The 72,089-nt window shown below is 44.0% G+C and overlaps 3 protein-coding genes across 4 annotated transcripts in view; 1 reads left to right on the forward strand and 2 right to left on the reverse strand.

Moving 5' to 3' along the window:
- Positions 1–2,834: 2,834 nt before the first annotated feature.
- Positions 2,835–21,738, forward strand: prpsap2 (phosphoribosyl pyrophosphate synthetase-associated protein 2). 2 transcript variants are annotated; one of them, XM_079521671.1, is made up of 12 exons: positions 2,870–2,942; positions 5,399–5,457; positions 6,068–6,228; positions 6,990–7,042; positions 8,325–8,391; positions 9,143–9,315; positions 10,926–11,041; positions 11,251–11,306; positions 11,586–11,734; positions 13,742–13,812; positions 16,961–17,107; positions 18,129–21,738. In XM_079521671.1, exons 2-12 carry the CDS (start codon positions 5,455–5,457, stop codon positions 18,285–18,287), a joined length of 1,155 nt encoding a protein of 384 aa, XP_079377797.1. In that variant the 5' UTR covers positions 2,870–2,942; positions 5,399–5,454; the 3' UTR covers positions 18,288–21,738. The 2 variants fall into 2 exon arrangements, with proteins under 2 accessions (XP_079377798.1, XP_079377797.1); XM_079521672.1 differs by lacking the exon at positions 5,399–5,457 and having other exon boundaries at positions 2,835–2,942.
- Positions 21,739–37,269: 15,531 nt separating this feature from the next.
- On the reverse strand, positions 37,270–56,954 carry LOC306936303 (uncharacterized protein; the record flags this gene model as incomplete). The annotated part of the gene is made up of 5 exons (XM_079519792.1): positions 37,270–38,172; positions 39,989–43,589; positions 44,409–44,533; positions 50,150–50,317; positions 56,490–56,954. The coding sequence occupies 5 exons, from the start codon at positions 56,952–56,954 to the stop codon at positions 37,270–37,272; spliced, it is 5,262 nt and encodes a 1,753-aa protein (XP_079375918.1).
- Positions 56,955–62,544: 5,590 nt separating this feature from the next.
- The window catches only part of grapa (GRB2 related adaptor protein a), a 44,189-nt gene continuing 34,644 nt past the window's right edge, over positions 62,545–72,089 (reverse strand). Inside the window, exons 5-6 of the mRNA XM_079521673.1 lie at positions 63,015–64,204; positions 62,545–62,609 (exon numbers count right to left, since the gene is read on the reverse strand). Coding sequence (XP_079377799.1) covers positions 64,025–64,204 — 180 coding nt within the window. The 3' untranslated portion in view covers positions 62,545–62,609; positions 63,015–64,024. The remainder of the gene's footprint in view (positions 62,610–63,014; positions 64,205–72,089) is intronic.

Consider the following 72,089-nt stretch of genomic DNA (forward strand, 5'->3'; position numbering starts at 1 on the left):
GATTTCTTCAGTAATTTCATGATGAAGGGATGTTTGGGATTTTGTAGTTTGGGATCCCAGAGACAACACACAACTATGCCTAATTAGAAAGTTGAAAAAGTATTTAGTAGATCCCAGAGATTAAAAAAAAATAATAATAATAATCATGTCCGTGGCCAAATGCATTGCATATCAAAGTCAAACTGGGGGTACTTGACAATAAAATGTTGAGAATCAGTGCTTTTCTACAGTCTACAGTAGCCTGACCCTACACCAATGGTACTTTTCAGGTCACGATGCCCCAAAATAATCATATTTGAACGGGAGACCCCACAAAATAATCATATTTGAATTGAGGAATTTGAACTTCATGGGGACGCCCCACTCAGGGGACACCACAGACCACACCCTGACAAGCATATAGCATTGTAGGAGTTGATACATTGCTGATGACTTTTGATGCAGTAATGGTCTCTTTGCATACCTTTTTCCTTTTTACTATAGGTAGCATATTACACATTTCTTAGAATTCCTTACATTGTCACTTTACTGTCACCTGGGGACCGTCACCCCCCCCCCCCCCCCCCATTCATGTGGAAACCGACCCACATGTTGAGAAGCACGGCTCTTGCTCTGCAGTCCACACAGCGATGAAGCCCTCATCAGATAGCGTGTTTCAGTAAATGTAAGCCTACCCCTGACAACGTGCATCCTCCAACACGTGGCCTTGTGCACTCTCTTTTCTCATATCACCCTGTTTTTCATTTCCAATCGCTTCTCCTCTGTGTGTGTCACAGTGTGTGTGTGTGTGTGTGTGTGTGTGTGTGTGTGTGTGTGTGTGTGTGTGTGTGGGCGATGTATGATCCTGCTCTCTGCCTCCTCCACAAATCCTTACATAAGAACATACAAAGCTAGCCGATAACATTAACAATTCAATTGAAAGAGGTGCCCTTCGTTTTCTGTTTTTCTACATGCAAATGGTTGACTATTACTTCTTCAATTCAATAGTTTTACTGACCAAAAAATACCATTCTTGTATTGCTGAAGCATCCTCGTAAAACACAAGCACTCCATGCAGTACAACTAAACCAAAGCCTAGTTTATGTGCAATGGAGTATAAATTAAGCTTTAGACTAAACAAGTGCATGATTGTGGGTCCTAAATGCCCCTCTCTCTCTCTCTCTCTCTCTCTCTCTCTCTCTCTGTCTGTCTGTTTCTGTCTCACATTTTTGTGTCACCTATATCTCTCTCTAGTCTCTACCTCTGGTAGCGTTGTTTATCTAAGTGTGCTTTTGGAGACACAGGAAGGAAGGTTCACACAGGATTCAATCAACGGCCAGACAAGGAAACAGTTTGTCGAAAAAGCCACTTAGCACTGTCCATTAAACTAACAGAATGCCTGTGTGTGTGTGTGTGTGTGTGTGTGTGTGTGTGTGTGTGTGTGTGTGTGTGTGTGTGTGTGTGTGTGTGTGTGTGTGTGTGTGTGTGTGTGTGTGTGTGTGTGTGTGTGTGTGCACTATGTAGGGGGACTGCAGTGACATTCCCCACCAAATATACACTTGTGCCACTTGCTTCAGGTTAAGAGGTTGAGTCAGATGTTTGCACCATGAACAAACACACAGCAGCAGTAACTGTTGAGGCACACGCACGCACGCACGCACGCACGCGCACACACGCACACACACACACACACACACACACACACACTGAGGGCAGTTTAAGGCAAAACATGCAACAGAACAGGAGGCGGTATCAGAGGAGGGCAAACATTGGAAGGAGAGGAAGATGAAGAAGAGAGAGAACAAGAAGAGAAAGAAGATATATCATATTGGGCATATTTAGAAAATTCAATGATAGACCATTATAGATCTGTGTGTGGAAATTCAGCAGTTTTTAAGAGTGAAACACAGGAGAGATAGAGAGATCAGATTAAAAGATCAAATGAAAATAAAATTCATACTTATTTTGCCAGTGCCTTATACCTAAACTTTGCTGTTTTATGCTATTTTAAAAAACATTAAATACTTCAAATACCATAGCGTATATAGCCGATCTACATCGACACATTGTGAACTTGTAGATCGGCTTGTGATTTCAAAATAGCGAAAAGGCTAAGAAGTTTAGGGATAAGGGACAAGGGACAAGGCACCGGCGAAAATAGGGCCCTTGTCTCACACTGGACATCATCTGCATATAAATCTATGCAGTCATTCCTATTAATGCTATTCTTCTACCTTATAAGTAATTAAGTATATAAATGTAAATATCTTTATTATGGATTTCTGTGAATATTCAGCTTGAGAATGAGAACACAGTCGGTAGATTACTCTAGTCTAGGGTCACACACGCTGGTGCTCTTTGACACAACTATGGTAACACTGCCCCCTTGTGACTTGTTACAGGACATACACTTTTATATCATGCTGCTGCTGATGATGATATATTTTATTTAGTAATTTAGTCATTAATTAATAATTATCATTGGATATATGGAGGATACATATATCCACGTAGTCATGTACCAGGCTATATTTGAGGCCATTTTGAGGTAATTATAGTATACATGCACCTGACTTGTAACAGTGATTTATTTTTGTGTAACTCATTATAAGAGGTGCATAATGAGTAATGACACACACACAACACACACACACACACACACACACACACACACACACACACACACACACACACACACACACACACACACAGCTATGTAACATAAGACCCTCCTCTTTCTGTACAGTAGTACCACTACGTTGCTCATCCTCTGCTCTCTGATTGGCCGAGGTGAACGTCAGTCATAATGTTTACGCTAGCTGCAGAAGGCTCAGGCAGAGCAGAGTAGAGGGGATTCAGGGAACAGGTTGAGGTGGGCTTGCTGCTGGGAAAGCTACAATCATTATAAATTAATAATAACATCACCAGTTGCAGGTGGAAACCGGACGACCGAACTCAAACTGGTGAGTGAATTTATTTATATATATATAATGCCTCCTCCTTTCTATGATGCACTCCAATAAAAAAAAGAACATCCCTTCTCTAGAAATACTAGCCATCGTTCACATGACGCTCGTACTTCACGAGCGTGTGTCCATAATAATGTCCACACACGCAGCCGTTGGTTGTCGCTCGCAGAGAAAATAGCCAATCTACAATCTCGCAAGGCTTCGCCTCAGCGACGCATTTTGAGCTTGTAGATCAGCGATTCTCGGCGAGCTACAGCTACACACCGTCATAACGACGATCGAGGTTCAGAGGGGGGTTTATGTTATTCCTGTAAGCTAACGCTAGTCACTAGCATCCGTGGCAGTGTAGGGATAACATGGGGCCAATTTTTGTACGTTTAAAATGAAAATAAACGGTCGTAATATTTGCTCAGCTTCTGCATATACCTTCCACACACATGTTATCCTTGCATGAATTATACTAAAGGTCGAAACGGAATTATTACTATTCACATATTAGCCTATAGCAACAATTAGCAGCAGGCATTATAGTATAGTAACTGATCTCTTGATCTGTGGCAGTGTGGCTCTCATTATGATGAAAGTTGGGCTGTTGGAGATGAAGCACGATCAGCAACTGAAATGATGTCAGATTGAGAATATGTTCAATTTAAACTAACACACAATTCCTACTGATCCAATTGTGGGCATTAATTGGCTTCTGGATTACTTACACATTATATTGTGTTATATTGGGTTCAGCTGTCGTGCCCGGCTGTCTCTCTCTCTCACACATACCGGTAACCACAAACTGTCTGCCTCTCACGGACACACCCACAAAATGTCTCTGTCACACACACACACACACACACACACGCACACACAAATTGTCACTGACACGCCTACGCATCGTAGGTCATTAAAAACAAGTTGTCTCAGTCATAAATTCAGTCTTAGAAATCTTAATAAAAAATAAAACTAGTATAGGCTACCACCTACATCTTATTTTGTCGTCAAGGAAAAAAAGAAAAATCAATATAATCTATAAAATATTTTGTGAACGCACCAATAGTCTTATACGATTCTTAATAGATTCATTTTATTTTTCATTCAAGAGAACATAACTCCGGTAGTGATTTCAAGCAGGCTTGAAAAAGCCATTGCCATATAGCGCAGTGGTTCCCAAAGTGGGGTCCGGGGACCCCCAGGGGTACCTGAGGGAGTTCCAGCTAAATTATAGTTTGGACCCTTATGGTTCTGTAACTCTGAGAATGTACATTTATACACTCTCAGAGTTAAATTAACATAGATTTTACAATATAAATTGTGGTCCCAGAGATAGAAATGCCATTAAATGGGGGTCCGTAGCCTAAATTGAAATTAAACTGGTTGAAAATCACTGCTAGAGCCGTAAAAATCTTCTCTTATGGGGGTCCCTGGCATATCTTTTCTAATGGGGGTCCGCGGGGCTAATTAGTGTCAATTTGGGGGTCCTTGACATGAAAAAGTTTGGGAACCACTGATATAGCGTACCATGTTGCCATTCTACTACAGTGTCGCCTGTGGGAAAAATATCTATAGCTGCAGAGGTCGAGCATTGTTTTGTTTAATAAACATGTAAAAAATAACGGCAGTGGGTCGCACACACCAAGACTTCAGTTCAAATTGTTTATTTCATAATTTGAACAGGGACAAACGTTTCGGCCATCCAGCCTTCATCAGTGTGGAATTTGTTTAATAAACGAAATAAAAAAGATTGTGAGAATGTGGGAAATCTGCAGCAATACATCCTACAGTGAAAGCTTGCTACAGTGCATACAACTCATTCAAATGTGTTGTTTTGCATAGGCTGGAGTTAGTGGTGCTGGTGACCATTTCCTAGTACAGACTACTAGAGCATGGGTTCCCAAAGTGGGGTCCGGGGACTCCTGGGGGTACCTGAGGGAGCTCCAGGGGGTACCTATCTCAATTAGAGATAGTTAGGAACCAAATAGAGTAATAGACCCTTATGGGTCTGTAACTCTGAGAGTGTACAAATGGAACCAAATGGACGGGTCCATTTGGTTCCATTTGTACACTCTCAGAGTTAAATTAACAGTGGTTTTACAATATAAATTGGGGTACCAGAGATGGAAATGCCATTAAACCGGGGGTCCGTAGCATAATGCGTGTGAAACTGGGGGGGTCCATGAAATTAATGTTTCGTAATCACTGCTAGAGCCGTGAGAATCCTCCCCTTATCGGGGTCATTGGCATATGTTTTCAAATGGGGGGTCCGTGGCCTAATAAATGTTGATTTGGGCGTCCGTCCTTGACACGAAAAAGTTTTGGAACCACTGGACCAGAGAATGTCTAAACACGACACATTGGGGAAGTGTTATGTGTGAACCTGTCCTCCATTCTCACAATACAACGATAAGCTGATAATGTTGGTTATGTTGCCCTTTACGTTACTGTCACATGATGAACAGGTCAGTGAACCACAGTGTGACCTTCAGTCAGTGATCGTTAAGCAGCCCCACAGCCAATGGTCAGTAGTATTCAGCAAAGCATTATTAACGTATGTACTTACATCAGTGTTGTTTTTGGCAGCACATTTCTATTTTAGTTTTAGTCGTATAGTCTCTTGAGTAGTTTTCACTTAGTTTTAGTCACCTGGAATGTATTAGTGTTAGTCTAGTTTTAGTCGACTAAATGTCATGAGATTTTAGTCGACGAAATCTACAGGTGATTCAGTCGACTAAAATGTGTTTTGGCGGGCCTTGATGCCGTCGTAATGGCTGATTTTATACTTGCTGAAAATAGCCGATCTACAAGCTCACAATGCGTTGTGAGCTTAAAGATCTGCTATTTTCAGCATGCAACCAAGTATAAAATGACGTGTCTCTTACTTACATGGGTCTCTTGTCCACTAATCCCTTCCTAACATTTTAGTCTAGTTTTTGTCGACAAAATCGACACTATATTTAGTCATAGTTTTAGTCATCATGGCTTAGTTTTTATTTTGTTTTACTTTTTATGTATGTTTTTGTCAGTGGTTTTTAGTCGACGAACATTTTTAGTCATAGTTTTAGTCAACGAAAACAACACTTCTGCTTATACTTTGATGTTAATATTGATTGGTGCTTCCACCACCATAGGAAGGGCTCAGTGCAGCGTGGGTGCCCAGGGATCCACTGCCTGAGTGCGAGGAGAGCAGCAGCCGAGATCCCAAAGACATGAACCACACCAAGGGAGGCCTGGTCATCTTCACCGGGAACTCACACCCTGGCAGCCGCGAGATGGCCAAGAGGATCGCTGAGTGAGTAGGGCATTCACTTCTAGTGATTTTTTACTAGTTGCCTAGTTTACTAGTCAATAGTCGACTAGTTGCTCAAAGCCCTAGTAGGTAGCAGGGTAGTGGCTCGGGGACTGTTACAGTAGTTTATTTTACATTACAGAGAATGTAACGTAAAATAATACTGCCTTAGATAACCCAAGGTCACAGCGTATATGCTCCATGAAGAGGTTTGCACTGGAAGCAAGACAGTATTTGGCCTTGCTCTCAGGCAGGAAGTGATGCAGTGCATTTATGAAGGCTGCCTGTCAATGAATGAATTACTTACTTACTTAATTTATACATTTTTATTTTGGTGTCTTGTCTTAAGATCCATCTAAATCACAACAGGTTTTAGACACTCAAGACTTGAATTATTTATAACAAAAGAGCCCAAATAAATAAATTCTATCACATTATGTTTGCTTATCCCAAGCTATATCAGCAAATGCAAATACCTTTCCGCTTCACTTTTACCACGCCGAGTTTTGACACCTACTCAATACGGTATGTTTTGGCCGGTATGTTTAGGACAATAACACAAAAAAGTGGAACTCATTCTCCATTTCGTTGAATAGAGGAAGGAATCTCCATTTCCTTGATGTCACAATAATTACAAATCCATACGGACCTTTGTCTTTTGGATAACGTTGTGTGTTTATTTCAGAGACAACACTGCATTCTATCTCATGTGAATGTTTCCCCCCCCCCCCCCCTTTGTTGTTTTATCTCTGTTCCTCTCTCAGGCGGTTAGGGGTTGAGCTGGGAAAGGTACAGGTGTACCAGGAAGATAACAGAGGTAAGACCATCTTAGACTCCTCTGTATTTCAGTTTGATCAATGTTCTCCCCTTCTTTGGTGTTCACAAACTGGTAGAAATCAAGGAGGTTGAGCCAAAAACAAGAGATAAGAGCAGGGGTGTTCCGCAAGTGTGTTCAATGTCCAGCTGGGTGTAAACGGTAGACAGCCAGGTACCAGGGAGCTGGGACAGCATAAAGGGTGGGTGGACAGACCAGGGGTCTTCCATGATGGCGAAAACGGTTTATTACATGGCTTGGTTGAATGCTTGATTATGATTGGCCAGGGAGGGACCCCCTGATTGTTAATGACGATCAGCTCTATAACAGAGCGCTGTTCACACGCACGCACGCACGCACGCACACACACACAGAAATAGCTCCATTATGCCAGTCACACGCACAACACAAAATAGAAATAATTAAATGTATTGCGTACAGCATTAAGCTCAAACATGCTTTATAAACAATAAAACCATACAAATTGCCACCAAGTTAAAAACAATGGTATTTGTGTCCAATGATACTCATGATAGTCTGTTGGGTTGTGGCTGGGAAGCATTTAGCTTTCTAATCACTCTTTTATGCGAGAAGCACATTGTTGGAATATTTGCTTCTGCAGTGCGTGCGTGCGTGCGTGCGTGCGTGCGTGCGTGCGTGTGTGTGTGTGTGTGTGTGCTTGCACGTGAGGCATTAAAGGTTTAGATATCTCACTAAGGTTGAGCTAGGTTGCAAGTTGCATATAATGATGCAATGACAATACTACAATCCAGAGGGGGCAGTGCTAGTCACATGTGTGTCACTGCTGGAGTGAGGATCTCAAGCCCCTCAGTGAGCTGTTCACACTATACATCAAGTGCCTGTGTGTTCTGCCTGTGGGTTAAGTTATGTATTTCTATTTATTTTACTTTGTTTTAAATTATTGTATTGCTGCAGTGTTTCTTGTATGTTTGTTTACTCCTTGTATGTTTCGATGGACCCGAGTCCGCTAATAAAGTTTGATTGAAATTTAACTAACGAGGCAGACAGGCTTTGTGTGTGTGTGTGTGTGTGTGTGTGTGTGTGTGTGTGTGTGTGTGTGTGTGTGTGTGTGTGTGTGTGTGTGTGTGTGTGTGTGTGTGTGTGTGTGTGTGTGTGTGTGTGTGTGTGTGTGTGTGTGTGTGTGTGTGTGTGTGTGTGTGTGTGTGTGTGTGTGTGTGTGTGTGTGTGTGTGTGTGTGCATCCGTGTGAGAGGAATTGTGTGCTGCTCTGTGTTTCTCACATCACATCGTCTTTGTTGCCATAGAAACGCGGGTGCAGGTCCAGGAGTCGGTGCGAGGCAAAGATGTCTTTGTCATCCAGACCGTGTCCAAGTATGAAAGAACACACGCACGCACGCACACACACACACACACACACACACACACACACACACACACACACACACACACACACACACACACACACACACACACACACACACACACACACACACACACACACACACACACACACACACACACACAGATATTATAAAAAATAGATGCCTCACTGTGGCGTTGCAGTTCATTGGAGCAACGTGTATCCTAATGAAGGCGGAAGTGCAGTGCTGAAGGCTTCTTTTTTTTTTAACAAATCTTTATAACAGTCATGACAATATACATTACAATACAAAACAAACAAACACAAACAACAAAGTTATTAACAATACAACATCAGAGCCAGGGGGGATTAGATTACTAACAGAAAACATTAAAGAGTGAACACAAAGCAACAGTTCTCCGCAGCTTTCTTATTTAGAAGTGCTGAAGGCGTTTGCTGAAGGCGACTGCGTCGCTGCCCAAGTGACGTCACTCATGTGACTCCTCCATGTCTCTCGCTGTCACTCAAGTGACTACTAGCCAATCACAGCGCGTCTTTTCGGGACTTATGTTACGCACGCGGAAGCTTGACAAGCTTCCGCTAATGCTTTACAAGGAATGTCGGGAAAATTGTGCCTTCAATGGTGACACGCGCCTCAGAGCCGGACAGGGCGTCTACGTATATATGTCTATGCACACACACACACACACGGTTATGCTTACACAAACATAACTAAGTCCACATTTCTCTCCTCTCCACCAGGGATGTGAACACAACCATCATGGAGATGTTGATCCTGGTCTACGCGTGCAGGACATCATGTGCGCGGAGCATCACGGGGGTCCTCCCTTACTTCCCCTACAGCAAGCAGTGTAAGATGAGGAAGAGAGGCTCCATCGTGTCCAAGCTCATCGCCTCCATGATGTGCAAGGCTGGTGAGACTGTGTGTGTTGTGTGTGGGGAAGGGCAGGGGTTCTCAACCCGTGGGTCGCGACCCCTCGGGGGGTCGCCAAATTATTTTAGGGGGTCCCCAAAAATGTTTAAAAAAAAAAAAAAAAGTTTTTTTAATTTTTAATTTTCACGATTTTTCAAAAATAGCAGACCTACAAGCCCGTAGCGCGCCACTCGGTGGCGCGCTATGAGCTTGTAGATCTGCTATTTTTCAATAGCTAAATTATAACAATGCTTAAAACACCAAAAGGGGTTCCCGCCCAAAATGGGTTAAGGTTATTGTAGCAGTCAATTTATATTGGGGGTCGGGAGGGTGCGGGCGGGGGTCCCGAGACATTGCCAAAGCATTTCCAGGGGTCCCCGGCCAAAAACGTTGAGAACCCCTGGGGTAGTGTGTAGTGTCCCTTGTTGGCACAATTAATTCCTTGTCCACAAGGAATTGGTTTGGTCCAAATCAGTGGTTGCAGGTGTGTTTCCATAATATTTAAAGACCTGAACCCCATTTTGGTTAAATTCCAATACCCAAAATCTCGGGCCACTCGATCACTCCTGCATGGCGGTGTTATGGTGGAATTGGTGACCTGAAGAAATGTGTGACCATCTTGTGGACTTCACACAATTTACATGGGGGTCTTTAAATACGTGGCATGACTAACGCTAGGTTGAACTCTGCTAATAAACAACCTGCAACGATTTCCATTCGGACACTGACGTTATGTGATGTCTACACGATTGTCACATATTTCAGCAGGTCACCAATTTTACCGTAACACCATGCTGGAGTGACCGAGTGTGAGTGTGAGTGGCCGAGATTTTGGGGTATTGGAATTTTGCTTTTGGCTCCACCGCAGAGCTATGGTTGATTTGTTTATGGTTTTCTTGAATAAACTAAAGTTTGTAGTTAGTTGTTTCTGTTCATACACAAGCCAACAAGTGTGCACTCTTGATGAGCATGTACAGAACAAATCAGTTGATCACATGATAAAGTGTGGTCACATTGTCACCAATCTCATAATGAAATGAGATTAAAGTAATCAAGTAACAAGTAGTCAAGTAACAGGATTACAATTAATCCAGGTTTATTGTGAAAACTAAAACCAAGATTAAAAGGACGGTACCTGGCTGGTTATTTTTAGACTAGGTTTAATGTTTTATGCAACTGGATTAATTGATTAAAAATAATTTAAATCCAGGTTAAAGCTTAATCCTTGTTGGTAAAGCCCACTCTACATCTGGTCCTCAGCACTACTAGTGGACACTCACAGCAAAGTTTTATGAATGAAAAGCAAATCATCTATGACTTTAAATTAAATGTACAACTGCGTGCTTTGCCATCATTTGAATGAGGCAGGAGTGTGACAAAATACCTTTTGGTGGTACTGATTTAACAAAGACTAATGAGAAAAACTAGACTTGGGTTAAACTAGGCTAGACTGTTTACAACAGGGCTCAAAATCATTTCAAATAGGGTTTCGCAGCTAAATACAGTTTTCAGGACCTTGTTTGACAACCAACCAACAGTATGGCAGCTTCTTAATGAATTCTACGTAGAACGTAGAATGTAAACCTGTGTGTCATTGTGCGTGTGCTATAGGTCTGACTCATTTAATCACCATGGACCTCCATCAGAAGGAGATTCAGGGCTTCTTCAATATCCCCGTAGACAACCTGAGAGCCTCCCCCTTCCTACTGCAGTACATACAAGAGGAGGTACACACTCGCACGCACACACGCACGCACGCACGCACGCACGCACGCACGCACACACACACACACACACACACGCACAGATGATCCATTGATTAATTGATTGATGGATACCTCTGAACCGCCCCTAGTGTATTTTTTTCCTCTTCTTTCTGTTTCTTATTTATTTGTTTTACCCCTAACCAGTCTGCATGCCTGCTGTGACCCTACAGATTCCTGACTATAGGAATGCAGTGATCGTGGCCAAATCTCCAGCCTCAGCCAAAAGGTAGAGACCTCTTCTTCATAAAGCTGTTATAACTGTCACTTTTAACAGACTCTGTATTTCTACTCGCATCCTCTACTCACTAAAACTACAAACATGGTTCTCTCCCCTTCTCACAATCCTCTTTCATTTTATTTTTAATTTGTAAGAGAGAGTTTATGAATGGCTCCAAATTAACACTGATTTGCTTTTTACAGTACACAATTAATTTGTGTGTGTGTGTGTGTGTGTGTGTGTGTGTGCGTGTCCGTGTGCGTGTGTGTCTTCACGTGCATTTTGAAGAGCCCAGTCGTTTGCAGAGCGTCTGCGTCTGGGCATAGCAGTGATCCACGGAGAAGCACAGGACGCAGAGTCTGACATGGTGGACGGACGACACTCGCCTCCCACCGTTAAAACCACTGGAGCCATTCACCCCCTCATGGAGATACCATGTAATACACGCCAAGATACAGTCAATAAGCATTACGTCTCCTTATACTGTAGAAATATGTGCCATATACATACTTAAAAATGTACTAATATCGATACACAATTGATCAACCCACAAGCAGTCTTTTGCGTTTGTAGTGATGATGCTGCCACCTAGTGGTGGTGAAGTGATAGGGAAGGTCAACAGCTGAGTATTGTTGTGACACTCAGGTGCCTTTTCCAAGGGGGTTGAACCAGTTATTTTTTTCCCCGTTCAGAGCGATTCCGCTAAAAATGCACTGGTACAGAACAGGGCTGGACTGGGACAAAAATTCGGCCCGGTCATTTTCGCGTGAATTTGGCCCAGACCGGCCCACCACAACCAGCGCGCAGATAGCAGAAACTCTACCGCCCGCTCCGTCGAGGCACACACAAACAAACAAGCCCTAATACCACCACTTTTACAGAACAACATAAATGATACAAACCAACAGACAACTACACAACCCTTTGTAGAGGGTTTATTCGTCACTCACTGATACAGGTACAGTGAAATTATCATGATGGCACTGGCAGAATGGCAGCACGCCCGGACCTTTCCTGGTGGCCTGCCGCCTATTGGCCTGCCTGTCCAAAAATATCATGGCGGCCCCCTACGGCCGCGGCCGCGGCCCACCGGGAATATGCCCGGTACGTCCTGTGGCCAGTCCAGCCCTGGTACAGAACCCTAAAAGTTGGTTCGGAACTGGAATCACTGAACTGGAATGGCCACCGGTTCTGTGAAAAGCACCAACCAAGGTTTGCAGTTCTAGAACCAAGGTTATTTTGGTGGAAAGGGAGCCTCAATGTCACAGTACTGTCAGACAAGACATTCTCTCTGCTCTGCAGGGCAATACAAGGGCCGTGGAAACATGATAATCAAATGAATTCTCCACTGTTTTGTCTTTATCAGCAGGAGCACACGGTGCTAAGTACAGTGTGTCAACACTGTACCACAAAAACGGAAAAGCGAAAGCACCACAGGTTGCCAAGCGGACGTCAAAGATACAGCCAATCTCCCCTCAATCTCCCATCTCCCCTCTCCCAATAGGCACAATGACCTTGAGAAACGAGCCTTCCCAGTGAATTCTGGCTATTCTATGATCAAACGGCAAAGCAGCTGTTAAGAATGGGACAGAGAAAGTGTGTTTTCTCCGCCGGTATGGCCTATAATTCACACGTTCTGAATCAATCGACACTTTTAATGTCAGAAATGGACAAAGCATGAACATATTTGACATAGTAAGGGCATTTTATCAGGTATTTGACCAATCTGGGAACTAAATCCTTACCAAGAAATTTCTTCACCAATGTGTTTCTAAAGGTGTCTAATAACATATACTAAAAGTTTGAAATTCAACTCCCGTGGGAAATTGAGTTTTTAGCATAATATGTGACCATACCCATAACATCCTATATAAATTTCATCATTCTTTATTAAGTAGCATGTGACATATGAAACTAGGGGTTTTTCATGATTCTGAATCCATTCCAAGCATTAGTTTTGCACAAAAAACACTCCTTGGGCTAAATTAGGCCATATCCACTTGACCAAATGTGCTGACCTCATCACGTTTGTGAGGCCGTTTTCCCCCCAAGGAGTGTTTTTTGTGCAAAACTAATGCTTGGAATGGATTCAGAATCATGAAAACCCCCTAGTTTCATATGTCACATGCTACTTAAAAAATGATGAAACTTTTTTGCCTTTATATAGGATGTTATGGGTATGGTCACATATTATGCTAATAACTCAATTTCCCACGGGAGTTGAATTTCAAACTTTTAGTACATTATTAGACACCTTTAGAAACACATTGGTGAAGAAATTTCTTGGTAACGATTTAGTTCCCAGATTTTCATAGATTTCTCTTACTAACAGTGGAGTATTCAACTTACTGGCGTTCTATTGATCACATGGCGATAGGTCCGGTTCTAAAAGGCCACATTACATTTAAATCTCCAAACATGTTCTTTCTCTCCGTGTGGTCTAGTATTGATTCCTAAAGAGAAGCCACCCATAACTGTGGTGGGAGATGTGGGAGGACGCATCGCCATTATAGTGGTAAGATACAACACATGTACAACCTTTTTTAAGTAGCCAATCTAAAAGCTCGCGGGTGCATTGAGAGCTTGTAAGATGGGCTACTTTTGGCCATAATTTTAATATTAGAGCATTGGAAATGGTCAAACTATCAATATGTGCAGAAGCATCTTCCATAAAATCCTAATGGTCTGGTATATTTCATAAAAGCTACGGCTAAAGCCTCAATCTGTGATTTCCTTTCCCAAATCGCACATTAGGACACCATTTTTTTTTCAGTCGTGAGATTATATTTTGCTTTAATCCATGAGGCCTGCTATAGTGGGGATTTTAGACTTGTTTTACACATACTGCACATATTTCTGTTACACGAAGGTTAGCTGGAAGGAGAAGTACTCCCTGAATAGTGCTGCCTCCAGCCAGGATAGAAACTTGAGCTTTGTTTTGCTGTCACAGCACATGCATACTGCTGCGCACAGTGAGATTTTAACCCATGTTGGGCGGGAAGCCGGGAACCCCTTTTGGTGTTAGCATTATTATTATAAAGCGTTATGCTTTAGCTATTGAAAAATAGCAGATCTACAAGGTCATACGAGCTTGTAGGTCTGCTATTTTTTTTAAATCGAAGAACCACTGACATAGCTTTTTCAGAAAACTGTCAGGATGTAGAAGACATTTTTAGAATCTGATCTCGGGTCAAAATGGGTTAAAAGTAGACTTCCCCAAATCTTAAATTCCCCTTATGTCAGGTTATACCACTTCTAGTTATAGACTAACTGGCAACTGCTTGCCAAAAACATCTTCTTTTTCTTTTTATCAGCTGTCATTGCCCTAGTTTACCTTACTGACATTCCACAAGCAAGCCACCTTCTTATCAGCTGTTATTGGCCTGGTTTACCTTACTGACATTCCACAAGCAAGCCACCTTCTTATCAGCTGTTCTTGGCCTGGTTTACCTTAGTCATTCCATAAGCTCTGTACTGTATTGTAGTCTAATACAGGGGTTCTCAACCCGTGGGTCTCCAAATTATTTTCAAAAAAAGAAAAGAAAAAAAAAAACATTATTTTTTTGCAACTGAATGGCTGGAAAATGGCAATTGAGAGTTTACATAGTACACATAGTGAATGCATAAACTTTCCTTAATGATTATATCTGGTTTCAGTATTCATTTATGATATATTTTCTCTATTATTAAGGTTATTTCTGCAGTCAGTTTGTGTTGGGGGTGGGGAGGGGGTGGCGGGGCGGGGGTCGCGAGACATGGCCAAAGCATTTCCGGGGGTCCCCAGCCAAAAACGTTGAGAACCCCTGGTTCCCCTGGTTCTGCTGTAAGCAGTTCACTCTGTGGGAGCGAATGTGCGTCCATGTTATTCAATGTTTCAATGTCCACCGGCAGCATAAGCCATGCATTTCACGTCCACCTGACCGCACAGCATCTTTAGGCACTCTGCTATTTTTACACGCCTATTTTTGTTGGATTTACAGTGAGGATTGAGGACACTATTTTGACCGGCTCAGCTATGTTTATTGGCAGTAAAGCCTGTGGAGTGAACTGCCTATCAGGAATGTTCCTGAATGAATAGGCATTGTCCTGCAGGGTATAACTTCCCAATTATTTTGTAATTAACCGACCTCAAACACTAGAGATCAGATTGTCACGCAGGTTGTCGTTTGCTAGTAAAAACCTAATAATCAAGGTTAAAATGTGCTGTACACTGATGGGTCAGCAGAGCTAGTTGCTGGAACAAAATGTAGTTTCATGGGCAGTATGTGGAAGAAAAATGTGCCGGTACTTATCAGCAAACCTGTGTATGAATATACTGTATCATATTGCTGGTTGAGGTAGACTAAACTCCAGGATCCAGGAACTGGCACGAGGCTAGACAATGTGACTGCTTATGTAAATGCAAAGATCTGAAAGGAACAATCAATAAAATATTAAAAACCGACGTGGTCTCCTCCTCCACTGTAGAAGAAAACAAGGTACAGTAGCCATGCTGTATACCTGTTTGTTCCAGTAAGAGCTGCTGTAGGCCTTTAGAATGATAACAAAGGGGCGCAGTCGGTTGCGCTGTCGCCTCCCAGCTAGAAGGTCCCGGGTTCGATTCCCGCTGTGGGTGCTGGGGGCGGGTTCTCTACTCTGCGTCATCAGCGCCCATACGCTACATTCTGTGTGGAGTTTGCATGTTCTCCCCGTGTCCCCCTAGGGTAGGTACCCTCACATGTTCTCCCCGTGTCCCCCTAGGGTAGGTACCCTCACATGTTCTCCCTGTGTCCCCCTAGGGTAGGTACCCTCACATGTTCTCCCCGTGTCCCCCTAGGGTAGGTACCCTCGCATGTTCTCCCGTGTCCCCCTAGGGTAGGTACCCTCACATGTTCTCCCCGTGTCCCCCTGGGGTAGTTACCCTCACATGTTCTCCCTGTGTCCCCCTGGGGTAGGTACCCTCACATGTTCTCCCCGTGTCCCCCTGGGGTAGGTACCCTCACATGTTCTCCCCGTGTCCCCCTAGGGTAGGTACCCTCACATGTTCTCCCCGTGTCCCCCTGGGGTAGGTACCCACACATGTTCTCCCCGTGTCCCCCTATGGTAGGTACCCTCACATGTTCCCCCCGTGTGTCCCTAGGGTAGGTACCCTCACATGTTCTCCCCGTGTCCCCCTAGGGTAGGTACCCTCACAAAAAAACATGCAGTAATCCTGGTCTCTATACTGCCTCCCCCTGGCCAGCCAGGGTCGCCTGATGTTGGGGAAAGGAATTGGTTAGAATAACGTGTTCCTTCCACGGCACGCGCTACGTCCTACCGGGGAAACTTCCCCCCTGTCAGGTTATAAGAAGCGGCCTGCTGACTCCTCATGCATTGAAGGAAGCATGAGCTCAGTTCGGGGTTAAAGCCGGGTGAAAAAGGGGTTACAAAATTGTGGGTTTTATTAAAAAAAATCACACCCGTGTGAACTGAGTGGTGTAAGGTCTTATATAGACTGATCAACTGTGGTCTGACGTAATGTCTGACGTAATGAAATCACACCCGTGTGAACTGGGTGACCATAGCAACCATGCTCATTTTTTGGTACGAACAGACAGACAGACAAACTAACAAAGCCAGTTGTAGGAGTGGTTTATACCACTCAAAAAAGAATGATAACAAAGATTTTGTTTCCTCTCTGATAGGATGACATCATCGATGACGTCGACAGTTTCGTGGCAGCGGCAGAGACACTGAAGGAGAGGGGAGCGTATAAGATCTTCGTTATGGCGACGCACGGCATCCTCTCCTTAGATGCCCCCAAGTTCATAGAGGAGTCTGCCATCGATGAGGTAGGGAGGGTGTGTGTGTGTGTGTGTGTGTGTGTGTGTGTGTGTGTGTGTGTGTGTGTGTGTGTGTGTGTGTGTGTGTGTGTGTGTGTGTGTGTGTGTGTGTGTGTGTGTGTGTGTTTGTGCGTGTACGCTTTTCAACGTCCCACACATTGCCTTCTCCTTTCACCTCCCTCTCCCGTCGCTGATATGAAGCACAGCGTTAGTTTATACAGTCAGGAACATGTTAGTCTGCATGCCTAAGCTGTCAGTCAGCTGATTATATCAATCAGCCTTAGCTTCCTATTTCTCATTCACATCTCAGCTGATCATTACGTCACACATTCATACTCCAATCAGAATTCACGCTCAAACACAGCGGCCCCTTTAAATACGGCTTTGCATTCACTTCACCTCTGCTTGTCTTGCATCCGCTGATGCTTAGCTGCCTCCTCCACCCCAGCCTCCACCTTTTGATCAGAGCCTGGCATATAGGCTAAAACACTTATGATTTCTGCTGTTCAAAGGTCAATGTATGCTGATTCAAGCTAAATATCAATATCAATGTATTGCTTATGTATTCCTATTGTATCCCTATTAAACGCCAAGTTGTATTCCATTTGTTGCAATAAATGGTTAATCTACTTTCTGTATTCCATTTGTTGCAATAATATGGTTAATCTACTTTGACGTGAGTGTTTCCTGTCTAAACGTGGTTTATCTACACCTGTTCTACACCAGTGGTTATGTGGGTGGGTTTAGGGGGATTCCAGGGGGTTAATATATGTAGCAAAATCAGTTTAACCACTTTAACCCGATATTATACGGGGGTCCCTGGCGCAAAATATTTTCAGACCTGGGTCTGCGACCAAATACATTAATTTGTGGGTCCTTGACGTGAAAATGTTTGAAAACCACTGCTCTACACTTCATGCTGCATCTCCCTCTCCCTCTCTCCCTCTCTCTCTCTCTATCTCTCTCTCACTCTCTCTCTCTCTCTCTCTCTCTCTCTCTCTTTCACACTCTCTCTCTCTCTCTCTCTCAGGTCATTGTGACCAACACCATCCCACATGAGCTGCAGAAGCTTCAATGTCCAAAGATCAAGACGGTTGACATCAGTATGATCCTGTCTGAGGCCATCCGACGGATCCACAATGGAGAGTCCATGTCCTATCTGTTCCGCGACATAGCGATGGACGACTGAACGCACACTTGCGCGCGCACACACACACGGTGACTCATATTTGCCAGTATCAATGTATAATCTGTTCTGCCATGTAGAATACACACAGATACACAAGAATATCCTTGCCAACTACATATCCTCATACTAGTCATGTAAGACAGGGCTGGATGTCAGGCTGGAGGCGATATGGGCACAATGAATTAACTAATATCTTTGACCAAATAACTCACTATCGAGATTGTGACGATAGTGTACAGATGACTATTGGTGCTTTCCACAAAATACTGTATCTAGACAATGAGACTTTTATAAATCATCAGGAATGCCCGTATAACAACAACATAGGTATAACAACTAACTGATTAAAGATTGATTGTGGAACAGTTAGGTGTGTTCAGACAATTACATCACAATTGCAGCCTTTAAAACGAGAAAAACTGGAAAATTATTGCCATATTATTTACAACTTCAATTCAAAACCCCCAGCAGATAAACTATATAGTCTCAGATCAACGGTATTGAATATAACGTTGATATATGTTACCCTGCCCTAGTAATTGCATGACCGAAGCGATCCTCTCAAACATGCCAAATCTTGGCCTGGTTTATGACTGAATGAACATGCTCTTCATCTCATAGAGCACGACGATGACTGGGACCTCTGTAGCCTGCAAGCTTAAACACGCATGTCAACTGCCACCAACATCCTTGTAATTTGGTGTGGATGATGCAACAAACAAACACACACACACACAGGCACGCACGCCCCGCGCGCGCGCACACACACACATACACACACTGTAGTGGGACTCCCTGATTCATAATAATTTATATTCATAATATAGCTGTGCACGCTTTAGCCTGCCCAAAGCCCCCATAATGTGATTTCTGGTCTAGAGGAGCAGGTGCTCGGTCGAAAACAGGCGGTGGGTCCTATTAGTTCACCGATCTGAGTGCTGCCCCAAATCCCCCGCCCACCCCCCACCCTCCCCGGTAGAAACCAGCGGAGAACACTGACGTCACCAAATTTGGAGCGACGTGCAATGCAAGTTGGCTCCCACTTCCTATGCCAGAATTTCCAATGGGTTTCCCCAGGCTTTTCTGTTTGAGCCGAATGCGAACAAAACTAAAAGCCCTACCAAGGCTACACGCTTCTGAACAACAAGGCAGCTGCACTGCCACGGACGCTATCTGACTGATGAAAGATTTGCCATGCTGTGCAGTCATTTAGAAAAGTGTGATGCATTGCAATCATAGAGTATAAATAAGGATAGAGACCGAACTGGAGCGTTAGCCCCGCCCCCCCCGCTATTCATTTCAGTGGAAGTTGCTCAGTGGCGTTTTGAAGCACCCGGAAGACTTCCGGAAGTATAATTATAACTCAATGGCTCGAGCGAGCGGAAGTTTAGCCTAGCCTAGCCCCGGAACTCAATTTTGAGGTCCGGGCTTACGCACGTGACGTCATGAACGTCCGTCCACTTCCATTAAAGTGCTGCAATTCCACATTTCGCCAGTAGGTAGTGGCAGCTTCAACGTTGGATAGCTTTACTGGGGGCTTGATTGCAATGCATCGTAGAATCTAATCGTTACCTGGTGAATTGTGAAGGCAGTGCCAATGCACACCTCTAGTGTAAGGCACCGCCCCCATGTGAAGCAGGGAGTCCCATACATACTACAGGTACCAATTCTACCTACCTATGGTGTTAACTGTTGGAGCCACACCCTCCGGTCTAAACAGCCAATGACTGCCCTCTCTTCAAACACACTTGCCTCTTTTTATTTCTCAATTTCCTTTCAGCGTGTCTCCCTGGCGTACCTCTCCTCCCCTGTAATTATCTGGTTCTATAGTGGGGTCTTCCAATGTTACCTCACATCGTGTGCGCGTACATAGTATATACACTACAGTAGGTCCTTTGTGCTGGGCGTTGTGGTCGTTAGAATGTCTATTCCTTCCACAAGAGATGAGATTGTTCTAGAAACGAGCTCCTGTGCCTTCTGCAATAACACACACACACACACACACACACACACAATCATGAACACAGTTGACAAATTGGTTTTCTTTAAAAACGACTGTGTCTCAACTAACCAAACTAACTCATTGAGGTCATGGTAACTAATTCAATCTAAAATGTGTATGGTTTCCCTACTAGTGAAATTAATGTGTAGCTGGTTTGACAAGTTGAATGGTTGAGCACATTTATTAGTGTGCATATATGTTCAGGACTAACGCATCCCATCTCATATCACCTTTCTACCTTGTAGTTCGGTTCAGTTTCATTAGCGCTGTGTCTAGTATTTTGCTATTGATAGTTAAGCGATTCTGTTGTAATGCTATTCAGTTAATAGAGCTACTGTACCTAGCCATGTCTGTGTAGTTGCCATAGAGATGCCCTTACAGGCATTGATCTGATGTCAGCACTGCCCCCAATATTATATTATATTACGTTGGCCTGAAATTAAAAGCTGGCAAAAAAAGGTTTATGGTTTAAATCAGGCAAATTAAATTATTTTCATATTTAGGGTTTGTTTTCTGAACGTGCCACGTAAAAGTATAAATAGCTATTCCTTTGCCATATTCGCAATGTGTGGATTCGCAATTTGTCAGTGATAGAAAAACTTGAATTTATGAACACTGAAACGGTTTAATTGCAGACGTTTTTGCAATTAAACATTAAAGATATTGGGAAGTATTAATTTGGCTAAACAAACTAAGTGCTTGTTCGTTATAACCTCAGGGCCCATTGTGCAGTTGTTGTTGTTTTTTATCCCAGTGGTTCTCAGCCTGTTAAGGCTGTGAGTCGTGACCCCCCAAAATAATCATATTTGAACCCACCCTGAACAAGCTCATGGAATTGGAGGAATTGATGCATTACATTTTGTTCGACTCGGTTCCACAGATACATTTTGTGAAAGTGACACATCTACGAGCTTGTAGATGGGCTATTTTCATTTCTTTAATTTGGCCAATGTTGGACCAGTTTTTATAGTATTGTTTGTAGATTACTTTTGATGTAGTAATCGTCTTTATTCTTATTAAAATGTAAGTAAAGTATAATAAAGTATATAAATTGTCACTACACTGACATCTGGGGACCCACCAAAAAAACATGTGGGGACCCCCCCAGGTCTCGACCCACAGGTTGAGAACCACTGTTTTATCCCACCAAAAAAATTGAGAAGCACTGAAACTCCACCTTAATGTGCTCTAAACATGGATACAGGGTATGAAATTGACACTGCAGTCCTATTTAAAGTTTATTAGGTGAAACAGGTACGCTAGACTTAACTTATTTTACACGTCTAGTTGAAGAATTTTAAGAGCCACAGCTGAAGCTGTGACACTACAATTGAAATGGAATCCAGGTAACCAGTACTTGACTGAAGCAGGTCTTTGTTGTCACAGTGTTTCCCGGGAAATGTTTTGTATTTATTTTCAGCCCTGACTGAATAAATTAATGACCTATATTAGAAATTCATAACTGGTGTTTTTGTGTTTTCTTTGTGATTATACTTGTGTTTTTAATGTTTTTAATTTGTATCCAATGTAACTAAAGTGTATTATAAATAAGAGTCATCATGCATGCATGTATACAAAATAGAACATTTAAAACGCAGTTTAGTCTGTGTAGTGAACTGTGTTTCAAATGGACTTATATACATGACATAAAACAGGGGTTCTCAACGTTTTTGGCCGGGGACCCCCGGAAATGCTTTGGCAACGTCTCGGGACCCCCGCCCCGCCCCCTCCCGACCCCCAATATAAATTGACTGCTACAATAACCTCAAACCATTTTGGGCGGGAACCCCTTTTGGTGTTTTAAGCATTGTTATAATTTAGCTATTTTTGAAAAATCGTGAAAATAAAATTTTATCTTTTTTCTTTTTTTTTCTACGGGTTGAGAACCCCTGATATACATGACATAAAAGATGCAATATATTTTATATGCAACTGATTTTGTGTTCCCTCGAAAATCAAAGTTTGTCGTCATTGTCGAGCAACAGAGCTCTGATTACATCTTCTAAAAGCTACCATTTTATTGTTGCCATTGTGGTTTAATAGTAAATAACAACTGAGTGCCAGCAGGTGGCAATATAGTGCAAGTAGTGAGGATTGTGAATGTGTGCATATCATTTGTACCCAATGCAGCCACTAGGACCAGATGCTCTCATTGAGTGGGATATCATTATATATTTATAGCCTATAATATAAATACTATATGGCTTTTGTGTTTTTGGATGAGCAAGGGAGTCAAGGACAGTAGAACAGAAGGAAATTATAACCACATCCAAACCCAACAACCAGGAAAAGGTTAAAGGACAACTTTTGAAGAAAATGCACTCAATATGTTTTTAAGATCAACTGAACCTGAAAAATCCATGAAGTACTGCAGCTTTATTGTCACCGTACTATGGGGCTACGTACAGAAGTAAACACTATCCCCAAACCTTAGAGCCCAGATGCATTTCTAAACAAGAGGAAGATGCAATGGGGAAAGATCATTAAGAAAGAGGGAGTAATAAGCAATAGAGGGAGTTTGGAAGCAACTCACAGAACAGAGTCACGGCTCACGGGGGTCCGTCCATGGCCAAACTGGAGGTCCCTGAAACCAGTTTGAAAACCATTGTCAGTGTTTCCACACCTAAGCGCAAAACGGTCGACAGCCACGCACGTCTTAAGCTGTGCGCAGCTTATTTTCCGAGTTTTTAGACAGCTGGTGGATGGAAATTAAGCTCCACCTCCGCAGACGACTTGCGCGGAGGAGAGCGTTCCCGGGAATCTGGCCGTCGCGCAAGTCGTCCTTTTCCATCCACCAGCTGTCTAAAAACTCGGAAAATAAGCTGCACATTTTATAAGTCTGGCAGCACCTTGAATTGAACAGCATCACTAAGGGCGCGGGCACGTGTCAAGAGGCGGCAAGAAAGCACGTCTCTTTCTCTCAGGCGTCTCTTCCTGGTTTTTAGACAGCTGGGGTGGAAATGACGCTCGCGCTCGGCTTCAACTTACAGCATTTCCGTTTTTTTGCCAAAGCTACAAGTAAAAGCCATGCACGAGCGTCATTTCCATCCACCAGCTGTTTAGAAACCCGGAAGAGACGCCTGGTCTAGGCGTTTCTTGACGCTTAAGTGTGCTTACACCCTCTAACTCATGAAATGACTGAAGACCAAAGACAGACAACCAATGAATGCATACCTCTTCTCGACCAATGAGAACATTTTATTGGGCGGCCACAGGAGTTTCTCGTTATATATTAGTGAACAGGGGTTCCAGCCATTGGTCTTACAGTGGCACAAAACAGGTTTATTGGGCCGAACCGACACTTAGATTGAGCAGGTGAAACAAGAATTGTGGTTAAATTAATTTAATGTGGTTAAGCCGCAATCTAAAAGGCCAATACAGTTTAAAATTAGGCAAGGAAAGTCCCCCATCTTTGCGATGAGGCGGTTTGTTTTTCCACATACATTTAGTGACTACAGATTTGTTCCAACATGTGTTGCACTTGTCAGTACTATGTGTGGTTGCTCTCACTTCTTCGGAAGTGTATAGCCTAGTGTGTGAGAGTGCGTGTGTGTGTGTGTGTGTGTTTGTACGTGCATGCGTGCGTGCGTGTGTGCGTGCGCTGTGTCTTGGCTGAGAGGTTGTCAGAGTTGTATTGTTTCACAGGAAGTCACGGGTCATTGTTGTTGTGTCCTGTTTCCTTTGCCTCACTATGATCTCATAATGAATAACCTGTGTCTATAACTCTGTGTCTATGTAGTTTTTTTGTTTTATTTATTTGCACAATAAAAACGGCACAAAAAGGTAACACAAAATAAGTGCACGTGAGAAAAGGAACCCATAAAGGCTTATACATGGTTCTCACCTAAAATAATAAACACATAGTACGTTAGACAAAGTAATCATTACTAACATATGGTATGACAAACAACAAATACAACAACAAAAACACTTGTGTGCAGTTCAATGTGTGCCGGGTGCGTGAGTCTGTGCGTAAGTGTATGCGTATCTGTGAATGTGTATGCAGAATAAGGCTAGATTATTATGGTAGAAGCAAGTGGAGAGGCTTTATTCATCAGGCTGGCCTCCAAGTTTCAAGTTACAGAATGAAGATGAGGAGTTGGCAATAAGTACCGTGTGTGTGTATTCCAGAGTAAAGAACCTCTGTCTTTAATGGAGAACTGTCTACGAGTGTTATGGCTGAAAGGAATATGGAGATTGTCGGATTGTCTACTTCTATAATCATGAACTTGACAAGCTGACAAAACGTCACATTGAAACATTTTGACAATTATGGACAGTGTGCTGTTTTAGAATATGTAAATTGACAAACAGAATGCCTAATAAACTCCCCCTCAGTCTCCTTCTCGCTTTCATTTATTTGCTAATCCTCTTCTCGGCTTTGCGTAATAATTTCTGCCAGCATCAATTAATGCCACTCCAACCATCAGCCCCATATCAAGGGTGTGAGGCTCTGAATTGTGTGTGTGTGTGTGTGTGTGTGTGTGTGTGTGTGTGTGTGTGTGTGTGTGTGTGTGTGTGTGTGTGTGTGTGTGTGTGTGCAAGTGTGCACATTATGTTCAGCTATCCATGCATGATCAAGTATGGAGTGATATTGCCTTTCATCTATGCACTGCATATTCATATGTATGTACTGTTTGTTTGTACCTGACCTAAGGCCTTGTGTGTGTGTGTGTGTGTGTGTGTGTGTGTGTGTGTGTGTGTGCGTGGTCTGTCAGTTTACCTCTCTCTCTCTCTCTCTCTCTCTCTCTCTCTCTCTCTCTCTTCCCTCTCTCTCTGGCTGGTGGCAGGGCAGTTTCCCCCAGAAGCATTTTACCAATAAGTTTAATTTGGACTCCTGACTGGAGGATATCTGCCGAGGCTAGAGGTCAGCTTGACTATGTGAAGTGTGTGAACCCATCAGTCAAAAGCAAAGCAAGAACAGCCTCTGTACCCATCAGACTCAAAGCCAGAACAGCAATTTTATAGTATTATTAGGCTACGTGTTGTATTCTTAATGATATTATTCATAAAAGTATATAGTCAAATGTAGTACTTGTTGTGATAATATAACAGGTACATGTAATCTGAAAAACAGATGGCATAAGTTGTCACCAGCTTTGCATGGCTATACAAAGGCCACTTTGTAAGTGCTGACTGAACGGTAAATTATGCAAACCACCTTGCATTCCCTTATCTCTCCTCTGAGGCTGTGTGGAGACAAACAGACGCATATTTCACCAGGGTGAGGTATAATAATCTATTTTTCCTTTTGACTTCAAGAGGGGAGTGTTCCCACTTCCCACTGCATCCGGTTCGCAATTTGGCTGACTAGTACCTTCAAAGTTGCCGGATGAAAGCACCGTGCTGACAAAAGGGTGTATAGTGTAGTATGTTGACCACCAACACCGTTGAGGAGCCCTTGAGAAAAATGCACCAAACCAAAGCTATATGTGACCGGGTCTGGCAAATAGGCCCTCATCTCGACCAGAGTAATTTTTCAGTTTTTTACAGATTATTAAAGTACAGAATGTAAGCTTTCATATGATGTATCATTCAATGAAATTGGAAAATATTTGAAGGAGATATGACCATTTTAAAATGATTGTGCCGTTTTACCCAAAGCTGAGAAAATCCCCTTTGAATGTTCACAACATTTCAACACCTAGAGCTGGCTAGCCTACTTTGACTTATAAATGTATACATTTAATTTGCCCAAATCAATAATCTGTTGGAATGAAAACCTTCAACATTCAAACTGTGTTTTAACATGAAAAAAAAAAACGAAAATCACAAAAAAAGAAAAATAAATAGTTTATTTTAGATTTTCTGCCTTTTCATTATAGGCGAGATGAGGACCATTTTGCTAGACCTGGTCACATATAGGGGTGAATTCTTCTCAGGATATACTGGCAGTGGGGGAGGAAGAAAAGTAAAAAAGTAGCAATACCACAATTTAAAATAGTAAATGTACTTAGTTACTTTCCACCAAAGGAAACTGCATGGAGGTGACCCCCTGAAGGCAATTAGTTCTAGCGCTGAAACAACAGAGCTTCTTAATACGGCACAGTTGAGAAGCAGGAGTTAAACTATGAATCTGGTGTCAGTGAGGTCAGATGTAGAGTTGCTGGCAGATCTAGTATGTCAAACCATATATGGCTATCCAGGGTTTGGACATATGGAGACACGGCCATATATGGAGTGTGTCATGAGGAGTGATGTGGCGTGACGTGTCACGAGGCGTGACCATATATGAAGGCGCAACGTGACGTGACGTTGACACAACTGACGGGAAATGCAGGTTTTCACAGTAAATGCGACCTACGGTCGCAATAATAATAACAAGTAAGACGCGCGAACGCGGGAAGCGAACGCAGCTCGTAAATTGCAATAACAACAATTAATAATTTTTTAAGTTACGTTTTTTTTTAAGTTAAGTTTTTTTTAAGTTAAGTTGTGTGTGTGTGTGTGTGTGTGTGTGTGTGTGTGTGTGTGTGTGTGTGTGTGCGCGTGTGTGTTTTGTGTGTGATACAGCTGCGCCCTCTGGTGGCGGGCCGGTGGTGTTACAGCGTGACACACAGACAGACAGTTTAGGCCAGCTTCTATAGTTAGTGCTCACTGTGTTCGCAACTCACTGCGTTCGCAATGATTTAGCATTCTCATGAACAATAAATAATGTTTTGTTTGTGTCTAGACTATATACACCAAATCCTGCATGCCCCCAAATTGCACATACTCAAGGCTGTGATATGTCAGGAGTGTGCATGCTCGGTTTGACTAGGCCACTATAGGGCATTTGTTGTCTGTTGTCTTACTTGTTGTGGGAATGATTGTTGTGTAGAAAAGCGTTAAAGAAATAATTATTCAATCACAGGCTGACAGCTGATTAGGGGCGTGTAATGACTCCCATGTCATGCATGAACTAACATCATGCTTCACTTGCCATCATTGTAGTTCACTGTAGGTCACTGTTTCACTGTTGAGTGCTTCTGGTTGTACTATATTCTTTATTCTGTATGTGTCCCTTCTGCTGTTCCTTTCCACATAGAAAAAAATGCACAACAATTAACTGCCATTTACATTGGAACAACTTTGGACTTGTGGCACAATAAGGCCTGTTGAGCTCCACTTTATTGAATCAAATCAGAGACAGAATCAAATAGCCCATCTCAGCTGACTCAGGCAACCACGACAAAGAGGTCTCAAGCAGGTGAAAAAGGTGTTCATCATCATCATCGTTGATTGTGTCACTGACACAGAAATGTCAGCAAAGGAATGTTTGTTTGTTTGTCTCATCAGCGGCAGACAGACAGTGCTAAACACACGAAATGCTAGCAGATGCCGCTAACACTTGGCACTAGAGAACAGAGATGAAAAGCAGCTCATTAAGGAATGATTCATGTCATGTGTGTTCAACTTGGAAGGTCTATCTCATTCGTCATTCTCTCTCTCACACAAACATAAAAACACACACACACACACACACACACACACACACACACACACACACACACACACACACACACACACACACACACACCCCCACATGCCCGTTTGTCAGTCATGGGGGGGGACTACTCTGTGATACCCAAAAGACTGCTGAGTCACCACCACTGTGTGTGTGTGTGTGTGTGTGTGTGTGTGTGTGTGTGTGTGTGTGTGTGTGTGTGTGTGTGTGTGTGTGTGTGTGTGTGTGTGTGTGTGCGTGCGTGCGTGCGTGCGTGCGAGCGTGCGTGCATGCGTGCATGCCATAGTGGGTCCATTGTGTTCATCCGTGTGTCTATTGCTTCCCCTGAGGCTAACATCATTTATGATTATGATAAGCTCGAAGGGCTCAGCTCAATAGATGATCTCACCATGAATCCGGATGGCACAGAGCACTGCGTGCGCGTGTGATGACAAGACCTGCATGACAAGAGCCACCAATGTCTTCACCACAGTCTACTCCAGTACTCCTCCACAGGAATATAACATCTACTGTATAGCTTCACCACAGTCTACTCCAGTACTCCTCCACAGGAATATAACATCTACTGTATAGCCTAAAACAAAGTATATTTAGTTACAGAGTTGAGAAGTACCGATGAAAATTTGGTTTCTGCACAGGTAGTCTATATACACTGACCCAGTGCCGTCTCCAGGCACAAATCAGCAGGGGGGCATAATTATTTTCCAAAGGGGGCACTACATTTTTCAAACCCCCCTATTTATAACAAATACTCGCCTATTAACAAAGTGATGCGTTGAAAAAGGCTACAAGTATGCAGCAGCATCACCAACAACAAACAAATACAAATACATGCGCATTATAATGTCTTCTGCATATATTAACTTTCTATTAACTATTCAATTAATTTGAACATGTATATATTTATAATAATCATGAAGAACTTATAGGTTTAACATTTGTAAAACGTATTTAAATATTGGTAGGGTAGGGTACTACAGGCCAATCTGGACTGGAGGGGCACAAAGTCCAATCTGGGGGGGGAATGCCCCCCAATGCCCCCCTGTAGAGACGCCACTGCACTGACCCACTTTAGTTTTGTACAAGGAAATGATCTCTCTCTCCTGTGTGTCTGTAGGTAGGTGTCTCTCACAATGCAAAGTGCTTTACTGTACATAAAACATGAAGCTTTGTTCTTTACACTGTGCATTACAGTCTGTAGGTCACTCTCTTTCTCTCTCCCTCCCTCTCTCTGCCAGTCTCTCTTTCTCTCTCTCTCCCTCTCTCTGCCAGTCTCTCTTTCTCTCTCCCTCCCTCTCTCTGCCAGTCTCTCTTTCTCTCTCCCTCCCTCTCTCTGCCAGTCTCTCTTTCTCTCTCTCTCCCTCTCTCTGCCAGTCTCTCTTTCTCTCTCCCTCCCTCTCTCTGCCAGTCTCTCTTTCTCTCTCCCTCCCTCTCTCTGCCAGTCTCTCTTTCTCTCTCTCTCCCTCTCTCTGCCAGTCTCTCTTTCTCTCTCCCTCCCTCTCTCTGCCAGTCTCTCTTTCTCTCTCCCTCCCTCTCTCTGCCAGTCTCTCTTTTTTTTTTCTCTCTGAGAGTGTACAAATGACGGGTCCATTTGGTTACATTAGTACAATTACAAATGGATAAATGAATACCGATATGTCTCTCTCTCTCTCTCTCTCTCTCTCTCTCCCCTTCCATTTCTCTCCCTCTTTGCATCCTAAAATCATTTCAGATTCCAAGAGCAGATGTTGTCTGTTGTTGACTGTCGTTCTCTTTGTCTCTCTGTCTCTCTATCCTCTGGTTGTTCCTGTTACTACATTCACTTTAGAAGCAGTTTATATCTCTCCTTTCTTTCCCCTGTCTTTTCTCTCCATTTCAATCACTTCTTCATTTCTCTCTCCATCCCCTCCCTATTTGAATCTGTGTGTGTGTGTGTGTGTGTGTGTGTGTGTGTGTGTGTGTGTGTGTGTGTGTGTGTGTGTGTGTGTGTGTGTGTGTGTGTGTGTGTGTGTGTGTGTGTGTGTGTGTGTGTGTGTGTGTGTGTGTGTGTGTGACTCATGACTCTGACTCATGCTGTATCTAAGTGTACGAGCAAAAAACAACAACCCAGAAATTATTTTCCAGTAGCAATTCTAACCACCTACATGCATCTGCATGAGTACAAATTAATCCATTCCATCCATCACTGCAGCATGTAGAGATAGTAATACTGTATGTGTAGCAAGCATTCAAAACACCTGACCATTTACTTTTGGCTTGTAAGAGTTAAATACTACCCTGAACATGACAATAACATATACACACAATGATTTTTTAAACTTTCTCTTGCCGACCTCCCACATTTCATTCGATGATTAACAAAAAACAGTGTTGGATTGATGACATACTGGCAGAAATGATACAGCACCTGGGACCTAACGCAAAGACCTGGCTCGTGGGGATGCTGAACACATGCATGGCACAGAGAACCATCCCTTCTGTCTGACAATCCCCAAACCTGGCAAAGACCCATCATCCCCAAAGAGCTACCGACCCATTTCCCTCCTCTGCATCACCTACAAGCTCTATGAGAGGCTGCTACTCCAACGCCTCATGCCACCCAGCATGCCAAATCACATGGTCCGACAATGTCGATTCCCACTTTCTTTCAATGGGACTGGCTGAAGTGGGACAGCGTGCCTCTTGGCACTTTTTTTTCTCATTCATATGACATGACACGAGCTAATGCTTTCCCACATGCCCATGCACTAATACAAGTCATATGCTGCCTCTGCTTCATGTGGACAACACCCTTGGTTGGTTGTCCATACCATGCCAAGGCTATAGGGCATAGCAGTGGGCGTGGTTTTCTGGTTCCACTGAAAGATCGGCCATTCATTTTTCCCATAGAGATTTACAAAAATATTTATATAAATTACACCTTTGATTCTCTGAATTTCTTTAATTTAATATGACATTATATGATATACTACATTTAATAAATACCCTTTAATTTAGCGGTTTTCTTTTTCTTTTTCCGTGTCATTGTGTCAAGCGTCACATGCTGCTGCAGTCCTTCACAGAGACAGCTTTCATGTTTGTGTCTATAACTATAGTCCCTCGAGACAGACTGTTGACTCCGTCAAATTCAAGGAAAAGAGGGCGCTGTTTTTCCTTTATCTTTTGACGATGGGTTCTCAGATTGGTGTCTAACAGAGTTGCAACTTCAGGTTCTGTCACTTCTGATGATGACCGGGCCAAATGGGGAGCTATAGTCAGCAGCGCCAGCTTGGCATGACAAACTTTGTGTCCTATGGACAAACTTTGTGTCCTATGGACAAACTTTGTGTCCTATGGACAAACTTTGTGTCCTATGGACAAAGTCCTATGGAGTCAGGCTGTCACATTTAGTCGTTTTGTGACCATTTTACCTGTTACAATTTAGGCATTTAGCAGACGCTCTTAATCCAGAGCGATTTACATTAAGCAAGAACAAAAAGCATGGGAATACATCACATATATAAAAAGCATTTATCAAGAAACATGCGTAAGCTAAGAACGTAGCTAGAACATATCTATATAATGACACTGTACATATATACTATACTATGCTGTACATATATACTATGAAGTGCTATGACTACATACAATGCAATTATTGTGCTGTCTACATAACATGCTATAAGTCTGTATCAAATGCTATCTAAGTCTAAAAAGTGCTGTCTAAGGGGGTAGGGTAAGTGCTATGGGCCATGGTGGAGTCTGAAAAGGTGGGTTTTCAGACTACGGCGGAAGATTGTATGGCACCTGTTGTTTGTGTTCATACCATTTACACTGATCATCTTGCAAGTCGCTCTGGACGTGTGTGCTAAACGCCTAAATTAGAATTGTTGTTGTGGTCGACATGGGTAAGCAAAAGCAACAGTGTTTATCAGGGCATATTATGTTAATATGGCACCAAGTCAGTAGTCAGTAGCCTGACTGCATTGCTACAGTCCATATGAACTTGTCATCATGCAGGAATTCAGTGGAATACACCACCAGCAGGCTGTGGTCGCCAGATAGTTCTGAACCTCCTTGACTAATAACACGTTGAGAATGCACTGTGACCTGCAGGCGAGCAGGTCACATATTAAACCTGACAGAGCCTAAAAACTATTGGCCCAAAAGAAATTGTAATAGTAATCGTTAAAGGTTTTTTATGATCGTTAGGGTCATTCAAATAACATTATTAAAAAATGTTTTTGGATCATGGTAAATTCAGGGGTTGAAAGTTGGGTACCATTAACATCCTATATTAAAGCAACAAATTATAATTTGAATTATGCTTAAGTAGCATGTGACGTGTCAAACTAGGGGTTATTCATGATTAGTTTTGCACGAAAAACACTCCTTGGGGTAAAAACGGCCAAAGCGGTCATCACAAATGTGATGAGGTCATCACATTTGATCATCACAAGTGGCTATGGCCTAATTTGGCCCAAGGAGTGTTTTTGGTGCAAAACTAATGCTTGCAATGGATTCAGAATCATGAATAGCCCCTAGTTTGACATGTCACATGCTACTTAAAGCCTTTGCCTTTTAAATGGTACCCCAACTTTCAACACCTGAATTTCCATGATCCAAAAAATTTCAATCTAGCAATTTTTAATATGATATTTGGATGATCCTAAGGATCATAAAAAACCTTGAACAATTACTATTGCAATTTCTTGTGGGTCACGCCCCTTTTTAGCTTAGATTGACTGGCCTATTTGTGAGGCCATCAGGCTGAGGCTCTGAGCCACTGCTACACATGCACTGTATAGCTCACTGGGACCTCAGCTCTCGTTCAGCTTTTCAGTGGCTCAGACAGTACGTGGCACATGTATTACGTGTTGTCTGTAGGTGGTGGTCAGGAATTACTGACACATCAGCAGAGCCTGTATTCTCCACTAGCTCAGCAGAGCAAGAAGCTGACTTTGCATTTATTGTCAATGTACATAAAAACAGTACTGCTATGAATCACACTATAGACCGCTGGCCTGCACCCGATTGGACGTAGGCATGTGGCGATCATTAAAACCCAGGCTGACCTAGGACAGATTTACAATCTGTCATGGACTACTACACAAAGTGGCCTGAGGTTGCCTTTACTCCCTCCATTACTTACAACCACAGAGATCACATACTTCCTATTAGCAGAGTTCACCCGGTTAGCCACCGAACAGAACACATTAGATGATTAGATGGACTCATGGAACACATGTTGACTTCAAGCACAGTTCACACAGTTCACACAGTGATACCTCTCACTTTGTGAGAGGTATCACACACAGGATCATGCCTTTATATTAATCAGTGATCACAGATAAATGGAACTATTGAGTACTGGAAACACGTATAAGAGACTGCTCAAAGGACGGGACCCCCTTTTGGGGTTTTTCCCTTTCAAGACGGAAACCCTTGTTGCTATTATGTACAGGATATAGCAACATACATGTTTGGTAATTTTTGAATAAATATTTCAAGTTTCTCTGAAAACATAGGTCAGGATTTAGAAGGTGTTTTTAGAATCGCAGCTGGGTTAAAGCATTACATCACATTAGCACCACAGCAATGTCCCCCTATGAACTCATGTTCAACAAAAGGATGCGGAAAAAAGTAAACAATAAAAAAATACCGGTACATTTGACTAGAAATAACCAAAGAGAGAGACATGTCCTCTCCAGTCAAAGGTCTACACACGTCACGAATGCGAGGAGAGGTGCACAAGTAAAGGAAAAGTCTCATCAAAGTCTGGAAACCTGTTCTTGTTTGGAAAGCTGATTGGAAAAGCTGCAAATATAATAAAGACCTGCCAAGGTGACATGGAAAACTGGTCCAGGTACGTACATGCTGGAGGATGTACGTATATGTGGAATGCTGCTCAACCTTTCTATGGTTCCATTTCCTGATCCAGAGCCAAATAGGCAAAGGGAAAGCACAGGAATAAGCAACATGTGACACGCAGTCACACTCAGGCTGTACACAAAATACAAAAGATGATCATTTGAAAATTGAAAAAGATCTTCACATGACCTGTTTTCGCTGTAGGAAAACTGTTGTGGGTCTATTCATTCGTATCAGGACTTGAGAAGGTGTCTTTGATTAGCCACTCAAAGCACTTCATGATGACTGGTGGTACTGCTACAGAGAGCTAGCTGTTCAGACAACATACAGCTTTCATTTTCTTCAGGACAGAGATAATAGGTTGTCTACGTCTACGAAACAAGCAGGGACTAACAGACTAGAGCAGGGAAAGGTTGAAAATATCTGTGAAGACATCAGCCATTACTATGAAAACATGCAAAACCTGTCAGTCGTTCCGTCACACCACCATATATGGCCGTCAGTCCGTCACGCCTCGTGACACGCTCTATATATGGCCGTCTCCATATATGAAGATCACTACACTGACCTCATCAAACCCTGGATAGCCATACATGGAGAAGACTTGATCATCACCTAGATCTGCATATATGGAGCCGGCCAGCAACACTACATCTGACCTCAAACCCTTAGATCTCCATATATGGAGCTGACCTGTTCTGACATTCCACATGTTGATCCTTCCCAACCCGTCCTTCCTCTTCGATGTCTCCCTTTTGACTGATACCTGTCCATTCAAACTCGCCACGAACCTATTAGTGCAGCCATGCCCGGCAGACGGCAAAAATTAGAGTTCCCAACAGGCCCGGCCCTACCTGGGGCCTCATCAAACCCTGTACACTCAAGACACTGCCCCCGCTGCCACCCTAAGATCTCCATATATGGAGCTGACCTGTTCTGACATTCCATATGTTGATCTGACGTCATCAAACCCTGTACACTCAAGACACGCTCTCGCTATGTGGCCAGTACAGAATTGATACCATATGTTGATTTGACCCCCCATGACAAAGCGCCAGTGCTCGCCCAGCAGTCTGCCGTCACCCAGGCGGATGCGTGCACCTCCTTTGGCGAGGTCGCTTCTTGCCTTCAGGGCGTCTTACTGGATACAGGGACAGCACACAAAGTGATTTAATGCTCTTATTGGTATGTTTTTTGGCATAGAACTCCTGGCGTAACCATAAAATAAAGCTACTCTGGATTTCAATCTTCTCTCAGACATTGCAGAAAGACTCAATTAATTCAGTCAATATAAAAGCTCCAGTGACATCATTAAGATGTGAGCCCTGGTTCTCTGCTTTGTAGCATTGGGAGAGTGTTTAAACACTCTGTGACAGCTCTGTTTGGCAACTGTTGGCAATACAAGGAAGGAAATAAATCTATTTTAGATACAGCACACATACTCCAAAGATTCACAGAGCCTACCAACTCATTCTTCAATGAACTGTCAAAGAATTAACTATGATTCTCTTGATACCATCACAAAGAAGTCCTGACTCTCGGGTGTGGGTATTAATATTAAGTATTAATTAAACTGGCATAATGAGGATTAGCACAACAATTCTCTCCCATAATAGTGTCATATATTGTAAGAGAAACAGTAAACCCTTTATCGCTTATCGTTAATACATTTTATTTGTCTTGCAAAAAGCAAGTTGCACTCTCTACACACTCTGGAATAAATCACGAGGTGCTACAACCACGAAAAAAATGTATTTTAAATTTACAAAGTAGTTTTGTGCAGCTGTTTGGAGTCACTGCGACAACACCTCCGAGAAAAAACTCAGAAGAGATTTGAATCTAAAGAGGGTGTGTGTAAACTATTATGTATATAAAAACAACAACAACTTATCAAACACAACACACTTACAGCACCTTTAATTGAAGATTATTCCAGTTGTACATTTATTCTAACGACTAATACTGTACCTAAAGCACCTTTAAATCCCATTCTGGGCGGGAACCCCTTTTGGTGTTAGCATTATGTTATGCTTTAGCTATTGAAAAATAGCAGATCTACAAGCTCATAGCGCGCCACCGAGTGGCGCGCTATGAGCTTGTAGATCTGCTATTTTTGAAAAATCGAAGAACGACTGACATAGAAACATAGCTTTTTCAGAAAACTTTCAGGATGACGTAGAAGACATTTTTAGAATCTGATCTCAGGTCAAAATGGGTTAAATCCTGTGTGCACAGCCTGGTGCACACAGAGGGGGGAAAGGGAGAGAGAGAAAGAATCTGCATGCACATGCATAGATTCCAATCCAAACAACATACGTAAACCACCATGTATGCATTTTATCTTGTGCTTTTCTACAGCATATATATATGTGACCAGATTTGACTAAGAGCCTGCCATCGCGCAAATTACAGCTTTTCACCAGAGGAGAAAAAACTTTTTTTCCCCCCCAAAATGAGTTTATAGCACAGGCAGACTCTTCACATACTAGAGCATGTCTGAAATAAATGTCAGAGCTGAAATCGACATGTAAATATGAAATAAATGCTTAAACATGTAGCTAGGTGTAATGTTAGAGACCACAGAAGTGAACCTTTCAAGCCTGTTTTCTCAACTCGCTGTTTTCTGCAAGACATTACTCTATAAGCCATATCTCCAAAACTGGTGGGTCAAACTGAACAACCAACAATCAATTTGAAGCTATGATTCCCTGCTTTCATATGACGTGAAAAAACGAAAATTCAAAAAAATCCAATGGCAAATTTAGTCACATATATATTCCAGTAAGTTAGGAGCCTCTCCCTCCTTTCACCGCCAGTGGTTTTGTGATAAATTACTGAACTAGCAGCAACATATCAGTCTCACGGTACGTAGAAGTGATGAGCTTTATCCAGGCACTGATGGCAAATATTAAAATGACAAAAAACAATGTCACAAAGTGCCCACAAACTCCATTAATTACTATACAAAAAAACATATTTACAAACACTATTTTCTTACATACAGTAACTTTCAGTTTTTGTCACGTTTTTGGCCAATAAACACAGATGCAACGCAAAACCAGATTCAGCTACAAAGACAACTGTTGCAAGGCATTATGGGAGAAAGTTTCATGAGGCAATACATCGACTGTAATTTGTTAGCTTCAAGATGGGAATATCTAACCAGCAAAGTCCCTCAGCAGTCGTGGAAAGTAACTATGTACATTTACGTACTGTACTTAAGTACAATTTTGAGGTATTTGTACTTGAGTATTTCCAATTTCCAATGCTTTTACCTTTCCTCCACTACATCTCAGAGGCAAATATTGTACTTTTACTCCACTACATTTATTTGAAAATGTAGTTACTAGTTACTTTGTAGATTGTGATTATTATTGTAAAATGTACATTAACCACTTCAGTCCTACCTTTCGGCGATTTGAAAATAGCCGATCTACAAGCTCACAATGCGTCACGATGCGACGCATTGTGAGCTTGTAGATCGGCTATTTTCAAAAGCATTTTCATACATTTGAAAACTTGTGAAATGGGACATTCTGCACAATGACTACTTCTAATTTTGGTATTTTAAGTACATTTTGATGCCAATACTTTTGTAGTAAATTCTTATAATTCCAGACTTTCACTTGTAACAGAGTATTTCCATATTGCAGCATTGATACTTTTACTTAAGTAAAACATTTGAGTAATTTTTTCCACCTCTGCTAGCCCGTACCCTTATGTCCCTGTGTGGGGGGGATGGAGCTTTTCTTCTTCTTCGGCGCTGCCGGTGCAGCCGTTTTCACCATCTTGTCTTTCAGGCCCTTCAGACTGTACAGTTTGCTGATGGAGAAGCCAAACGGAACCTTGCCCTGCTCCTCTCCCTCCGTCGACAGATCCACAGACCCAGCCCCGGATTCCGAGCCCTGCTTCGAACAGGGCTGCTGGGCCTGGGAAGCGGTCTGGTTCTGGGGGGAGAGGACGACTTGTGACTGTGGCGGAGTGTGGGGGGGGATGGAGCTTTTCTTCTTCTTCGGCGCTGCCGGTGCAGCCGTTTTCACCATCTTGTCTTTCAGGCCCTTCAGACTGTACAGTTTGCTGATGGAGAAGCCAAACGGAACCTTGCCCTGCTCCTCTCCCTCCGTCGACAGATCCACAGACCCAGCCCCGGATTCCGAGCCCTGCTTCGAACAGGGCTGCTGGGCCTGGGAAGCGGTCTGGTTCTGGGGGGAGAGGACGACTTGTGACTGTGGCGGGACCTTTGACTGCAAGTTGGAATGTGAGTGGAGGAAGGAGGCTTGGGGCTTGGGGTAAGGAGGCTGGTTCTGCGTTTGTCCAGTCCTTGTCCTCCCTTGTGCTGCTGCTGGAGGCTGCGTATGCGGCGTGGTGCTTCGGCTGTGGGGTTCCTCCGCCTGTCTCCTACTACCTGTTCCAATCCCTGACACACCCACAGGCATTAGTGGGGCCTTTCTGGGTGGTGGTCTGCGTGGAGCTGGTGTGTTATCGTGAGTCTGGAGGCTGCTGTGGTGGACCGCCTTGGCGGTCTGTGGAGGGTTGAGCGGCCGAGCTGGTCTTGAGGTTTGAGGCGTGCGGGATTGGGAAGGCAATCCGTAGGTGAGTCGTAGAAGCTGGAGGTTTTTAGAGAAGAGAAGAGGAGAGGAGAGGAGAGGAGAGGAGAGGAGAGGAGAGGAGAGGAGAGGAGAGGAGAGGAGAGGAGAGGAGAGGAGAGAAGAGAAGAGAAGAGAAGAGAAGAGAAGAGAAGAGAAGAGAAGAGAAGAGAAGAGAAGAGAAGAGAAGAGAAGAGAAGAGAAGAGAAGAGAAGAGATATGTAGTGACCAAAGTAAACAAATACATTAGACATAAAACGTTATATTTCCATTACTGCACAAATACCATTTCTTCAATCCTCATGATTGTGCTGACAAATGACCTGCATTGCATACTTGCTAATGGCGACAACTCAGGTGAGAAAGGGAGCCTTCATTTTTGGACTTTTAAATATTGGATGACTGAACCAAGTTAAAACATGAATGAATAATAAAGCTAAACACAAAAAGTTGCTTGGGGCGGGTGAGTGAGTGAATGTCACCTATTTTAATTTGGGATTCTATCAATCTTTTACCAACTCATCAATCCTCCATGTCTGTGTGAACAGATGGTTCATTAAAAAGTATGTCATTTTAATTTACACTCAGCCTGCTTTTGACAGTCAACAGCATCATGACTTTCAACTCAGTGAAGCTTGGCTGTGCATACCCCACGCAGTAATTATATGCACGTGCACAAACTACATACTGAATGTATACAATCAATGATGTAGATTGTGATTATTATTATAAAATGTACATTATCCACTTCAGTCCTACCTTTCGGCGATTTGAAAAATAGCCGATCTACAAGCTCACAATGCGTCGCGATGCGACGCATTGTGAGCTTGTAGATCGGCTATTTTCAAAAGCATTTTCATACATTTGAAAACTTGTGAAATGGGACATTCTGCACAATGACTACTGTGGTATTTTAAGTACATTTTGATGCCAATACTTTTGTACTTTGTACTTTTACTTAAAGTAAAAGATTTGAGTAATTATTTCCACCTTTGATAGCCCATACCCTTATGTCCCTGTGTGGGGGGGTTGGAGCTTCTGTTCTTCTTCGGCGCTGCCGGTGCCGTTTTCACCATCTTGTCTTTCAGGCCACTGTACAGTTTGCCGATGGAGAAGCCAAACGGAACCTTGCCCTGCTCCTCTCCCATTAAAAAGTATGTCATTTTAATTTACACTCAGGCCCTATTTACACTGGCAGCCAAATCCAGCCTGAATCAGATCTGTGCCACATCCAGATTGGAATCTGATTTGTTTAAATGAGTCATGTGACCATTTAAACCAATCGGATTTCAATCTTGATCACAGATCTGATTCAGGCTAGATTTGTCTGCCAGTGTAAATGGGGCCTCAGTCTGCTTTTGACAGTCAACAGCATCATGTATACAATCAATGCATTGTGTGTACACCACACAGGCTACTCAATGCTTACGTCCTTTCATGCGGCTGCATGTGTGGCAACCAACAATTTAGTAGTCAGCTATGAACTTCCAGTATATGGAAAGTATACACTTAGATGGTTTCAAACATTAAAGATGCACTTGGTTGAGTTTTTTTAAATGATGACAACAGTTTGCACCATACGAGAGATGACAGGGAGTGCTACCATCTTATATCTGAGTTGATAGGCTATAGGTTTTATCTCCACAATGACGGAGGCAGACTATAGTGTGGCACCAAACTGAGATCCTTCTCTGAGATAGTACATGTTATACAACACCAGAGTTGTCAAAAACTGGGTGGGGCCCCAGAGATGTGGGAATATTTAAATACAAGCTAATTCAGCTGCATTAAGATACAACCAATTGAAATAATGCTTTTGTATGACGTCCATAAATACCTTCTTTCCTTCTGTTTCTCTTGCAGACGGAGGCCTGTCTCTCTTGTCCACGCCACTGGGTCCTAGCGCTGGCGTCTGTGCTGCAGACTGTCTCACCAGCCTCTCCCTGCCAGAGGACAGATCTGTCTGTCCCATGTCCTCCTCTGTGGGAGACTCCTCCTCCTCACGTTTAGATCCATCATGAGAGGACTCCTCCGAATCTACTGACCTTACACTATGAGCGGGTGACTCCCTTCGTCTCTTTGTCCCAGTAAACGATCCCTGTGCCGCTTTCTCTCCCGCACAAAGCCCTAGCAGTCCCATGGCCGGCGTCAGTATTTCACATACTGGCCATTCTCTTTCTATTTGCTCTTCCTCTATTCTCCATCGCAAGCTAGGGGACATGGTGCGCTCCTCTGGTTCCCAGGCCACGAGCGAGGGTTTTGCCAGAACCACCCTGGCAGGAGTTCTGGGCATAGGGCTAGAGGCGGTTATGGGGGTGGGGGTGGTATAGGGCACAGCTAGGGGTGTGCTGGAGATTTGAATGTCAGATGGGGGTGGCGTATAACACAGAGATAAGACTATAGATGCAGCCAAGGGGGGCTCAGCCCTCGTAGATACGCATGTGTGTGTGTCGTTAAGGGTAATGCTGTCTTTAATAGAAGGTGAAGCAGTGGAAGAACCTCTTGTAATCATATGTGCAGAACTATCTATACTAGTAGACATACTACTGACGTACGTACTGATTGTAGTAGTTCTAGTAGTAGTAATAATAGGCGCAGTAGTTGTAGCAGTAGTAGTAACAGGAGGATGAGTCGTTGTTGTAGTATTAGTAGGACTAATAGGAGTAGTAGTAGTACTACGAGTAGTGGTAGGTGCAGAATTAATATGAGTAGTAGTACTAGGACTAGTAGTACTAGCAGTAGCAGTATTTGTAGTAGTAACAGGCCTAGTCGCAGCAGCTGCTGTAGAGGTAGCAGTAATAGTAGAAATAGGAGAAGTAGTAGTAGTAGTAGCAGCAGCAGCAGCAGCTGTGGAAGTAGCAGTAGAAATAGGAGTAGAAGTAGTAGTATTAGTAGAAATAGGACTAGAAGTAGCAGTAGCAGAAGTCACAGTAGTAATGGCAGTAGTAGCAGTATAAATAACAGGAGTAGTAGCAGTGGTAGTAGTATCGGCTACATGATCCTCTGCTGCCCAATTTCCTCGGTTGATCGAGAGGTCAAAGACAGGGTCACGGGATGGAAACTCGCTCGAGTCGCTACAGTCGTAGTATTCCTCTGAGGTGGTGGAGGAGAGGGTGGAGTCGTCTCTCGGGGAAACACACCCATCGGACGTGGGCGTGCGGACGCGGAAGTCCGGCGTTTGCGTGCGCGAGTCTGGGGTAGGCGTGCGTGACGGCGGCCTATCAGATGTGGGCGAGTGCAGCTCTGCTGTGCGAGCGGACGAGTCGGGGAATTGTAAGCACATGTCTTTTTCCAGCTTGCGTGAGCCTCCCTTTACGCCCGAGCGAGCTTGGGAGTTTTGTAACGTGCCGTGCTCACGCCGAGTGCTTGTGTGCAAGGTGCTATCAGGCACGTCCGCAGCAGTTGGTTGCACGACACTGGCAACGTTTTGCTTCATTACTTGTGAATGAGTACTGACGTCTGGATGATGTCTTTGCACGTGGTTGGCTGAAAAGGAATCGTGCGTGCCAGCTTTATGGTTTACAAAGATCACCACATCAGGCAGGCCTTTGTTCTGCGGTTGCAATCCATTCTCAAAGCTTCCTTTGCTGTTGGTTCTCAAAACCTCCTTTGGTTGTGTCACATTGCTAGTGTCTTCATTTGGAGCTTCAGAGCATTTAGTTAATGGTCTTCCTGTGACCTCGGCACGTGTCTGCGAGGACGTCACAAAGGCCGCCTGTGGCTTTGCCGTAACACGGGTGTCGGTTAATATCGCAGTCTCACATTCTGTTCGTCTTATTCCTTTCACAGTCATGTTCTCTTTTTGTAATTTATCGCTACTCGAAATGTGCGGTTGGGCCTGTATTTTGGTCTCTCTAGGGGTCACTTCTTGGCTGTCGCGGTGACTCTGCACTCCAGCTACTGCGTTGCAAATGCCGTGCATTTTCTCATTACTCACAGCCCCCGTTTGTTGTGCCATAAAGCACTCTTCTTTGGATTTTCGGGACACGTTCCCAGTTTCTGTTTGTGCCCCAGTTTTTATTCTGCTTTTACTTTGCAGCTCTGGCACAGAGGCTGTTTCTTTTTCAGAATGCCGTACAACGTCAGCACCTGGTTGGGTTTGAGTGGCGGGCACCAGTGGGCCAGCACCGGTGATGCTCCCAACGGCTCTTTTTACGACGCCGTCTTTGATGACCAGCTGGACGGTTCGAGGCTTAGGGACAGGGAGGGCGACGTGGAGAGGCGAGGAGGTGGAGAGAGAGGACATGGGAGTCGAGGCTGGAGTAGTGACAACGGAGGAGATGACGGAGGAGGTGGTGACAGGAGGTGTCGGGACTGTCGTCATGACGAGAGGACTTGTGATCAAGGAGGGGTGCGGACGTAGAGGCTGCACGCTCAAGTCTTCACGTGCCGCTATGGCCTCTGCATGTTTGTAAGTCTTTGACACAACCTCTGTTTGCAGCATGGGCCTAGCATTGACATGTGAGGAATAGGGGTCAGAGGTTTGTGCGGGGTTGTACTCAGGGGTGTGTGTGCTCAAGACAGGTTTGGTGTGCACAGCAAACACAGGGAGGGGCTCCACCTTAGCGCTGCTTGTGGTGCTAACAGAGTGTGTCAGCTCTGTGAGCATTTTGCATCCAGAATTGAGACTGGACGCGTTGTTGACGAGAGGTGCATCAACCTTCTTAGTGTCCGTCTTGGGGTGCGTAGGTGTCAGTTTCACTTCAGCAACGCTTTCATGTGTCTGCACATCCTGTTCAGTTGGCAATACTTTAGGGTCAACTTTAGAAGGCCCGCTATCGAGTTGGTGGGTCTGTTTTTTGTCTGTGTCCGTGTCCTCGACCTTGTCCTTGTATTTAGAGAATTGTCTCGGCTGGGCGAGCTCCGGCAGGCTCTGCTCTGGCACACTAAACGGACTGCTGAACCTGATAGCCTGGCTGGTTCCAAACATCTCAGAGCGCTGCAGGTGCACCTGGGTGGGCCGGCTGGTATCAATGATGTTAATGAAGCCGATCACATCGCTGGGAGGGTCAGGTTCTGGCCAGGTGGGCAAATAGGGGATTAGGTACGCCTTCTCCAGGTGGATTAGGCCGGGGTGGAGGGGAGGAGGTTCGACGGCAGCTTTTGTTTTGTTCCTCGTATTCTTCCTGGAATCCAGAAGCGCCGCGGAGTTGGAGTCTTTGGGACTGTTGGAGGAGGCAGGACTGGAGCTGTTACCCGCAGCAACCAGGGCGTATTTGGGATTGTAGAGTTTCCTGGCGAGATCAGCATTGGGTTTCTTCTCCACCACCGCCGGGAGAGGCTCCGGTTCCGGTGCGACATCCGTGGCGACCGGCCGGAGGTCGACAGCACTGGAGGTGGAATAGAGCTCACGGAACAGTCTATCAAAGGTGTCCACCGCCTGGCCGGTAATCACGTTGATCATGTGCTTTTCCAGCCTCGACGACATCCAGGTGAAGCTATAGAACAGACGCACGCACGCACGCACGCACACACACACAAGCACACACACAAGCACACACACACACACACACACACACACACACACACACACACACACACACACACACACACACACACACACACACACACACACACACACACACACACACACACACACACACACACGCACACACACGCACAACCACAAATCACAGAGTGATCTACTGTACTGTAGAATTAAATGTCAAAGCAAATCTTCTCTAAACTTAATAAGCTATGTAAGAAAGTGTAAACTGTCAGTGTCTCAGTCAGTGAGGTAAATGTTAGAACACACAGAATCAAAATATGTAAATATCTAATCATTTATAATATACTGCATACAATCAATACAGACACAACTTGCTTGATGATAATTATTTACTACATTTTCTATTTCGATATTTCTGTTCACCCTAAAACAGGCAGGTAGAGAAGTCTGCCAAACACACCCACTAGTGTCTGTCTGTCTGTCTGCCTGCCTGCCTGCCTGCCTGCCTGCCTGCCTGCCCGCCCGCCCGCCCGCGTATCTCTGTTGATAATAATAATGTCAACTGGTCGGTTGCTCTTTGAAAATGACATTTGATATCACAGCAGGCAAGTGGGACAAGCACAGGGGCAACACAGGCCTGAGCTGAAAGGAACCAAACAAAACCAAGATAATTCATTGTTTCTGATCTATCTCTCAATCACTTTCAATATATTTCCCACTGTTCCATCTCTAGTAGGTATAGCTATTCCTCTCTCTCTCTCTCTCTCTCTCTTATATACTTTAAACACACACAGAAACACATACTGACTTGTATGAACCGGACAGGGCCTTGTCTCCATCTACAAACATGAACCTGTGTCCTAGGCGACCGCTGACCTTGGTGCTGCACCGCGTGATCAAGTCTACTCCACCTGTAGAGCGCACACGAAGGTTCTACACGCACGCACGCACGCACGCACGCACGCACGCACGCACACACACACACACACACACACACACACACACACACCTTATTAGCATTCTTTCAGTGCAACAACGCTGTTGGCCACACCTTCACTATGTCACAGTGTATTATTATCATAAACATACAGTAGCCTATCTGTGTATATACATTGATAACATCAGTAAGGGATGAACCAACATAACTGAGCCTTAGGTGGTGCTAACATCACATTAACAATTCACTGACAGTGAGTCAATGTCAGCAATAAATAGGGAAAATAGAGAGTGGTTAAGTCATAAAGCCTAAGGTAAGACAGCGATCAACACTTCATTCACTGTCACTGTGTATTCTCTCCATGGTTTGACCTGCGTATAGCTATGTCTGTATCTCTTTCTTCATCTCTATATCTCTATCTGTCTGTCTGTGTGTCTGTCTGTCTGTCTGTCTCTGTCGCTTTTGGTGTTTTCAGTTTTGTTTCGTCTTTTGTTTGTTCTACATTTGAGAAGAAAGGTACTAGCGTCATGTCCAGGGGGTGTACCTGTACGTCATGTCCAGGGGGTGTACCTGTACTACCTCACGCTACAGAAACAGGAGATAGGCTCCTATATTTGAGATTGTATTGTTGAAACGAGTCCATCCATTTGTTGCTACATGTGAATACAGATGCAGCCGTTTGAACGAATAAAATTATCTTCTTCCTTCCTTCCTTTCAGAGACCAGAACACCAACAGAACATGGTGAACCTCAGAGACCAGAACACCAACAGAACATGGTGAACCTCGTCGCAACCAGACAGGATACATTCAAGAATAAACACAGATATATTTCAGAATACACGATGAATCCAAGTAGAAACATGTAATGTTAAAAACTAACACAGTTGTAGTTGGAGTTATGTTAGAAACAGCACGATATTATTACATTCAAGAATAGAAACAACACAAGAGAGACAGGAAACGTGTGTGTGTGTGTGTGTGTGTGTGTGTGTGTGTGTGTGTGTGTATGTGTGTGTGTGTGTGTGTGTGTGTGTGTGTGTGTGTGTGTGTGTGTGTGTGTGTGTGTGTGTGTGTGTGCGTGCCTGCGTGCATGTGTGCATGCGTGCGTGCGTGCGTGCGTGCGTGTCTGTGTGTAGGCTTAATTTGGCCAATAGTAAGATTGTTCAGAGCTAATATAAGACATTGGCTAAATTCTGTTCAATGTCTGTGATAGTTGACAGTCGCCACATACTGTATATGGAGGACACAACGTTTTCTGTATCCGTGATCGGTATCCTGAAGCACTTGTTGTTGAGTTTCCCCAAGCTTGTGCACCTATTCTATATTGTCTGTGTTCAAGAATTTCTTGTTAAATGTGAACCCAAATAACGATATTAAAAGGGATGACTTTTTTGTTATTAAAAACGTTTATAGCATACAACACAACTTACTTACTTACTTATTAATACCAGTAAGACGCCTGAGGGCGAGAAGCGAGGTATCGTGCTGGGCAGCAAGGTCGCGTGCACGCATCCGCCTGGGTAACAGCAGACTGCTGGGCGAGCGCTGGCGCTTTGGCATGGGGGGTAAGATCTTAATTTTCGGGCCTGTTAAGAACTCTAGTTTTCGCCGGCTGCCAGGCGCGGCTACACTAATAACTTTGGGGCAGGCCCGTCCATGACATCAGGGATCTCCATCCCTGATGCGAGTTTAACGTTGTTTAACTTTGTTTAATGCAATCAGATTTTTCTGTTTGGATGTATGGGCTGTCAAGGCCAGAAAGTAGTGTTTTTGCCACTCAGTCAGTAGGCGTTCCCGCATAACTTCCTGCCGGTGATGATGTCGTGCACATGCCCTCTATTCTTTAACCTCACTCATCTTCTCTTTCTTCACTCCATCCTCTCGCCTCTTCACAAGCTGTCACTCCTTCATCCTGCCACGGCATCCATCATCGTCCCAAAGCCGTTATCATTGTTTATTCCCTTCGTCTTGTCATCAGTGACCCAGGCTATGAATGTCACTTGTACACCTCTCCCATTATTTGACCATTTGATGAGTGCCACTCATATCCAATGTGACTTTTTAAGCGGTGTCGCGCACATAAAACAATATAACTACAAGCTCACTGACTACACGTTGCATCCGCAGATGCGCATGTGTGTGTGTGTGTGTGTGTGTGTGTGTGTGCACGCGTTTGCGTGCATGCGTGCGTGTGTGCGTGTTTGTGTGCGGTATGTAGGGGGTGCATTTTTGTGATGTAATCCAGATGGTATAGTTGATAGCCTGTCAGAATGTCCTGTTTTCCTATCTCACCTCTGAGGCACAAGCCAGCAGCGGCATACCACGTGTGTGTGTGCGCGCGTGCGCGTGTGTGCATGTGCATGTGCATGTGTGTGTGTGAGAGATTTTTATCTGGATTGCTGGAATGTCTCAAATCTATATGTTTTGTGTGACGTTTTCCACATGTCTGTGCACGTCCCCGTTTTTAAAGTGTGTGCGTGACTGTGACTGCGCGCATGTGTGCGTTCGTGTGTGTGTGTGTGTGTGTGTGTGTCTGGAGAGTGAATCTAGGTATGTCTACTCCATCACAGTCTCTCAGTCTAACCCAGAAGGAACAGTCTTTTGTCCTCTAGGTATGTCTACTCCATCACAGTCTCTCAGTCTAACCCAGAAGGAACAGTCTTTTGTCCGGCCTCCGCACTCAGTCAACTGCAAATTAGATCATTAGCCTCATCTGCTTGATACTGCTCTCAGCATATTAACCATCCATTTGACTGATCTCTGCCAAATGCAGCTTGGCAATGGAAGTTAAAACATCTTCTTTGCTGCTAATGGCCAAAAACGGCTCTAAACTGTCACAAAACAAACCAAATATTCCCCTGAGTCATTGTACATTCCATCAGATATGAATCGAACAATGGCAACCTTTGAAGTGATCCCTCCACCTTGCATCTAACACTGAGGGTCAGAGTGTGTGTCTGTGTGTGTGTGTGTGTGTGTGTGTGTGTGTGTGTGTGTGCGTGCGTGCGCGTGTGCGTGCACGTGTGCGTGCGTAAGAGACAGACAGACACACAGTATGATGCTACAAGAAGCCACAATGAATGAGTAATAAAGACAGCGCTAATACATCCATGCATACTGCATCAGATTGTGTCTTCATGATCTTGATCGTTTGCTAAATGTGTACTGAGAGCGCAACTTCTTCAGACACCCTTTTCTACTCAGGGGAGGTCCCTTAGCCTTTGACCTGGCAGGGCCTCCCTACAAGGCAGTAGTCTCGTGACCCTGATGGGGGAGGCATACGGGTGCCACACCTTGCAGGGCCTCCCTACAAGGCAGTAGTCTCGTGACCCTGATGGGGGAGGCATACGGGTGCCACACCTTGCCCAAGTGACCCTGATGGGGGAGGCATACGGGTGCCACACCTTGCCCAAGTGACCCTGATGGGGGAGGCATACGGGTGCCACACCTTGCCCAAGTGACCCTGATGGGGGAGGCATACGGGTGCCACACCTTGCCCAAGGGTGACCCGGAACTATGTAAGGCAGGGGCGTTCAGCTCAAGGGGCCAGTGAGGCTATTCAACGTTGAAGCTCTGGGCCCTAGTGGTAGGAGGAGGGACTACAGGCGGACCCGTGGATTCATGACCGGGAAACCCCGTGCAGCTGGGCTTTAACATTGAGCGCTCGGTTGCACTTCCGCATTTGGCCACTAGACGTTCTGAGACGGTACTTCCGGCAGTCTTCCGGGTGCTTCAAAACGCCACTGAGCAACTTCCACTGACATGAATAGCTGGGGGGGCGGAGCTTCGCGCCAGTTCAGTCTCTATCCTTTTATATACTCTATGGTTCAGCTCCCTGAGGCTTTATACGAGCCCACATACCCGTAAATATTCCCACATTTAAAGAAGAGAAGAAAAGCACAAACAATGAGAATCATCCAAAGGCCACACACTAGTATGAAGTGAGCTAACCTTTCTCCTGTCCATTCGATATAGGGAATTATCTTTTAGTATTGCCTTATTTATTATGCCCTCTGTCCGGTTCCCAGACTGCCGCTCTACCCCCTGAGCCACTGCTCTGGTGTAGTGTTGCTTCCCTTATCCCTAGACTCTTTGGGTCGTGGTAACAATGGGTCATGAGACTGTATCAGATTTACTGATTTAATGGTTTAGTACACTGGCTCCTGCTGAACTCAAAACCCTGCACTGTAAAATACTGAGAGTTAACCCATTTAGGCCTGACGTCGAAATAAAAAAAACGTTCGCTCTGAAAGAATATATTATTCAAAGATTTGTGCCGCATTTTTACGATTTTTCAAAAATGGCAGACCTACAAGCTCGTAGCGCGCCACTCGGTGGCGCGCTATGAGCTTGTAGATCTGCTATTTTTCAATAGCTAAAGTATAGCATAATGCTTAGTTAAAACACCAAAAGGGGTTCCCGTCCAGAATGGGTAGGCTGAGGCTCTATGCACATATGCCATTTTGGAAATGTAAAAAAATGTTCCTATTTCCTGGCCTCTTCCGACTTCCTTCACAGGTGTTACCATCAATGATACTAATGAAGGCTCTAGCCTGTTACGTTCTGGTCAAACAGAGTCAGGGTGCTGGTGCATGTTGGCTCACTGGAAACACTCTGCTGCACCAGAGGGTCTCAAAGTGTCCTTGTGTGGGTTCCAAATGGCCCCGTACCGGTGTGTAACTGTTCCATTTCTACACTCTCAGAGTTATGGGGGTCCTTAATTGAAATTAAAAAGTTTGAGAACCACTGTACACTACATGGAACAGAGCCTTAATTAGTATCATCGGTGACACCTTTGAAGGAAGCCGGAAGAGGCCTGGCAGTAGGAAGTTATTTGCAAAATGTTGCCTGTGCATTAGAGCCTATTTAACTCTGAGAGTGTAGCCTACACATTTATTTGTGTCACGATCCGTGACCTGTTCTGTCACCCTGATGTGTTTCCCTATGTTCCTTGTTTTCGGTTTTACTTTTGTGTACTTTTAAGTTTTATTTTGTAGTATCCAGTGTCTTTTGGTTTCCTGTGTTGCCCATGTTTACCTGCCTTGTCTAACCCTGTGTTTAGTGTAGTCTTCTCCACCTGTGTCCTGTTAGTCTCCCAGCCAATCCCTGTGTTGATTTGTCTGTTGTATTCACCTTTGTCCAGTTAGTCCACGTCTATTTATATTCCCCTGTTTTTTCAGTTCCTTGCTGGTTCGTTGTTTATATGTTGCCTGTGAGTATTTGTATTTCAAGCGTTGTGTTTCAAGCCCCTAGTTTTCCCAGTATAGTTTTCCCTGTCCCTGTGTTCCTTGTGTGCCTAGTATTCTGATGCCTCTACCATTTTTGACCTTGCCTGTACCTGGATTTTGCCTGCTCCTTCTGTTTTGTTTTACAATAAACCACTGAACCTGACTTTCCCTGCCTTTGCCTCTCATCCTGCATTTGGGTCCTACACCTAACCTGACTCACACCGTGACAATTTGTACACTATCAGAGTTACAAAAGGACAAATGAACACTGAGGATGTTATCGTGTGCTCCCAACATGAGACCTGTTGAGAACTACTATACAGATATTGAGAACTATATGACCGTACAGGTAGAGATATCGAGGTGCACTGCAGCCACTCACCTTCAAGTGTCCGACGTGCATGTTGGCCCTCTGACACATGGACAGGAAGTGAGGTAGCGCGGTGCGCTCCAACAGGATGTATACTGACACCCTCCTCTTGAAGCCTGCGTCCAGCATGTCCCTGAAGATGTCAACATCCGTGAACATGTCCATCACCACTGCTATGACCTGGACACGCACGCACACACGCACGCACGCACGCACGCACACACACACACACACACACACACACGCACATGCACACGCACACACACACACGCATGCATGTTGCATGCAAACACACACACAATGAATGATACGATGAATGATGCATACATGCACAAGTACATGTTCAACAGGCGTAAACACAGACAAAAGAGTAGCTAAACGTGCACTCTGGGATGAATGTACTTTAAAGCAGTGGTTCCCAAACCTTTTAGCCGCTGACCCAAAAGAGAAATGACAGGACCCAAACTAGTGAGAATAGAAAAGTACATTCTACAAGCTCACAACGCATCGCTTCACGCAGCATTATTCAGTTCATCAGTTCATACATAAAGCACATTATTTATTATTTCCATTTTCTTTTTTTTTAACTTCTTTTGAGTGTCCGTTGCTTATGTCCTGTCCGATATCCAAATAAGGGCTAGGGAGGGTCTAGGGAGAAGCCATAGGCTTGTCGGGCCCTACCCCATGAGCTTGTCGGGCTCTACCCCATGAGCTTGTCGGGCTCTACCCCATGAGCTTGTCGGGCTCTACCCCATGAGCTTGTCGGGCTCTACCCCATGAGCTTGTCGGGCTCTACCCCATGAGCTTGTCGGGCTCTACCCCATGAGCTTGTCGGGCCCTACCCCATGAGCTTGTCGGGCTCTACCCCATGAGCTTGTCGGGCTCTACCCCATGAGCTTGTCGGGCCCTACCCCATGAGCTTGTCGGGCTCTACCCCATGAGCTTGTCGGGCTCTACCCCATGAGCTTGTCGGGCCCTACCCCATGAGCTTGTCGGGCCCTACCCCATGAGCTTGTCGGGCTCTACCCCATGAGCTTGTCGGGCTCTACCCCATGAGCTTGTCGGGCCCTACCCCATGAGCTTGTCGGGCTCTACCCCATGAGCTTGTCGGGCCCTACCCCATGAGCTTGTCGGGCCCTACCCCATGAGCTTGTCGGGCCCTACCCCATGAGCTTGTCGGGCCCTACCCCATGAGCTTGTCGGGCTCTACCCCATGAGCTTGTCGGGCCCTACCCCATGAGCTTGTCGGGCTCTACCCCATGAGCTTGTCGGGCCCTACCCCATGAGCTTGTCGGGCTCTACCCCATGAGCTTGTCGGGCCCTACCCCATGAGCTTGTCGGGCCCTACCCCATGAGCTTGTCGGGCTCTACCCCATGAGCTTGTCGGGCCCTACCCCATGAGCTTGTCGGGCCCTACCCCATGAGCTTGTAGATGGGCTATTTTCAAGTATTTTACTTCTTAAAGGTATATTCAGTGATTTCACTTTATTCAAATATCACTTATTTTTTCTTATTTTTTGGATAATCCTCCCTACTATAAAGTGTGCTGACAATATAAGGAGTTCCTCCCTGTCCCCAGTGAGCCCCTGGGGTCAAAGATCCCTAGTTTCGGTTTGGGCTTTGGGTGGCAAAGCCTTCATCCAATCAGGATGAGAGGGGCCTTCCTCCAATCATGATCGAGTGGGGCGGGCATTGGTGCATGTGCTGTTGGTCTGTTGTACTTCACCCACTGTAGAGCGTGTGCATGTGCACATCTTGTTACCGGGTGGACCGGGTTTTTTCCAAATCACCCAAATCACTGAATGCTCCTTTAAACATTTGTTTTAATAATTTGACATTTCTTTACTTTTTCTTTTATTTATTCATGAAATTACTGGGGGGGATTTCTTTTTTCCTTTTTTGGGGAATGTTTTTTCAAAATGTTTTGAAATAAATAATAATTATAAACAAAATGTAGGAAACATAAAAGGGAGCCATAAAGATGCGAGAAGTTCCTGCAATCCACAAATGGGTCCCGACCCACTGTTTGGGAACCAGTGCTCTAATGTATGCACACGTGCACATGGAGGCATGCATACTATACATTCACAGAGAAAAACAAACTTTGCCCCTTTGGGACATTATATTAAAGCTTAGATTAGATTAGACTGTATTGTCCCAGTGTTTGTTGTCACAGCCAGTTCAACAGAAACACATAAGGAACGGTAGCATACAAACAACACAACATAACTGTAAAGACAATACAAATAATCTAAATACATCCATACTTGCTAACGCACGACATGTCACAGAGGCAGTTTGTTTAATGCTGAAATGACAGAGTGTGGGGGGGAGAGAGAAACTCCTGCTAAACTAAAGTTTTTCCCATCTGAAAGTTCATCTCCGGACAGATGGCATTCTTATGAAGTGATGTTTGGCGCTGTGATCAGTGTCATTTCCTCTTGCGAGTGCTACTACTATTACTATAGGCGTGAAAGGTCTCCGTCACTTATGTCTGACTGACAGTTTGTGTGTAGGAAGGCTTTGCTTCACCTTACCTCACCTCTCCACTCCTCAGATTAGCATACAAGCTTAGGCAGGGCAATGAAATTATTTTGTAGGCTATAGCACGTTGTTTCAACAACAAGGCAATTCAAAGCGCCATACACAAAACATTAAGCATTGAGAGAGACATTAAGACACCGAGCATTAGGTCAGTGCAAGCGAAACACATTATAAAAGGACATTTGAATATGAACATAGAACATAAAATAAGAGAGGAAACAAAGATAATAAATTGTAGTTCAGAAGAAATTATAAAGCCCCTGTGAAAAACCAGCAGCAAACTGAAAGGTATTTAGCTTCTTCTTTTAACTGAGTGTTGTATACTAGCATACCTGCAGTTTTATGATTGTTTGTTGAGTTTGTTCCAGATGTGTGTGGTACAAGAAAGAAAGTTATGAACTTATGAAGTTATGGGTCTGGGTTCAAAAAGTACACCTGGGTTCAGAAATAAGACCTGTTCCAGATGACCTGAGAAGTCAAGATGGTTCACCATAAAGCACACGATCAGAAATGTATTATGGCGCTAAATCCAAAAGCCAAAAGCAGTAGTATAAAGATCTAAGAGCTGGAGTGATCCACTTTCTTGGTAAGTAAGTACCGGTAAGTACATTTTATTTACAGAGCACCATTCACAGACAATGACAGTGTGAAAGTGTTTTCCAGTTAAAAACAAAAGAAAAAAAACAAAAGCATATCAACATAATTTAATAAAAAAGAAACACATGAGTAAAATGAACAATTGCACACCCAGCTATTAAAAGGACATCACACAAAAGAGTTTAACCAACTGCTCCTGTCTTATCGATTTTTCTTTTTTTAGGGAGACCATGGTTTGAAACCGTTAAAGTCTTTTAATCATTTTTCCTTGGCTCCCAAAACAAGTTGGAGATCAGGCAGATCATTTTCATGGAATACACATGACACACACTAAATGTATTTCGCCTGGTCTGCTTAAACAAATATGACAAGTTGTCAGGAATAAATGAAGACTAAGAAGAAGTTGTGAATCATTTTATTCTTGTCAAAACTTGTGAGAAGAATGGCCCATGGGAGGATTCAGTCAATCAGCACATACCACTGAAAACATTGCTGTCTTTAAATGAAACTTGTCATTAAGTTGGCGAAAGATGAATCTCTCTCTCATGCACACACGCACGCACGCACACGCACGCACGCACGCACGCGCACACACACATGCACACATGCACACATGCACACACATACGTCTGTTCCCATGTTAGTGGCATATCTACAACCCAGTGTGAAAAGCCTGTGTGAAATTCAGTTCGAGGCCTGATAGTAAACGTAATCAGTTTGCACGTTGTCTCGTGCTTCCCTCCTCATTGTCTTAGCATTGTGTACTGTCTGTAGGCTACTCTGATCCTGACACAGATCCTCGTACTAATATAGAAACAACACGCATCTGCTCAATGTCACAAATAGGTGGATAAAAACAACAACATAGCGGACACAGGTTTGTCCTGTATGGGGATTCGGGAACTCTTATAATAGCCGGAATATATACATATATATTCCCTTTTATCCAGTTTCTTGTCATTAAATGGTGGTTTAAAGCATATAGTTATGTTACACATCATTTTGGATTGTGTGCATGTATTTGCACCACACATACTGTCCCCTTTTCCACCAAAATAACTTGAGAACTAGAACTGGTTCCGTTCTACATTCTTAGAATGTAGAACCGGTGGCCATTTTTGGCCATTTTTCTGAACCAATAACTTTTAGGGTTCTGAGCCAATTCATTTTCAGTAGAACACTCTGAACTAACCTTCGCCTAACCAGGCTTTCCACCTCGGAGGAAAGCCTGGTCTCTGTTCCAAAAGTGCCGTGTGAACCGGTCTGGAACGGATGATATCGTTTCGTCATGTTGTAGTATTGTTTTGTAGTCATCAGGCAGGAACAATCAAACGGAACTTCCTTTTCCCTCAAACCGGAAGAATAACAATAAAAGTTCTCGTAGCCTGTAGCTTTTATTGAGAAAAATCGGTTTGAGGGAAAAAGAAGTTCCGGAAGATTGATGACTACAAAACAAGTACTACAACATGACGTAGTAGCGATATCATCCGCTCCCGACCGGTTCATAAACCCGAAATGGAATGGTGCCCAGGCTACTCTGAACTGGTTCAATATTAGGCGGGGAAAATGAACCGAACCGGTTCAACCCCAGTGGAAAATAGGCCACTGTGCAACAGTGCCTAGGGCTCCTCATAGGTGTCTGATGAACGGCCATAACTATTGAAACATCTCAGCATATATATTATGTATGGACGGTTTCTCCTGTTTGGATTACAATAACTTGGATTTCATTAGCTTCTTCCACAGAAATGTCAATAGAGGCAAAGCCGGTGCCAGGCGTTAATTTTATTTTGAGAGTGTACAACAACAACATGCAACACAATGGATGTATTTTGTCATTAGATAGTTTTCTTTGGAATTAAATGGTGTTCCCCTGATTACAATGTTTGTTGAGCTGGTCCTAAAACAGGAGTCCCAAACTTGCCCCAACAGTAACAAGTTGAGTGTGTTAAAAAGTGAAGGCAGGAGCTTAACACATACGCGCTGCACAAAAAGCCCCAAACCAGGTCTCACAGCATCCTGGACTTGTACAGGCAGATGATGAGTGCTGGCTTAATTGCCTAATAGGCCTATCTCACAGAATTTCCCCGCCCCCTTAATACGCCCCCTTTCGGGGCTAGTGGTGATAGCGTGACGTCACTCCATAGACGCTACATGTTAACAGAGGTAATTTAAGAAGTCTACAACTTTTGTTTTCTCAAGGTAAGGTTTGTTCTATCTGTTCGAGCTGATTTACCATCTTGTTTGCTTCATAATAATATTGGTCTGTCACATTTTTACATTAGGAAATGTACTTAGATTCTCCAGAGAAAAAAACGTGTAAATGCTAATGTTAAATGACACCACTATCTACCGGAAGGGGGCGTGGAAAAGGGGCTGTGAGATAGGCCTATTACGCCCAATTTGAGTTCAGGCGATGACGAAGAGGTAGGCTAAATTCCCCTCTTAAATTCACCTCTTAAACCCAAAGACAAAAGGAGGATCTTTATTCTTTAGCTCTTGAGTCAACTGAGACAGGTGTATAAAAAGGAACCATTGTGGTTAGACCACTGAAACTCACTATTAGGAACAGTGGTAGTTATTCTGTCGGTGTACCTATGGTAGCTATAGTAGCTACATTACATACATTACAATGTAGGCTACAGTATAGTAATGCAATACTGTAGATATTCACAGTTCTTTCCAATAATAATATGTTCCCAGGCAGGGTGTCAAAGCAGAAGGCGTCTCACACGCACGCGCACACACACACACACACACACACACACACACACACACACACACACACACACACACACACACACACACACACACACACACACACACACAATCTCTTCCAGATATTTTCAGAACAGTTTATCATGTGATCATCATATTGACACTAATTGCAGCCTGTCGAGCCTGATAAGCCCTTATGATGTTGAAAAAAGTAAACATGTGTCAGTCAAATTGGAACCACGCACCTGACCCAAATAGAAAGATCAGTAGGGCTACCGTTGTAATTAACCAGACTGGGTGTATATGGACACTAATCTGACCTCAGTGATCTCTGAGAGTGTTGTGACCACCATGCCGCTTATTGCCCTGTCATAACAATAATCATCATCCTAATATAGCCTATAGTTTGTGCTTGAAATGTACTGTAATTCTGCAAACTGTTAATAAATATTTCAATCAATCAATCAATCAATCAATCAATCAAAAAGCCTACCTTTTGCGCCTGCGCAATGGCCTTCCGGACGATCTCCTTGATGTGCCCGTTGCCCTCCAGCGGCGGCTGCGCGTACACGGTGGTGCGCGTGACGCCCCTGTAGGCGGCGCAGTCCGGCCAGCCCAGCTCCAGCCGCGGGATGGACGTGTCGGAGAGCTCGGGCCAGTAGTGCGAGGACAGCGGCGGCTCGTCGCCGTCCCCCAGCTCCGCGTCCAGCGAGTACAGGGGCTCCGCGCCCGGGTCGTAGCGCTCCGCGGCGTCCGCCAGGTACCGCAGCTCGGCGTCCGACAGGAAGCCCCGCAGGCCGCGCGCCTTCAGGGTCTTGTCGAACGCCTCCGGGCCGTCCCGGAGCAGAGCCTCCAGCGCCACCCGCTGGTTCTCGCAGTAGAAGAACTCGGGCTTGGCCTCGTGCGTCCGCGGGTTGACGTGGTTGTCGTCCAGGCATTGTATTTGTGACAGAGCCATGGTGGTGGTTCAATCAATTAATGATCCCAAGAGTCAAGAGTGTGGAAAACAGTGAGGAAACAGAAGAAGGAGAAGGGGGGGGGGATAAATAGGCCTAAATTAAATAAAACTAAATTCAGTTCAGTCAGATACTTGGGGTTAAAAGGCGTGTTTGATCGCAACACCTCTCCACCATATAGGCTCTCCACGCGCGGTTAAACAAAGTTGCACAGACGCATCCACCAAACTCCTCCTGAAGGTATAGTTGTTTGGCAGTTTGATGTCAGATAGAGCCAGATATTGTACACCGTGTCGCAAATAGGCTAATCCCTGTCTTTGATCATAATCCGTTTGTTTCGCCATGTTTGGGTTAATTCTAGGCCATTATAATTCCGTGGTGAGCAGACTGGGTTCGCCGCTGTCATCCTCCCCTTCTCCCTCCCGGGAGCGCAGTGAGAGTAGGCGAGGCGCCGCCTGACAGGTGTGACCTGATATGTTTAACGATTAGTACACCTCCAAACGCGTGACGTGTATAGGGCTCTCTCTACACCAATCCTGTGTGTGTGTGTGTGATAGGGAGAGAGTCTTGCCTTGGGTCATCTCAGAGTGGTGCCAAATACCAAACGCTTTCACTGCACTCTCTTAAAGTCATCAGCAGGGGAACAGACTGCGTGTGTGTGTGTGTGTGTGTGTGTGTGTGTGTGTGTGTGTGTGTGTGTGTGTGTGAGACGTATGTGTGCACGCGCGTGCGTGCGAGCGAGTGAGAGAGAGAAGAATGAGAGGGAGGGGAGGGACTGAAGGAGATATAGAAATGAATAAATAGGCTCTTGTAGAGACAGAGAAAAGGGGAAAAGGGCACGACACAGGGAGACAGAAAAAAAGAGCGAGTGTCTTCATACAAGTCAACCAAAAACCATCAGCAGATTTGTTTTACCATCCAGTTTGTCTGTTCATGTACGGTCATGTCTCCCTTTTAGTTCTGCCAGGAGTAGCACCCTGGCCTGCCACACCCTGCTCAACATAACAATGTAGGCTAAGTATTGCATTTCAGGAAAAATGCCATAGAAAATGACAGATTATGGCAGACATTAATGAATAACAAAAACATGAACACCTTTGCAGGATGTTCTTTTCCAAGAAAGTATGATAGTTAGTTAGTGAGTGACCGTAACTTAAGTGACCCTCTTCTTCATGTTCAGTTTTGATCTGTGCTGATGTTTATTTTACATTTTCAGCACGGACCCAAAATGAGCTGTGGGACTGTTGGAGTTGAGGGGCTGCACACTTCTCATTGTGACTTATAATGGCTCACAAAATTCTGACCCACTTAATCGTGCATAAGGGGTAGGCTAATTACTTTACTATCTGCTTCTCTGAGAGACATGCAGAGTTAAATAGACTTTGCATAAACTTTGCATAAAATGGAAACCAAATGGACCCTCCTGGGTCCATTTGGTTTCATTTTACGCTCTCAAGAGTTAAATTATTAATTGTTAAAAAACGGCATTTCTTAATTTACAAGAAGTCTACTCTTTAGAGAGAATGTAACATTTGCCTGTTATCTCTCCTATGGAATTCCAATGGAAATATTCTTTAGTTTTGGGTCTGAGAGGCTTAATCTTATCAAATGGTGGTCCGTGGCTCAAATGCCAAATTAATAAGGGGTCTTGGCTTGCTATAAAAAGGGTTGAAAACCACTGTTCTAAGATGTTTGCCTTCATGTTGTGGAGTTGTCACGGGCTGAGGCATGGGGCCAGAGGCCAGCCATGTCTGTCTGGTGCTGTGTGAGACGTTAGATTTCACAACAACTTCTGACTGAGTCACTGACAGGTTGGTTTGTCTAACTGACTGGCGGGCTGAGGCTGGGACTTAAGCTATAGGAATGATTGGCACCTGCCCAACCCTCTTATTGCTGACTGACTGGTTAACAGACTTAATGACAGATTGATAACCGGCTTACTGACGCTTGCCTGAACCGATTGAGTCTATAATTGCTGAGTTATACCAGGCTGTCTAACTCTAACCTATTGATTTACTTACTGATTCACGAGCCACCTATACCTGTCTGGCCTATTGATTAATTGACTTGCTATCTGACTGATTAGAGATGAAATGGAAGCCTGTCTAACTTGCCAATTGATTTAGCGACTTGTTCTCGTTGTCACCAACAGTCAAGCTGTATGATATTTGTTTTGTTACTGTTTGTGTGCCTGGTGGTCTAGCTGTTTTACTTTGTGGCGTTTAACTGTCTGAATGCATGTATTCTCTGCAGGCCCATCCCTTCAATGGACCAGGTTTTATCAGGAACCGTGAACCCCAGAGGCCATTTCTCCAGACAAACTGGTTCAACTGTTTTGTTGTGTTTGCTTCTTACAGCCGATGTCTGATGTCGATGCTGCAGATGTTTACAGCTTGTGCGCACATGCTCACGCATCATGTACACACGCACGTACACACGCACGCACGCACGCACGCACGCACACACCTGTTCTTCTCATCGTGTTGTCTTTTTCTCTTTAGCCGCCACTCTGTATTTTACAGATGACAAGCCTCTTTCTTTGTGTATTTCCACTTCCTCTTTTATTTCCCCGACTGATTTTCTATTTCTGGCTTACTGTTTCCTTTTTTTTATTGCATTTCATTTTCTTCTTTCAAACTCATTATTCTCTTCACAGTTCACACTCCATAATTTTCCTATTCTCTTTCTGTTTCATGCTTATCTCGGTTTCTACCCTCAACCCTCTCCTCTGTCTCTCCTTTCTTTATCTCTGTTTCTACCCTCAACCCTCTCCTCTGTCTCTCCTTTCTTTATGCTTATCTCTGTTTCTACCCTCAACCCTCTCCTCTGTCTCTCCTTTCTTTATGCTTATCTCGGTTTCTACCCTCAACCCTCTCCTCTGTCTCTCCTTTCTTTATGCTTATCTCGGTTTCTACCCTCAACCCTCTCCTCTGTCTCTGTCTCTCCTTTCTTTATCTCTGTTTCTACCCTCAACCCTTTCCTCTGTCTCTCCTTTCTTTATGCTTATCTCTGTTTCTACCCTCAACCCTTTCCTCTGTCTCTCCTTTCTTTATGCTTATCTCTGTTTCTACCCTCAACCCTCTCCTCTGTCTCTCCTTTCTTTATGCTTATCTCGGTTTCTACCCTCAACCCTCTCCTCTGTCTCTGTCTCTCCTTTCTTTATCTCTGTTTCTACCCTCAACCCTTTCCTCTGTCTCTGTCTCTCCTTTCTTTATCTCTGTTTCAACCCTCAACCCTTTCCTCTCCCTCTGTCTCTCCTTTCTTTCTCCCTCTCTGAAGTTATTTTAGTCCTTCCGTTTCGCTGCAAATTGTATTTGTGTGTAATATGTTGGGCACTGGCAGTCTGTCAATTTCAACACACACACACACGCACACACGCACGCACGCACGCACGCACGCACGCACGCACGCACGCACGCACGCACACACACACACACGCGCGTACGCACGCACGCACGCACGGCGTCGCACGCACAATCATCATTATACACATGACATCCCAATTGTCTCCCTCATTGTCCCAAAACGAACATACAAACACCAAAAGACACATGCACACACACAGTGACGTCAACTATGTGGGGGCTGGAGGGCTTGGGCCCCCGTGAAGAATTTGTAACTCCTCTTTTGATCATCCATTACTACTGTTATACAGGCTCGTATAGCGTGGATTAAATGATTGACTAGGGGTGGAGGGTAGCGCATCCCTGGCCGATAGGTGTGAACGGTTTTGCCGACGTGCTAATGGTGGACCATTTACTGTAAAACAAAGGTGGCTTGCGTGCTGTGGTTTGCTATACTAACAGAAATGTGCTGCAGGCACAAGGGCTGCCAAAGTACAGTAGGCTATCTTTTGTTGTTTTTCTTGCAAGCTCTGTCACGGGGGCGGGGCGGCCCCCGTGACAATTATAAAAACTCTTCGTCTGTGCACACGCACACACACGCACACACACACGCACGCACGCACGCACGCACACATGCACAGATGTAGATCTGCATTTTTTCTTTAAATCGTGACAATTTGTGCAAATCTTTGAATACCGGTATCTATTCTTTTAAAAGTGTTTTTAAACTAAAATCTTTGCTTTGTGGATCCCTGGAACACAATGTTTTGATATGGCGGTCGGTGGATAAATACATTTTTGATGGTCCTTGAAATGAAAAGGTTTGAGCACCACGGATATAAATAACAAACATACGTTTGAGCACCACGGATATAAATAACAAACATACGTTTGAGCACCACGGATATAAATAACAAACATACGTTTTTCAGAAAACAGTTTCAGAATTAAGACACTTGTATAATCGGCCTCAGTACTACAGTACAGGACACCTTTGACTGCGCGTGCATGGTCTCTTCTCTGAACCCCCCACCCTACTGAGGGCAGTTGGTTATTGACTGTCAGCAGTGGTGGAAAGTAAATAAGTACATTTACTTAAGTACTGTACTTAAGTACAATTTTGATGTACGTTTACTTTACTGGAGTATTTCAAAATGTCAGTACTTTTACCTCCACTACATTTGTGAATATTGTACTTTTACTCCACTACAATTATTTCACAACTTTAGTTACTAGTTACTTTGTAGATTTGGATCATTATTACAAAACATACATTAACCACCTCAACCCTAAACACATTTCGGCCATTTGAAAATAGCTGAAATACAAGCTCGTAGATTTTTAAACCTTTTTAAAACTTGAAATGGGACATTCTGCATAGGGAGCACTTTCACTTTCGGTACTATAAGTACATTTTGATGCTGATACTTTTGTACTTTCACTTGAGTACATTTTGAATACGGGACTTAATTCCACTTGTAACGGAGTACATCTACATTGCAGTATTTATACTTTTACTTATAAGTAAAACATTAAAGTACTTTTTCCACCACTGCCTGTCAGGCTGGTGGAAGAGGAAGGAGAACAGGAGATATGAGGCACAGGAGGATTGTGGGATGTGACCCCGTTTCCTGTTTGAGCTCAAACATGACATCCTGGTGTGATGCAGGTTGTCAGCCCCGCACAGCATTCCATACATAGCCCAGAGCTATTACTTACAGTACACACACACATGACGCACGTGCACGCACACACGCATGCATACAGACACGTGATGCAAACCTAGCAAACACACACGCCTTGCCTGCTACTGTCAGGCAAGGTAATATCGAGCCATATGGCTGTTGCCAAATCAGCCCATTACACTGCCACTATCACTTATGTATGTATATGAATGCATACAGTACTCTCATACATATTTGATTGATATCTGCCGCCATGCGATGTCTTCTACTTGCACAAGAAACTGCATGAGTTACTCTGTCTTTATGTTTCTGAACACACACTTTATAATTCAGGTTTTGTTTTGTTTGATATATTTATGCAACTGCAACTCCTGGGTAGCTGGTACGAACAATATAACTCTCTTTTAAACCTGTAAACTTGTGATGTGACATAACTTACAAAAAAAACTGACGTTAAAGATGAAACCTGCCTTCAGGTGATAACTGCATATTCCAAAAATAAGGAACCTTCCATGACATTTGAGTTTGCTAACTGTAGAAACAGTTCAAAGGTTTTGAAGAGGAAAATGTATAACTTTATTTAAATCATTTGTACTTACAGTATACGGAAGACAGATCCAAGTGCTTACTGCTATAGAGCGTCGCAGTCCCGCCCCCTACCATGGACCAGGAATTGAATCCCAATGCATTTTTCCCATAGACATTTCAGAAAGTATTTATTTAAAGACGGTTACGCCGCGGACAAAGCCAACTCGAGTCGTGACAACTCATGACAACACAAACAATATTTTGGACCAAACAAATAATTACAAAGAAGAAAAACAACAAAAAAAGTGTTGTAACCTGCCATTTCTTTCTTCTTTCTAATTATTTGTTCAGCCCAAAAAATTGTGTTTGTTGTCATGATTTGTCACGACTCCAGTTGGCTTTGTCCGCGGCGTAAACGTCTTTAAATAAATACTTTCTGAAATGTCTATGAGGAAAATGAACGGAGAATCATTTCCTGGTCCATGGTAGGGGGCGGGACTGCGACGCTCTATAGTCACATGAAATTAGGTCAACAATAACCAAGTATACTGTTCGTTAAACTGTTAAAACGGTTTCATTCAACCGCCATAATGCTTGTATATTATGATTTCACATTAATAAGAATAAATACTCACATACTGTACATGGGCTACAAACAAAAAAATTGAGGAGTTTGAAATAAACAAGTGAGCAATTAAAGCATCTCATGTTTTAATGTTTCAAAACAAGGTGTCAGGGCAGTGTTTCCTCTCTCTGCTCACTCTGTCCCAAAGTGTTGCACTGAGTGACACTCTCAGTCACTCAAATTCACACACACACACACACACACACACACACACACACACACACACACACACACACAAATGGTCTTTCTTTGGGCATATTCACTGTCTGTTTATGCGCCTATATCTTGTGGGTATCACTCCAACACACGCACGCACTCACACACTCACACACTCACAGCTCCGCTATGGAGGAATCTGTTGTGTCAGTGTCCCATATCCTCCACACAAAGCGTCTCTGTTCTCATCTGGTCCACTCACTGTGTTCCGTTGGGTCTGCCTCTGGGACTGAACACATTACACTGCAGCCATGGAGACAACCCAGTTACCACATTCCCCCCCCCCCCCCCCCCCCCCCAGAGCATTTACTCTGTTCAATGCACTCGGTATGTGTTTGCGCGTGTGTGTGTGTGTGTGTGTGTGTGTGTGTGTGCTCCTCAGTGTGCATGGGTCCAAGAGTTTCTCCGAACCATCATCAGTGGTTCACGAGGTCCAACTGGGAGTGGTTGATGAGCCGTTATTATAGCAGATGATTGGTTGAGGTTTGCGATTGACAGGCTTGTGTATGTGTGTGTGTGTGGGGGGGGGGTCATATGGTCTATAAAAGTGGTCCACGAGCCCTCGTCGCCATCCGAGGTCCGGTGAATAGCGGGGGGGGGCATGGATGGATGTATAGCTTTGAGGAAGGCGGGTGTATGTCAGTCTGTGACGTTGGCCAACAGGGGAGAGGTGGTCAGTGGTAGATGGGCTGGACGTACTCCGGGGGGAAGTAGCCCATGCGTCCGTGACAGCGGCCCATCCAGCGCTGCGAGTCGGAGCAGTCGAGGAGGTCGATGGAATCGCCGCGGAGGAAGCGGAGCTGGGAGGGGTGATGGGGCGTGTAGTCAAACAGAGCATGGGCATGGTGGGGGCGCTGGTGGTAAGGAAAGATAAGAGAGAGAGAGAGAGAGAGAGAGGGAGAGAGGCAAGAGAGATGATGGAGAGAAAAATAAAAAGGGATGGGTGGAAAAAATACAGAAGGAAGAGGGTGGATTGAAACAGAGGGTTGAGATACAGATGGAAAATTGAGAAAATGAGATGGAGTGAGGCGTAGAAAGAAGACAAGAAAAAAGAAAGCAGGATGGAAGGGGGAGTAAAGACAGAGGAGGGAGGGAGCAGATGGAATAGAGCGGGAGAGAAAAAGAAAACAATAGTTAATACAATATTTATGTTTTTATTATGACACCTGACCTAATATAGTTCCCTATCTCTCGTCTTATCTTAAATGGTAAATGGTGCATTTATATACAGTAGCACCTTTATCCAAGGCGCTTTACATAGATTGTGCATTACATTCACCCATTCACACACACATTCATACAACGATGACGGCGGAAACCATGCAAGGCACTAACCGGCACATCAGGAGCAATTCGGGGTTCAGTGTCTGTCACTTCAACACTGACTCTGGGGGAGCCCAGGTTTGATTGATTGATTGATTGAAATATTTATTAACAGTTTGCAGAATTACAGTAGATTTCAAGCACAAACTCAATACAAAGACTGTTAACTGTGAGTGGACGACCCAATTAAGCATTACACTTGTTTACAAGAGGGTCCACCATGTTCAATTCATCAAAGGTTCGAGCTGGCGACCTTGCGGTTGCCATCTGGCAGCTCTACCCCTGAGCCACCGCCACCGCCACCCCTTACTAACCTGACATGTTGTCTACGCATACTCTAGTGGAATTTATATACAGTACTTTACTTTGACTGTGTCCTGTATTACATGTTAAGTTCCTACAACATTACTTAACATTACAATGGTGAATGAATGGTAACTCCCACTGCAGTGCAGTCTGCATCAGCAGAACATGCAACAACTTCTGAAGTGATGAACTGAGATCATTTCTCATTTTCGCTGCTCATGCACCTACTGACCTTTAACGTTGCAGGACATAATAGTCCAAACAGAACACCTGTCAGCTGAAGATATTGGAATTTTGATTCCCTGGAGTGTCTGGTTTGGCTTTTTTCTAGAGCGAGTCGTTCGTCTTCGCAAATGTTAATTGGACTGCCCTAGAATACAATGATCTCTCAACTTTTCTTGGTGCTGCCCTGAAAAATCCCTTCCCCTACAATAGTTTAGGCAACCACGCAGTAAAGTCCTGAGTGTTAATTATTCAAGAGTATAAAAATGGACCTTTACGGATAATATTTTGTGTGTGGCAGGTTAAATATGGGTCCATGTATTGCACAGTGTAGTGGAGACTGGAGAGTGACTAGTTTGCTAGTATTTTCCATTTGTATAGGCACCTTTTATTTAACCGGGCCAGTCCTGCTGAGACGGAGAGATATAGCATTGATGTATTATGTTAGATGCACAACAAATAAACACTAGCATAAAAAAATACTCATGAACATATCTAAGGCAAAGAGAGAGATATAGGACAGAGAGAGAGAGAGAGAGAGAGTTCAGATCAGTTCAATAAAGATTAGAATAGGTTGGTTTGGCTGTGATCGGTGCTCAGTGGATTATGATCCGGTTTGAGACAAGGAGAGATAGGACCCAAGTGCATGACAGACAGGCGGAGGCAAAGGAGCTCAAATCCAATAATTAATATTAATCCAATAATGCCGATGTTGTCTGTCTCCTGCTACCGAGTCCTGTCACAATTTGTTTCACTGAAAGAATGGTGGCAAAGTGAACTGCTTTTCACGAAAAGCAGAGAACTGTCTGTTCTTTTACGTTTTTACCCATGGTCCTTTCTTTGAGATTACTATAAGTAATACTTTCTCCTTAATGTCCCTAGACATATCCAGTCTCTTCTGATCTCTGTTGACTCGTGGAAATCAAAACGAAGCAAAGTCAGTTATTTAAGTGTCTCAAAGTGTCTATTTTAAGCAGACCACATTGCACTTTGGAACATCTTTGCTGTCAGATGTGCTGCCGTGGAGGAGAGTGCATGTGATGAGAGGAAATGCAGGTAGGCATACCAATCATGTTAGCGTGTTTTTGTTGTGGCCTTTGTTAGCTAGACAGACACCCGCAGACACCCGCATACACACCAAACCTGTATGTGCATGGTTAAGCCACACACACAGTCACGCACACATGTCACGCACGCACGCACGCATGCACGCACGCACGCACGCACGCACGCACGCACGCACGCACTTCATCACGGACAAATTATCATCACTGTCATACGCTCCCTTATCAGTTTCATTGATCTAGACTCCTGGCTGCTGAGTGTGTGTGTGTGTGTGTGTGTGTGTGTGTGTGTGTGTGTGTGTGTGTGTGTGTGTGTGTGTGTGTGTGTGTGTGTGTGTGTGTGTGTGTGTGCGTGCGTGCGTGCGTGCGTGCGTGCGTGCGTGCGTGCGTGCGTGCGTGCGTGCGTGCGTGCGTGCGTGCGTGCGTGCGTGCGTGCGTGCGTGCGTGCGTGCGTGCGTGCGTGTGTGTGTGTGTGTGTGTTTCTATGCCAGCTAATGAAAGAGCAAAATGGTTATGATGAAGAAATATATGAGAGAGAGAGAGAGAGAGAGAGAGAGAGAGAGAGATGTGGAACCATGCAATGGGAGCAATGGTCCAGTGTGCATTACAGGCATATAGAAATGTCTCCAAACCCATGCAGAGAATCACAATGCCCTGAACATTATGAGGAATTAACCACAGGAGAAATGCCGTAAGGGTCCATTTGGTTACACTTGTATACTCTCTGAGTTACAAACTGGTAAATTAACACTAGGGGTTTTACTGTAAATACAGTAAATAGTATTAGACCACAGTTTAAAAACAAAGAGTAGGCCTATAGATGCAGTGCCAGGTATGAGCAGAACATGTGTGAACAGTATTGGACGTTTTATGCTGTGAGGACACGGGTCATGTATCGTCTGTTAGCAGAGTCCATGCAGGTATAGAAACATAGCAATAATATTTCATGGATCATTGCGACCGTAGGTCACATTTAGGCTACTATGAGAACCTGCATCCGACAGTTGGTCAGGCTCTATATATGGTCACGCCTCATGACCATATATAGAGCATATGGTTATGCCTTGTGACATCATGCCTCCATATATGGTCACGCCTCGTGACATCACGGCTCCATATATGGCTACGCCTCGTGACATCACGTCTCGTGACACGTCACATCACCATTATAATATATGGCCATCTCCATATATGAAGATCACGATACTGACCTCATCTAACCCTGGATAACCTCAAACCCTTAGATCTCCATATGGAGCTGACCTGTTCTGACATTCCATATGTTGATACTTCATACTTCCCCACCCGTCCTTCATCAAACCCTGTACACGCTCCATACATGGCCAGTACAGAATTCATTCCATGTAGATCTGACATCATGCCAAAGTGCCAGCGCTCACCCAGCAGTCTGCCAGCTGCCGTCACCCAGGAGAGAAGTGCCCTCGCCCTCAGGCCGTCTTACTGATTCTATGGGTAAGACGTGTACAAATAGTATATATTAGATAATTCGTTGCTGTCGGGAGGAAACTTGCATAAATCAGTGCTATTGGACACCCTTTACGTTTGTGTGTTGGTTAAAAAAAATATTGAACCAATGAAAAGTACTGCTTCGGACAAAACCTCTTAACTCCATTTGCCCCTCAAACTGTCTGCTAAAGCAACAAACTCCACCACCTCTCCCCCTCTCATGCAAGTAATTGACAATATATATAGTCACAACACCAACTTTGATGTGCCAGTATTGCTTTGTTTTAAAAAATATAAGGTTTTCTTCATTTCCTGAAAAAGAAAATATTTTTTAATTTCCTGAAAAATGAACATTTTTGAGTAAGGTGGTCTCTTCCCGACAGCAGAGATACTGCAGGCTACAGACAGTGGTGGACTTGGTAGGTACATGAGTGCAAAGAGCAAGAACAAGGAGTGCTGTGGATCCCAGAGCTTACAGTCTGGTGTCCTTGACCTGACATGGATTGTCAATATGTGAGGATGACAAGCTGTCAAAATATAGTCCAAGTTATATCTCGTTGCTGTCAAGGGCAAAAACCTTTTTTCGCCAACTTAAGTTTTTTTGGTAAATGAATGGCCTACTTAATCATTCGCATAAAAATAGTGAAAATATTCCACTGTTTTCTTTAAATAGTTTTAAAATCTAAAAGGACTTTAGACATACAGTACAAGGTTTCCACCCGACCCCAACGATTTGTCCAATAAGCTTAGTGACTGAACAGATAGGACGAGGCAGGGGAAGTTTGGGGAGAATTATTTTGGATTCTGGCCTGAAGAGATAAGAAGAAGAGATGGTGGGGGGGGGGGGGGGGGGGGGGGGGGATTGGTGGGCGTGGGGTGGGGCGTGTAATGAGCTGATAAGGAATTAGCTGGGAAATGTCCAGTGGTAGCAGCAGAGGTGCGACATTGCCGCGTGAACACAGATGAACATTAAGGTTACTTTAGTAACCATGGTTATTTAAGTAAGTGAGCGAAATATTTCGCGAATGCTCACTTAAAATAACATTACGGTTACTTTAGTAACCATGGTTATTTAAGTAAGTGAGCAAAATATTTCGCTTATGGGAGCTTATGGGAGGTTTCCTACTGGCAAACCGAGCTCAGTAGGAAACCTCCCATAAGCGAAATATTTCGCGAATGCTCACTTAAAATAACCACATTTAACCTGTCCGTCCCTACTTTGGGAATGTCATTATAGGCGAAACATTTCAACATCTTTCACATTCACAGACGTTCAACATTGTGTCAAATGCCGTCACTATTCGTCGTATGAAGCAGTATTTCGGGTTTAAGTGGTTAAGCTCGGCCTCGGTAGGAATGGGGAAATTGTTCTTAGCTAGCTTAGGTCATGTCTGTGAAACTGATCCCATATTGGGTTTTTTCCAATCCCCCGCAGTGCCTGCACGCACTACAAAAATCACACCCATGTGAATTGAGGTTCTCTTATCATCATACATAATCAAACATCACATTCCGTGTTCAACCAATCAAATCATCACAAATGATATTCCGGCCAATCACTTTTGGCGTCTTCATTTTTCTGCCCTCATTTTTATCTTCAATACGTACTTTGCTCAGCCAATCAAATCATTGCTATGGGGTGATCAGCCAATCACAAGCCAATGTTTGTGTTCACACAAACCCGGAAAGCTGGGCATATAGGAGGGGCTAGTGCCCCTCAAAAAAGGAGGGGGGAATGTGGTGTCAGAGGGAGTTAGAATGAACAAGATTGTGCTAGACCAGGGGTTCTCAACCCGTGGGTCGCGACCCCTCGGGGCGTCGCCAAAATATTTTGGGGGGTCCCCAAATAAAATTTAAAACAAAATCTTTTTTTTGTTTTGTTTTTGCAACTGAATGGCTGGAAAATGGAAATGAAGAGTTTACATATAGTACACATAGTACATGCATACACCTTCCCTAATGTATATCTGGTTTCAGTATTTATTTATGGTGTATTGTCTCTATTATTAAGGATATTGTAGCAGTCAATTTATATTGGGGGTCGGGAGGGGGCGGGGCGGGGGTCCCGAGACGTTGCCAAAGTATTTCCGGGGGTCCCCGGCCAAAAACGTTGAGAACCCCTGTGCTAGACAGACCCACTCACTCAGCCAGAGTGAGAGACTAGGTGAAAAATGTACAAATGGAATGAGAGCTTAGTTCCATAGGGCAAGTCAATGCAGAGTCAGACAGACGCCAGACATAAATCACAGGAGGACGGTGATCTGATATGAGATGACATACAGGCGAAAGCACATCAATTCTCAGTCAAGGATTACTGTTGGATAATGAAAGCCATAGCATCTTCTGTGGAGTACAGATTGTGGATGGATGCCTCCGGCCTAATTATGTTTTGCACTCCGCTCCGTCCGTGTGTGTGTCCGTCCGTGTGTGTGTGTCCGTCCGTCCGTTACCAAATCTCCAGCACCGTTAACCCGGTCAAACTTTGCACACTGACACACTCCCTAGATGCCGACGATGAACCTCTGCCCCAAATCTTCCAGAGCGGCCTGTTATAGCGCCACCAGGAGGCCGACTTTTGTAAAACCCATTTTTTGATATTACTCCTCCAGATTTTGTCCAAAAATCGTTACACAGTATCTCTATAGTCATGTACTCAATACAGATCTGTCCGATATTTCATATTCCATCCTAATTGGCCATCATTGGCTTTCAAAGGTTGCCCTTTTCACATTGGCCTGTTATAGCGCCACCAACAGGTGGATTTTTGCAAAACACATTTTTGGAACAAAATGCCTCAAATCCTCCAATTGCCATCAAAGGCGTAAGAACAAATGGCACCCTCACATTAGCCTATTATAGTGCCACCAGGAGGCCACAACCTGACCTGGCCTGGTAGAGACCTGTGCCCCGAGGGAGCAGGGGGAAATAGCGACACCCTCTAGAGTCGAGGCCATTCATGAGAACTGCAGCGTGTGAATCAAAGGGACTTCCTCATTGGCTTCATTTTCAAAATGAATGAATGAACAAAAAAGTTTGGGAACCTCTGATGTAATTAATTAATGATGTAGTCGTATAATTAAACGCGGGTGTAGAAGTGGTACATGTCCCATGACTGTCTCAGTGAAACAGCCGCAGGTGAAACCAGTAGTGAACAAGCTATGACTAATCTGCTGTAATTATATATAATGATGAACCTACACACATACACAGTCAAATAAAACATCAGTGTTCAAGACCTGAGGCTGATTCTACAAAATTCTGTCTACATCGGTAGTCGGAATTCAACATTATTCTATCTATTCTATATTCTATTATATTATAAGTGTAATTAACACTTTCAAGATGGACGCGCTATGTGAGCCACCCCCGGTCCATATCTTCTAAAACCCCAGGAGCAACATCTGAGCACTAATGGGTGTGACTCACGACTCGGGGAGTCAGGGTTCTGACTCATGCACTCATTGCCCACAGCAATGCGTGACAATTAAGGTTCGGTCTGTTTCTTTGTCTATGTTTGTTTTTCAGCCAGGAATAACTTGAGAAACTTTGGAGGCATTGATCAGTTGGCAGGTCCGGCCCGGCAAACGAAGCCTCTGACTGCCCCACCAAACCAACATTTAAACATACCAAAATTATGAAATAAACAAACAAGGGACTAAATTCTTTTCGCTCCTATGCCACCAAAATGTGGAACGCCCTACCAACTGTCATTAAGACATGCGAATCCCTTGACTCTTTCAAAACCGCTCTCAAAGGGCACCTACGGACGGCTGCAATTCGAAACTGGCCCCTGTAAAATCGGAATCCCTCAAACACGAACGCAAGGTCAACACAAGAGACGGTCGCGGCCACACAGCCAACTCAAGGTATGGCCACTGAGCCAACTTGGGGACCCAACGCAGCTCCTCCAAGGAAAAAAAAAACAAATTAACGGAGCTGAACGTGAATCCCCCCCACCGCCCACCCCTTTTTTCCCCCCTCACTGTATATGTTTCTTTTCCCTTTTTACCTCCTTTATGATGAATTCCTGTTCTGTCTATAGAAGTGTCTATTTGTACGTCTCTAAATGTTTTGATGATTTGAACATGGTGGACCCTATTGGAAACAAGTGTAATGCTTAATTGGGTCGTCCACTCACAGTTAACAGCCTTTGTATTGAGTTTGTGCTTGAAATGTACTGTAATTCTGCAAACTGTTAATAAATTCTTCAATCAATCAATCAATCAAACAGTATACACACGACACCACAAACTTTGGCCCTATCTGCCAAAAATACCAATTACATTGCAGCTTCACATTTAAATGTGAGCTTTGCCCACAGTTTGTTTTCTATGTCAATCCAAAGGGATTGAAGGAA

The sequence above is a fragment of the Electrona antarctica genome, assembly GCF_951216825.1.
Source record: "Electrona antarctica genome assembly, chromosome: 14".
NCBI lineage: Eukaryota > Metazoa > Chordata > Actinopteri > Myctophiformes > Myctophidae > Electrona > Electrona antarctica.

Bases quoted from the DNA above. Each gene is read 5' to 3' on its own strand.
- prpsap2 (XM_079521671.1), top strand. The intron at 8,392-9,142 runs GTATGAAAGAAC...CCTCTCCACCAG, and splicing joins GTCATCCAGACCGTGTCCAA to GGATGTGAACACAACCATCA. The intron at 17,108-18,128 runs GTAGGGAGGGTG...TCTCTCTCTCAG, and splicing joins AGGAGTCTGCCATCGATGAG to GTCATTGTGACCAACACCAT.